At 38.4% G+C, this 72,089-nt stretch overlaps 4 protein-coding genes across 5 annotated transcripts in view; 2 read left to right on the top strand and 2 right to left on the bottom strand.

Annotated features, from left to right (window-relative positions):
* The window catches only part of gngt1 (guanine nucleotide binding protein (G protein), gamma transducing activity polypeptide 1), a 23,291-nt gene extending 7,070 nt beyond the window's left edge, over nucleotides 1–16,221 (top strand). Inside the window, exons 1-5 of one of the 2 annotated variants that reach the window (XM_035430695.1) lie at nucleotides 11,554–11,810; nucleotides 12,734–12,917; nucleotides 14,122–14,205; nucleotides 15,005–15,103; nucleotides 15,885–16,221. In XM_035430695.1, coding sequence (XP_035286586.1) covers nucleotides 15,008–15,103; nucleotides 15,885–16,010 — 222 coding nt within the window. In that variant the 5' untranslated portion in view covers nucleotides 11,554–11,810; nucleotides 12,734–12,917; nucleotides 14,122–14,205; nucleotides 15,005–15,007 and the 3' untranslated portion in view covers nucleotides 16,011–16,221. Of the gene's footprint in view, nucleotides 1–11,553; nucleotides 11,811–12,733; nucleotides 12,918–14,121; nucleotides 14,206–15,004; nucleotides 15,104–15,884 lie in introns of those variants that run through there. The other variant, XM_035430696.1, reaches the window with a different exon arrangement.
* Nucleotides 8,907–11,518, bottom strand: tfpi2 (tissue factor pathway inhibitor 2). The gene is made up of 5 exons (XM_035430694.1): nucleotides 11,335–11,518; nucleotides 10,897–11,067; nucleotides 10,176–10,355; nucleotides 9,791–9,964; nucleotides 8,907–9,521 (listed from the first exon to the last, which is right to left on the bottom strand). The coding sequence occupies exons 1-5, from the start codon at nucleotides 11,399–11,401 to the stop codon at nucleotides 9,430–9,432; spliced, it is 684 nt and encodes a 227-aa protein (XP_035286585.1). The 5' UTR covers nucleotides 11,402–11,518; the 3' UTR covers nucleotides 8,907–9,429.
* Nucleotides 16,222–18,274: 2,053 nt separating the features above from the next.
* Nucleotides 18,275–45,348, top strand: zgc:85777 (uncharacterized protein LOC405871 homolog). Its single transcript, XM_035429702.1, has 9 exons — nucleotides 18,275–18,510; nucleotides 27,523–27,643; nucleotides 35,538–35,667; nucleotides 35,895–36,001; nucleotides 37,716–37,883; nucleotides 39,127–39,300; nucleotides 40,483–40,644; nucleotides 42,701–42,851; nucleotides 43,951–45,348. The coding sequence occupies exons 1-9, from the start codon at nucleotides 18,316–18,318 to the stop codon at nucleotides 44,039–44,041; spliced, it is 1,299 nt and encodes a 432-aa protein (XP_035285593.1). The 5' UTR covers nucleotides 18,275–18,315; the 3' UTR covers nucleotides 44,042–45,348.
* bet1 (Bet1 golgi vesicular membrane trafficking protein) lies at nucleotides 44,911–48,349 on the bottom strand. The gene is made up of 4 exons (XM_035429703.1): nucleotides 48,149–48,349; nucleotides 47,435–47,544; nucleotides 47,276–47,332; nucleotides 44,911–46,138 (listed from the first exon to the last, which is right to left on the bottom strand). The coding sequence occupies exons 1-4, from the start codon at nucleotides 48,165–48,167 to the stop codon at nucleotides 45,983–45,985; spliced, it is 342 nt and encodes a 113-aa protein (XP_035285594.1). The 5' UTR covers nucleotides 48,168–48,349; the 3' UTR covers nucleotides 44,911–45,982.
* Nucleotides 48,350–72,089: the final 23,740 nt, after the last annotated feature.

The following is a 72,089-nucleotide window of genomic DNA, read 5'->3' as shown; positions in this document are numbered from 1 at the left end:
GACTATTTTTTAAATCTCTTCATTTCTAAGCAGATAGATATCAGTGGAAAAGAAAACAATTTGCTGTTTAGTATTTCCATTTAGTTTCTGACAAATCAGTAGATCTGAAAACGAAACCCTTAGCCTCATTGTATAATTATCTGTGAAATTGCTTGAAAGGAAAGCTAGCAAAACAGAACACATAACAGATTGTCTAAATTGTGTTTTGGATTGCTGTTATGAAAGCCTTATGACAATAGGTCAGTATGCCCTTGTGGGAAATGGAGCACATCCTTTCACTAGCTATCAACACAATCAAGGAGAGAGGAATGTATCCTCACCATAGTGTTACTATGCACATCATAATCTGACATAATGTACATGTGTGTTTTTTCATTACCGTAAGATTGACAAAAGGGTCATTCATTTGGATTGCAAACTCGCCAAAACATCACAATGCTTTCCTTCAGAAATACAGAGTTGAGTATCCCAATTTTCATAATTCAATGTTCTATGTTCCAGAATGTTATGTTCTGTGTAAATGCCATCACTTTCCATCACAAAAACACAGGCTATTTATACGTGCCATATCTGTAGAGCCCAGGTCAATATGGGTTTGTGTGGTTTAATTTGTTAGAACATCGCTAGCGCTACTTCTCATACACCAGGACAGAAAACAAGGACATAATCATGTTCTACAAACCACTGAACCTCAAAAACCGATGACCATTCTGTTCTCTCTAAATGTTAATTTATTGCCCATGGCATTGCACTTATAAAGTGTGGCACAGATCACAAAGTCACGACCATCAAGCACACATTCAGCTGCAAATGAACAATATGCCGGCACCTGAACTGTGGAGTGGGGATCAGGTGAGAAAGCTAAGCCAGTGGGTGGCGATGACATCTATGACACCCAATGTGGGTGGAAGGAAAACAAGCCTCCGTAAAGCCGAAGGCCTCTGGCTTTACAGAATACACGGACAACGGAGTGTTGCTGTCCTAATTCTCCTTGATGGCCCTCAAAGTTCAATAAATTTTATGCGTGATTGCCTCAGATGGAGAAAGGCGCATATTTATGAAAAATAGAAAAGGCGAGAATAAATTATTCTGGCCAGCACAAAATGAGACAATATACATCAATTTAATATTTAATATATTAACATAACATAAAATAACATAACATAATGACGAGAACAAACCATTCAGCCCAACAACTCAAATATTTGAGTTTTGAGTTTTGTCATCCTAAAATAGGTACTTTTTAAAAAGTAGAACTGTTTAATCCAGTAAAAACTGCGGCACATAATTTGACGTAGTGTCAACCAGGGAGGAAGGGTTTCATTACATTCATTTAACAGAAGTCCTCCTTACTCTCATCACACGTAGGTGACCCCTCTGGTCAGTTAGGCACTCAGTGTTGCCAATTTAACGAGATTTAGAGACTAGCGAGATTTGTCGCTAGATTTAGAGACTTTTTGACTTCCCTAGTGACTAAAAGTCTTATCTGTCAACTAACGTTAACATGGTAGCACCCCCCCCCGCCGCTAACATGGTAGCACCCTAGCGCAATCTAGCGACTTTCAGGGACATTTCAGAGAGCCGATAGCGACTGCTGGTGAGATTTTTTTTGCAACACTGTAGGCACTTGCAGTCTGCCTGATCTGACCGCACTGAACTGTAGCTGCTGCTGCCACTCCACTGTAAGTGTGCAGCTTAGCTGGTGGACGGCAGAGGAGCCAAAGGAACGGAGGCCGGGCGCTTGTATTTCAGAAAGAGCGCGTGGTCATCTCACAGATTGATGGGTGACATCATAGCGATGAGACAGACTTGTGAAGGCAATTGTGCATTACAAATTGGGAGAAAAGAAAAATAAAATGAATGAAAATCTTTAACAATTGTTTTGAATGTCATTGTACCTGTCGGGGAACATGCTTGTTTGCTTGTGCCATGTATTTATTTTATTTACATTGCCAACGATACTTTCGCTACCTGAATTTCCAGAGAACCTGAAAAATGTCATTATTATTTATAACTTATTTTATTCACATATCAAATGGTAATTGCAAGGCTAATACATAGACCATGAGCAGGGATCTCTTTATGGGAAAGAAAATGGAAGAATAATGTTCTATTTGAAAACATTTCATTCGTACATAATACACACCATGCTCATTTAGAGAGTAGTTCACTTTGGTCTTGAGGGTGTGTGCGTGTGCGTGTGCGTGTGTGCATGTGTGTATGTGTCTGCACACATGTGGCTGTTTGTGCAGCCTCTATATGAAAATCTAATATGGAAAATCACTTTATTAAGGAGCAAATTCAATTGTGCCAATGCGCATATCTGTGAAAGCTGCTGAGTATAGCTGAATTATTTTTCATATGAAGCTATTAACCTTTACGGCAGCAAACTGGAAGCAACGTGCAACAAAAATAAATAAATAAAAGAAAGTTATGGCTTTAATCATATTTATTTCCCTGTGGATGAACAGAAAAACATATTATGTAAAGGGGATTGGATATTTGAGTGTAAATGTAAAGAATTAAAACATGGACTGAATTGTATGATTACTTAAAAACAATGCCATTGAAGTTAAGTTTTGCCATTGTGAGGATTTGATGAGAGGATACGCAATAATGTGAAAAAAAGCATTTTTTAGTGACAGTGCAAGACAAAAAAAAAGTGGCATCCATCCATGTCTTTGAGTTAAGGGTTTTTTCTGGAGCTCAGTATTTTGGGCTTCTGATCCTGGAGTCATGCATTGGAATACTAGGCGAGACAATACAGTTATTCCCATGAGCCATTAAATCTTTTGGTGGAAAACAAAAGCACCTCCAGAGGCATCTGCAAAGTAAATAAGCGACAGAAATGACAAATGCATAGCACACAGCCGTTACAGGTGGTGAAGCTTATATAGGAAAAATTGCCTTTCAGCTTAGCATCCCTCATCCAATGCAATAAATCAATAACACATCGACCCCCTAAATTTCTGCAGTCAGGGAAGAATTCTAATCGCCATTTGGCCACACTTGTAGAATGTTCTGGACGCTCCTCCTGCTGAACCAATGGAGCATGTGAAAGTCTAAATTACTATGGTGGCGATTTAAAGCGCTACAATATTTAGCAATCGATTTCACGCGCACAAACGTGTATCTTCGGACTGCGCTACAGAGAAAAGCGGTGAAGAGTGATGAGGAAGAAGACACGGCGAAATGCGTACGCATCTCTTTCAGCAGCAGAATTACAGCAGCTTACATCAGCTGCCGTGCTGAGGAGGGAGGGGGTGGCGGACGCACAGGTGCGTAGCGTAGCCGTCCTGCGCAGGACATCGCTGCAGGAAAGCATCATGGAGCTGTAGTCAGGAACAGTAGCGTCACTAGGGTTGGTGACACTCGGTGCGGTCGACCGTTGGTGTCACCCGATGTTGTCGACGGGGGGGCGGGGGTGCCGTTGGATGTTGTCGACCGGGGTTATGCATTCAAACAACGAAGCACTTCTCGTCATATTAATACCGTTAATTAAATCATCCGGCAGTAAACTGCATCGGAGAAATTAGCTGTTTCAACCCATCGCTACACAAAACACTGCACAAAATTTTTAGTTGCCTGTCATTTCGGTATCACCCCCCTCTGATGGTGTCACCCGGTGTGGTCCGCACCCCCCTAGTGATGCCTCTGGTCAGGAAACCAACAGTGAGCAGTAAGAGGACGTTTGTGAGGCAGAAAAGAAAGTGGTACGGATGGGCCTTAAATGATCAGTGAGTGCAAGGCATTGAGGAGAAACATCTTAGGGAAAGCTGGGGAGGGAAGCGTTGAACTGTGGATGAATGAAGGGGGGGATGGGGTGGTGGTGCTGCCAGGGCGGTTAGTCACATACTTCAGTCTGGGCTCCCGAGTGGCTTGCTCAATAAGGTTTGATGCCATGAAATCAAGCTGGGTCGTATTTACAGATTCAAGCCTGGGCTATTTACTTATTTTTCTGCTTTATCCAATTTGGAGGGCACCGGCAGTCATGTGCCGTCATTTGAAGCAGCAAGTGGTATCAGCTGCCACTGCTTATCACAACGTGGCTCACGAGCTGGGGACGCACAGGCAGAGGAAATCACTACATGCACAGTAACAAAGGCAGATTTGATTTGTTGCTGGTGTGTGATGAAATGCTGGTAACCTGGCTGAAGGAAATCCTCGCTTCTCTGGGCGATCCCCGATTCGCCAGTTTTGTGTTGGCTGGCTACAGTCAGCACTGCCTCTGTCCAGATTCAATACCAGACCAGGTAGCCTAAACATGCACAGCAGCCTCCATTGTCTGGGCTAGTTCATTATCCAGCAATGACTAGGAATGCACATCTGCAGGGTACAGTTGGCCTTGTGCCGCCAGACTGTCCTCCTGGGCTTAGACTGGCCAGAATTCCTTGGATAATTTCTTCCTTGGATACTTATTCCCATAGTCAGGGACTCACAGGTTACCAGTCATCAATGAGAGATGCTTCTTCTCCAGCAGTGCAAGGTCTCTCCAATAGAACAATGGCCTGCAGTGTGAAAAATAGAGAGTGTCTCCCTGCTGAGAACATGGGAAGTGTGCGCATGCTTTGAAGGTGCAAAAATAGAAGGAACAAAATTATGGTGAAGTCTCTATGGGCAGGAGAGGGCAGTGTTGGCATCTTTTGAAAGGCCAAGCCTGGTAGACAAAGGGGAGATGCTGGGCCCATGCACCAGCTTTTTCATGAGGACACATGAGGCTGATCCAGAGACCCCGTGGCTGAGCATTTAATTTAATTCATTGCTTGTTTGGTGCCACCACATGACAGCAAAAAATGTCATTACTTTTTACATTTAGCTGAGAAACAGACTGAAAAATGTAATCACTAGTGAAGAGGAAGTCAGCCCCCAGGCTGCCCACTGCTTCGACATTTTGCCCATATGTAAGGGTAAGTTCAATAATGAAATAAGAAAAAAAATACTTCAAATAATATTAGATTCTAATTTCTGATACTATTCCAATCAATGTTTCATTATACACATGTCAGTTTCATTCGGTCCTATGAATACTTTTCAGCCTGACGATGGTCTTTGACACAAATGGAATTTTTCAGAACAGCTATCTCTGTGCACTGTTTCAGTGCCCTCTGCAGAATGAATGCTGCCACACAGCCAACCTTGCACGCATCACAATTAGCTTTTGAACTGAAGGTGACAATACGGAGAAATGGTCTTTGTAAGTCTTTCAACAAGATGGTGTCCTTTTTTGATGAAGCATTTCTTTAGTGTTTTTGATTAGATTAAAATTTCAAGATGAAAGGGCTAAAGAACCCTTACCTAAGTCTCAAAGCAGAACGTGGACACGTTGGCATGTGTTACCTCTCTGATGCCCAGTGGGCTTAATAATCAAGACATCTACAGGGGTGGAGCAATATTCTGAGCTATATTTTGATGTAAATAGGCTAGCTTAGCTCAGATTAGCCACAATTTATCTTAGGCTTCACCCGGACATAGCCTGGCGATGTTCTAGTTGGCAAGAAAACTTTCATTTTTTCAACCTCTCTGCACAATTCCGCAACACTGGTACTATATATGTATTGGTGTTTTCCTTTGTCATTCTCATTCATGTAGTGAAGGCTTGATGAATTAAAACTGTTGACTGAAATGATAATAAAAAAAAACAACTTTCAGTTCAATGAGTGTAAATAACAGATTGACTAACGGTGCCCTTGGAAAAAAAATGTTTGTATGAATTAGGTACCGCATCTGTTTAATTAAAGAGATTATGCCTTTCATGCAGTCATCTCAGATAGCATCTAATATTCTGAGCATACAGAGCGTGAGAAAAAAGAAAATGAATCAGATTATTTACTGTTTGTTGACATCTCATTGATGAAGTGCAAATCTTGCATGATGAGAATGATTATCTGTTGTTTAAATCAATAGCAAAATAAGAATACATCAAGCATGCCCTTGAAACAAATGTTTATTTATTTATTGGGAGCTAGCATGCTGTGACAACGGAATTCTTCATTATACAGAAAACAAAATATGAAAAAGAGTGAGCTATGGAATAATTTAGCTTTTGAACATTATGTTAAAAACACCAAGCATTTAACTCAGTGTGTGCATGTATGTTTGAATGCTACCATTTGTAAGGAAAATGAAGCAAATATGTGGCTTTCCCTGATAAGTCTTACTCTGGAACACATTTGCTTGAAACGTATAACTACAGTTTTGTGCACAGGCTTCATGAACCAAACTATGGTCGCATTAATTAGTGAAATATTGAGCCCTAATCTCCAAATTCCCAAAATTATTTATGAAACTGATGTATTAATGTGACCAATAAATGTTACACTCGTCATGGTATTCCTGGACAAATATTATTTCTAGCCTTAAATAAATCAACACTAGTTTCTGCCTGGGTTCTGGAACTTAATATTGCTCATATGCACACTTTAGTAGAAAATATTTCAGACTTGATTTATGCAGTTGAACTAATGCACTGCATATTACTGAACATACCATAGAATGACTAACATCAAAGGACGATAATCTAATTGAACTAAAATTTTCTCCTAAAAAGGGATATCTTTTAAATTCTGTCTCCAAGTACTGTCAACAGCGATAAATTAAAATTCAGAAGGCTTTGCTGTATCCTTCAGTTGACCAGTTGTCAGTTGGCCAGTTAATATAGTTTATATAAAAACTTAAACTTCCTGTGCCAGTACTGCTAAACTTGTGAGCTAGGTACTTTTTCGACATTAATTTCCTTGTTCCTGGAGGTTATTTCATGTTTCCTCTTGTAAAAGGTCATATGACCATATTTCCATTATAGCAGGCCTGGTTACAGCTCAGAGGGAAAGAACAGACGTTACTTTTCATTGGCCACATAAATATTTCTGAAAAACAATTACAGCTTTATTATGAGTCTGTAAAAAACAGGCTGCATCTGATACTCTCAGGCTGCAAAGTTATTGACAACATCTGTGCCCATCTTTTCTGGGACCTAATTTGCCATGCTCATATACAGTGGACTAACATTCTTGACGTTGATGGGATTTTAATGTATTTTACCCACTGGGTGATAAATACTCAACACAAATTTCAAGTAAAATTGGCTAACAGGACATTTTATGAACTTGAAGGACGCTACGAGATGCCTCCCCAAGATCAATAATTATGGGACCTATTCAGTCTACCAGCAAGATATTTTCCATTTATATGTGAATAATAAATTCAATCAAGTGAGTCTTTTATTTATTAATATGGTGAGTCCCGGTGAAGTGAACAGAAAACAAGGACAAAGACAGGGAAAAGCACATTGTAACTGGATTACAGTGATCAATAATTCATATTTAATCAGGACAGCTTAAATTTATATTTGTCATGTTACATTTACCCTATATCTGTCATGCTAAAATGTAACTTTTAAAAGCATTTTTCAACACCCCACATTTCTCAGTTTGTAGTTTAAATGTGTTAAGCCTTTCTTTACATATCTGGAAAAAATACTCATTCCAAAACTGCATTACTGAACTACAAACCATGGATTCCAGACAACTGCAGTAGCTGCAAGAGATCTGGGACAGAGTGCTGATTTCTGACAATAGTGCATGGGGAAGACTCCCACAGAAGCTCTCTTGGACTTTGATGTGATAAATCAGTCGAGACATTGCAGGGTCTCTGGATGTATCTGGAATAGTATCGGGCACACAGATCGTAAACATATCAAATATTGGAATGACATGGATATAAGTGATGGGAAGTTGATAAAAAATGTTAAATGAATCCTGTTCAAAAATCCTAAAAGTATTTTGTTAGGGAAAGAGGGCATGCAAGCTTCGGGCAAAAATACACCTGCATATCGGATACTGCAGGCTTCTATGTTAACAGTTTTTCCAAGGAACACATGTGCTTTTAAGTTGAAAAATTTAAGAGTACACTAATCCATCCCAATTGGTAGATGTGCTCCTATATTATTTTTCTAGTCGTACAGAAAACACATCAGTTTTTATGAGCAAATGCTCCTAAAATGCGAGCACTGTGGACTCCTGTATTGAGAATAGCTCAGGCATAGACTCTTGAGGGTGAAATTTGATTTAAATTGATGAGATTTAGTCAAAGAGATTTGAGACATGTAACATTCTTGATTTCACATCTTTAAACTACATTACAAAATGAACGTAAAGCAGATCAAAGTAAAACAGGAAGTGCACTAACTGTTATTCAGCAAAATATGCAACACAGACAGAACGACTCGAAACCGTTACTGATTCTTAAACAGCCCACACTGTAAATTACTTTCGTCTGCTGTGCACAAAACAGACTTGTTGCCCATAAAACATACAGAAATGAAAACTGAAAAGACATTTTTAAAATAAATAACAGAGACAGGGAATGTCTGTCTCAATACATCATTCCTGTTTAGCACTATATGTGAAAATCTGGAGTGGGATCCTTGGCTCTCACAAAGGGGAGTTTTATGGTGAGGCGGCCCTGGAGAATGGGATGACAGAATTATATCGTGCCTGGAACCTTCTCTGACCCCAACAGCTCTGAATCAAGTAACGGAAAAAGGTCACCCCCGCAACTGGGGCACAGGAGGGCGTGATCTCTCTGTGTGCCAGCTATGGCTCCTGAGTACACAATGCCTCAGGCTGCGGAATGGGTGCAGGACCACGCACCAGAGAGGAGAAAACTAATCTCATATTAATTTTACTTCCTGCTTTATGAGGGATGGATCCAAACGAGACAGAGCAAGATCCCTACGTTTTATATCAGCGTAACTGATATACTGACAATACGCAGTTGTTTTTACTTTTCAGGATCACAAAGTATTGTACAACCAAAAAGGATTTCTCTTTAAATTTTTTAAAACTATCTTTAAACACAAGTGTAAAAAAATTACTGATTTGAAATAATCAACAATCTTCAAACAGGAGAATAAAAATAACTGGCTTTAATAAGGAATCCAAAGTATGCACTTGCAGAATTATTTTTGAATACATTACCATATAGCACTGTATGCAATGTGGAAAAATAAATTTTATCTACATGGATTTTGAAAATAAACAAGTTATGTACATTAAATATTAATGTTGTGCTTGTGCTTTATAAATGTGTGTGGAATAACACACTGTCAGAAGATGCACAACACACAAATAAAATACAAATATGCTGTAAGCAAATATTATAAATGATCACATTTGATAAAGTATCAAACAAGTCATAATGTTTTACCATTATAAAGCTCAAACAAAAGTCCAACACATACGTCCAACATTTTGTGTTGCAGTCAAATATAGTGCAAGTAGTGCTTAGGTATTTTGTTTTAAAAATAACTACAGGAAATTGCATTACAATGCCAAAATAACTAACACTTGTGGTGTATATAAACGTGTTAAAATCCATGCTGTAAGCATTTGGTCAGTATAAATTCAGGGACATAAAATAAAATAAAAACAATTAACCCCTTAACCCACTGGCCCCAAAGAATTTTCTTCTGACTGGTATTCGCATCTTTACTGAGCTTGAATTGTATTTCAGTGCCTTCCTTCCTGCAATGGAACAACAATATAATCAAATTAGCAAGGGGGAAAGAACCTACTGGAACTTAATCAAATTGCCTTTCAGTCATTCATTCTTAAGACACTTCTGTCATTAATTTTAATGCCATCATAATGTTGTCACAACTTGATGCATTTATAGACAAAGTTTAAATGTGATATTTCCCAGTTAATTAAATTGATGTTTCAAACGGTCTGCAGACAACAAAATGTTACAACAGGACAAAAAGACCACCGAGCCACAAGATCTGTTCCCGTACCTTTCACACACACATCTGTGCAAGTTCCCCTCGTGATAAAGTTGTTGCCGCTCCCTCCACATCCTGTATACAGAAACTCCTCACAGGACTTGGAGGCCGCATTATAGTAATACCGTGGTATGGATGCAGCGCAAGGCCCCTTATCCAGTGGCCCTAGGCAGAGGGCAGGGATTGCTATGGGGAAAAATAAAAAAAAATTTAATTTGAATTACTCACATTTTTTCCCCTAAAACATTACTTAGTGGGAACAATGATGATAATAAATACACTGGGAGAAAGGACCAATGCTGTGCCACATGACTCTTGCAGAATTTTAAATTTGATTCAATAAATGCATTACATGTCACACAGGGATGGCACCAACATTTATTAAGATGAACCATACTTTTATGAGGTTCACAGTACTCCATGCAGGCAACTGGGTCAGTGAATCGGTTGTTGTTGCCTTTGCAGCCGCCATAATGGAATTCCTCACACCGCATGGAGGTCATGTTGAAGAAGTATCTCTTAAAAAGTGCCCGACAAGGGCCCGGGTCCTTCCCGAACCTGCAGATCTTGGGAATCTCTGAAAAATTAAAACAAAAAGATGTCAATGGACCAGATCTCTCTTTCTCACTCTCTCTTTTTAATGTGATCCTCTTCATTTTGCCCAAGCTTAGTTTGGACCACAATAGCCTATTTATCTGAAAAGTGTTTACTGCTGGATTGCAAAGCATCAAATCACAGAGCCTGTTAGACATGCACTCAGAAAACACACTACAGGAAAAATAATATAACAATGATTATTCTGAGAGGAAACTTGAACATCCTTCTCTCATGGTAGAATAGTAAGTATGGCATGTGTGACATACTAAAATAAACGGTCTATATACACTAGCATAAGTAAAACACTAAATGAGACATGCGGACTAAATTTAGTTGTTGCTACGTATGGCAACAATAATTTCAGCTATCGTTTTTACAAAATAGTTGTTGTGTAGGCATATACGCTTAAACGGCACAATTCTGGTGTTGAATGTTGAATGAGATTTACGTTTGTAGCATGTTTTATGTGCGTATTGCACAAACATGTCTTCAGAAATGTTCTCAGCTATATTAGTACTTACTTGGTATCTTCCAGCATGTTTTCTTGCAGTCTTGATAAGTCATGAAATTGTTGCCGTTTCCTAAGCACCCACCATAACTAAATTCTTCGCATTGTTGTGTGATTGTGTTGTAGTAGTAACGCTGTAAGTCAGCACGACAAGGTCCTTCATCCACTTGTAGGAGACACGCTTCTAAAGTGAGAGAGAAGTAATCATTAATATAGATTTCGTCTACTTGTGTCAAACAAAGAACATATATTCCAAACAAAGGTTAAGGTTTGGGAACAAAGCTTATCGTTTAGTATGCGGATGAGTTAAATTAACAAAACTTGTACGTGGAAAGCTTGATAGCAGAAGCTTTGTCTGGCTTGTTTTCCTCCATGAAGAATCTGGCATGATCTAACACGGTCGTTGAACACAAACGACAAAGCTTTACAGGAAAAATTGCATTTACTGTACCTCTTGGTGGCAATGCGGAAACGTGCGCAAGAAATAGGAAACAATACGGCAAAAAATAGTATTCCATCGTCTTGTTGGTCTGGAGATAAGTTAAAGATTCAAACCATTAAAAAAGACTTTCCACAACTTTAAAAGATATTCTCAAGTTACTCTACATGCCTCCTTTTATACCCTTGGAGACCTTTCCGGTGGGGGAACCGATGGGCGGTTACGTTGAGTCATTTCCATACTTCATTGCGGTGTTAACTTAGTGATACAATTACTACAGCAGAGATTTACAGACTTGGCAAAACCGTCCAAATGTTTTACGCAAGTGAAAAATACGTCAATGAATATTGTCAACCAGCTATGGATAATTCCCAGTGCTCCAAGAGTTTCCCGTTTTTAACTTTGGTGGAAGGACATTCTCTGGAATTAAATTAATACCGGAAAAGGCCTAATGCGCAAATATACCAATTTCCAGCGAACCGTTTATGGTGAGAACAATTGTAAATTTCATTTCGGTATCACTGAAGGAACTAAGAGGGTGTTATTTCACCTAAAAGAACTTCGGAGGAATAAAGAATAAAAAGGGAGTTTTTAGAGAAATTGAGATAAAATAGAGATTTAATACTACCTGTAAAGGAGATCTCACCGCTGCATAATTTTAATTGCTTTCACGTCTCACGAATGTTGCCATTATTATTTAATTATTATGGAAAATACAACAATCAGTATTGACATTTAAAGGCAAATAGGCTTATTTAACATTTAAGTTTAGCAAAGATTGTTTCGTTTTACTTAGGTGGCAAACAGTGACAGGCAAAGTTGTTTCTAAATAATCATCACAACATGTATGTGATAGCCTAAGTAAAACATGTTTGAGACAGAGGATATTTGTTTTCTGAGTGGTGGTCAGACTGAGATGCATTTCAGACCTTCAGGGAGGTAACTTATCTAATCTTTGAGTGAATAGAGATACTTTAGTAGACTTGATCAGAGACTTATTAATATTATTTGCAAAAGTTTGATCAGACTGAGCCACATGAGAGATTTGTGAGGGTTATTTCTCAAAGTAGTGGCCAAGTATTAAACATTCATGCATAGCATATGATGACATCAACAATAGTCATGGTTGTGAGGTCAATACTCATTCCTCTATACATCATGGCCCACAAGGAAATGAATATCGGCATCTGTGCAGCATCAGGGCTCATTGTGTAATTTCTATATCTGCTCTGACACACCCTTGATTAGATATTAATTTAAAAGCTTCACAGCCATTTTTTAGAGCTACTTTTTAATCTCAAACTCAATCACACTTATTAAGGCTGCACCACCATCAATCCAGGATGGCCCAGGCTGGCACGCTGTCCTCAGAAACGCTCACAGCCAGTCGCTGCTTCTTTTCCTTCTTCAGATCACCGGCAGAGCTGCACGGCCATTGTTGTCAGAGAGCTGCCCATCTTACACAACTGCTGCTGCTGGCACCCAATCAACCAGAGGAGTCGCCTTTGTGCCATGATGCTGAGAATTGCCAACTGAGGCCCTCACCTTCTAGGCGATGGAACAGACAGGTTTAGATTTCAGAAAATCAGGATGAGGTACTTCACTGCATCTAGAACGAGCACTGTATAAACCCACAACATACGGCCAGCGGTTGTGTGTGTGTGTGTGTGTGCCTGAGTGTGTGCATGCTTGTGTGTGTGTGTGTGTGTGTATGTGTACATACAGATGATTATAATTTTAACTGCTCTCGCTCTCTCTCATACACATATCCAAGTTTTAAAATTTATATCATTATTTATTTAAAAATAACAAATTCAATTTTTAACCAAAAATTTGTGAATGAGGATTAGAGTGAACACTCAAATATGTGTCACTAAGCAGATTCCATCTGCCTGTCACATTTTCTTTCTAATAAGCTCTCACCCATCCAGGTCTCTGCGTGAATCATGCTGCATTTCGATTTCAGTCAACATCAAGTCAGTACTTGAAGTACATGTGTGGTTGTGTGAATTAGATCTCATTTAAAAAATGTTTAACTAAAAAAATGAATAAATAAAAAAAACTGAAATGAATTCAAATACAGTCAAACTGCTTCTATATTGACAATACTATACATATTTAATACTGTGAAGCAGTGCAAGCCTATGAGATATTGTTGAGAAGAAATACACGCTTTGTATGTCAAGTGTTACAGTTGAATACGTTCTGAATTATGTTGTAGTCCCCATAGCAACCTTTGTCGTATTTTTTTTTTTTTTTGGATACTGTCATTGAATGTTTCCCAAAGCAATGTGGTTGACACATAGTTCAAGACATGGCACGTTATTCAACATGACAGGTTTGGGCTAATACAGATTACACATGGAAACCTGTATTATAATAACTGTCCTCTTGACCTACATAATCACCAAAACGTAAATTAAGTATTTAAGATACCTGTAAAAGGAAATATTTGTCTTAATTTTAAAGAGAATTGTTTAATTCTCTTAGCTCAGGTGGTAAGACCGATTGTCTGGTAGTCAGATGGTTGCCGGTTCATACCCCGCCCTGGGCATGTCGAAGTGTCCTTGAGCAAGACACCTAACCCCTAACTGCTCTGGCGAATGAGAGGCATCAATTGTAAAGCGCTTTGGATAAAAGCGCTATATAAATGCAGTCCATTTACCATTTACCATTAAAAGCATCAGTTATCTTTATTATTGTTGTTGTATATCTGTCTTATTTTTTTAATGTCATGCTGTGGGGGACTTCATAAAAAGACAATGATCTAATCAGATTAAGAGATTACAATGTTTACAGATTACTTTATAAACCGGATTGAAGGAGGAGAGTGGGATTCTCTGGAAGTTTTCACGAGTTGAAGACTGTTCACCATAAGTAGCGGTAGGTTATTTAATTTTTCAATATTGAAATATGATAGGGAATTAGTACTTTTTAAAGACTTCTAATGAATGCAATTACTTGTATCTGTATTAATAGATTACAGTACATGGCTTCCAAAAACATCAAATAAATGTGAAAACCTTTTATTTTATTGAACAAGGCAATTGTATACTGGAATAATATGGGTTCATCACAATTATCAATAATTATTCAAATGGAGACCTCCTGAAATAATGTCTGTAAAATATGTTAAACTCTAACAAAATGTTTTGATATATATTTCCAAAATATATTTTAAAAATATATATGAAATGTTTTTTAAAAATCTAATTAGGAAATTATACATTGTTGCTATAGAATCATTTGATATATATCATAGAATGCACAAACATTTAAAAATATATTCATCAACATTACTAGTTGCAAATCTAACTGGCAATATCTTTGGGATATACAGGTATATCTGTAATATTGGACTAATCTTTTGATTTATATCTTAATAAACTCCTTTTAATTCAGTGTAATGTTTCTAAATCAGTAGTTGTCATGGACTGTCATGTATTGCTCTGGCCAATAGTCTGACTAGGACGTAGCTAGTATTCCAGTTTATTACATTAACCATTTGTACAGAACACCTTGAGTTTTTAGACGTGGTATCTGATGACTTCTATGTTTCTCTGGCTCTGGGATAAAGTTCCATGCTTACGGTGTCACTAATATCTTGTCATTATTTTCATTTATTTTACTTTGCATTACAGGGAATTCTAAAGCTAGTGTTTATCTGTTTACATTTCTGCAGACAATGCCGGTTATTAATGTAGATGACTTGACGGACAAAGACAAAGCAAAAATGGAAGTAGATCAGCTGAAAATTGAAGTGAAGCTTGAGAGAGCGTTGGTAAGTCCTCAGTTTAACCATTCATACATGCAGTACACTTACACACATGCAGGCACACTCACACAAATGCTTCAAATCATGTTTTGTATTTTAGTCTGCCTTGGGTTTGCCTTACCAATTTAAAAAAGAATTCAAAACAAGCTGTAACATTTTTGGAACAGTTACAATCCTATGTGGAAGTCGAAAATAGGTTTGGCGCAGTGCACTTTCCATACTGGTGAGAAATTAGCTTGATAATTGGCTGAAGGGAGTTTTATCACCTTTAAACAGTCTCATATTTCTATTATGGATGCGTTTCTGTTGTGTATTGTTTTAATGGCAAACCATTCATCTTATAATCAAAGTAAATTAATGCAGCATCCATTAACAATGATTCACATGTACATTTGGTGAGTGGGGGTAGAAACAAGGTCACCATCAGCAACAGTGAATTTGACAGCTCTGCAATAAGTGGATTAAAATACTTATCACAAGAAGTATTTTACTTAATACTGCAATTTAATTGTAACAGTGACTATCTCAACAAATCAATGTTGCATCTGCATGTGTTAAAATGAAAAGGTGTTCTCACTCAACCTCAACCTGATTATTTGCGTGCAATACAAAGAGGATTGTTGAAAGAACTGATTAACCTGGGGGCTAGAGTTGAATTGATTATAGCTGGCTTACTCCTACGTATAAATAGGTCAGCAGGTTTAGCTTAATAATCTAAATGAGACAAACTCAACAAAGCTGGACAGGTACGTACACTTGATATCAAATATTGCATTTTTAATTACAGGTATCTAAATGCTGTGAAGAGATGAGAGATTACATTCAGAGTGGAGCGGATGAGGATCCTCTCGTCAAAGGCATTCCAGAGGAGAAAAATCCATTCAAAGAGAAAGGTGGATGTGTCATTTGCTAACGTGGACCGAGGATTCGTCTTCTTTTCCTCAGTACGGGCAATTGTAGAACCCTTGGACAACAGCTAGTATTGAATCCCAGCCGAAATGCAGTCTGTTGATTGAAAGGATGGATGGAAAATTGCTTTTCCCACCTTGTAACAGATCCCCCTTTTTCAAATGGCATTGTACTTCCTCTGTGATGTCACACAATAAATCAGAAATTTAGTGCGATGATTGTCAAGAGATTTGATTGATGGAGCAAGTGCGTCACTCCTGTGAGGCTGTTGTCTCTGCACCATCTGTTCCATTACTGGACAAAATACTTTGATTAAATGTTGTTGTTTACAACAAAACAACAGTGTTGATTATATATATATATATATATATATATGTACATATATATATATATATATATATATATATATATATATATCAAAATTGTCAACACAATCAACATTGTCGTCAGTTTGCCTGCAAAGAGAACTAATTCAAATTACGTCAATATTTCTATAGATTAATAAGCATTATTATATATTATTATATGTAATTGTGCCTGAAAAAAGAAACTTGCAATAACACAGATAAAAGTTACCTTACCCTAACCCTAACCTTACAAACAGCATACATGCTGAGGGAATATGGGATCTTTGAAATACTGTTTTCCAGCAAGTCCATTTACAGGAAGACCAATTGTTGTGGAGGTCCAAAAGCAGAGACTACTTTGTACCCTATCAAATATCCCTGATCAGTACATGAGCTACCCATAAAATGCCTGGAACATCTGCTACACTGGGCAAGTAGTTGACATCTTATTTTACAGGAAAGTAACATTTAATTACTGGACTCCAATTGTGTTTGCTTCTGCCCTTTGGTATTGGGACCATTGGAACAGCAATTTTAATTAAGCAATAAGGCACAAGTAGCTGTGGTCTATTGTGAATATAATTCATGTTTAAAGGTGACAAGCAGCAGTGCTTACAGCCCCTGTTATTCTGACTACATTCACAGTATATAATCCATCCATAATCTAAAACTGCTGTTCCCTGTTAGGTTCACAGGGGGGCTGGAGTCTATCCCAGCATGCATTGGGAAAAGGGGCAGGATTACACCCTGGACAGGTCACCAGTCCATCGCAGGGAGCAAAATATAGCCACTTTTCATGAAATAGTTACTACCTATAAGTACATGTAAATGACAAACTTTAATTCAATTGTGATTTTAATGAACAATTCGTTATTACTATCAATCTCTGGACATAAATAATATAGATAAATAAACAAGACTCTTAGCAGCTTGTATAGCAACATTATGCTCATAGAAGCAATGCCCTCTATAATTAAGAGTATTTTTAATAATCAGGTATTAGACAACCTCTGGAGGAATAACAAGTCATTTTGGAGTTACTTCAAATGTATTTCCTTGCTTTAAACCACAAAGTTGCAAATAGCTCTGTACGAGCCATGATAAACCCTGCACGTAATCTGAAAATTCTATAAGTATCTAACATATCCTTCTTTACACACAAAAACTGTCTGGGATAACTGAAAATATACAGTAAAACTGAAACAATATTACCAAAAAAAAAAAAGCACCAGAAAGTGAACTGTTCCTTTTCCTAAGTTTGGCCTACTGTTGTTCCCTAGTGAATCTTTCATGTCCATTCACAGACATGATTTTCTTACGGCTCCTGTATCTGACCACTTACACCAGGGAGCTACGCAGGCAGTGACTCACCTTACTGCATCCCCTGACAGTGCCTGCTCCTTTACAAATCATCTTTAATATAGATACAAGGTTATTCACTCACATCAGCTGTCTGGTGTTCATAGAACAGATCAAAAGTCACTTTAAACAATGTGATTTTGATTGATGTGATAGCTAGATTGCTAGCTAAGACAGGCAATAGGCTATATAGCTGGCTAAGGTCGTCAGTTCAATAATTTGTTAAAGTGCAATGATGTTTTATAAAGCAAGGTGAACACGTGTGCAGTGACTTGACCAGGGGTCAGCAATGTGCATAAACAAATGTGCATACAAAAATACCAATGGCAGTGGTACACCTATTAATGTCCATGATTATTTATTAAGAACATTAATAAGTAGTAAATAATTATTAAGAAAATGTAAAAACTTCATGCCCTTCAAGGAGAACTACAAGGAGGACCAGTTTCCACAGCTGGGCCAGCCGGGGTGAGTCTGTGTTGTGCTGTAGGCTGGCTACTTTAACAAAGGTCGTTTGACCAATTAGAAAACTGAACGGGAACTATTCGTTTTATATACAACTTTGACGCATGCGCAAAAACACATCAGAATCAGACGGTCACAATGGCTTTTTGCAAAAGAGTTCGGCTTCTTAACTTAACTTGCCGTCATTTTTACCCGTCATCATTCGTGTGTATCAGCAGGAAGATATCAGAAAATGTTTCTTCTAAATCTAAAGCAAGTGCTAGTGCCGACTCGACGATAGATCACCCGATTTATACGCCTGAACATTTCGCATTGAAGGAATCCCTCAATAAGGTACGAAGTTTTGAAGATAACATGGTTAGCTAGAATTATTATAACGAGTTTATTTCAGATGTGTGACTTTTCAGCGCACATAAAGATGATGGCGAAACCAAAGCGCGTGTTAAATAGCAATAGTACTATGGATGTGTCATTTAATATTAACAAACACAGGGTTAATGTAGGTGATAGGTCAGGATCGCGGTGCAGCAGTAATGCTTGGCAGATTTGCAATGACACCGGGAGCAGTTATTTCTGTACAACGTGACACGTTTTCCAGCACCATTGCCAGTATGTCTAACATTTGTTATTCACTGTTGCATGCAAGGGAAAATGTTATAAGCATATTAGTCTAACATTAGACCTATAGCTAGTTATCTGTTTCACAGTCTTGCCGCTCCTCGCGGAAGAGCTGGCGTTGTACAGATCCACGCCTGTTTATTTCAGTATTATGACTGACTGATTGTGGAGGCAGATTATATATTTCATAATGTATAACGTTATACAAAATATACAGGTGAACCCAGGTCCAAGTTGATACTCGTAGACAAGTAGTGTTTTGAAGCCGACATGGACGCCTCCATTGTCACGTGACTGATGTACTTCCTACATTATTGCTTCAAAGTGACCGCACGCAGGGAGGATAATTATTGTCTCTGCTGTTCTAAATGTATACTACCGCAGAACGTATTCCTTTCTACGCGAAATTATAGCGGGATCTAAAAAATGTAACAATTAAAAGGCATGACAATTTCATAAAAGGCCACTTTATGCAGTATTTCAGCGTAAAAAATCAGTTTGCACATTTATGAAAATTTAGCCACTAAATACAAAACAAGAAAACGAATGCAGTTCCATTTTTACAGGGAAATGGCGGATTGTGTTAAACAAAACTTAAGATCCTCAATATTTTTTCAATTTTTGTTTCGAAACGGCATAGCAATTACGGCGCTGCATTTATGCAAATTAGACACCTAATCAGCCAAGGACACTATGGTAGGTGGTCTAGTTGCGTTGCAGTGGTGCATAAATGTAATCCTCTTTAAAGTCGCAGAGTCTTGAGTATCAGTGTCTTTATTTTATAGTAAAGAACAAAGTCCTAAGTGGAATGGCTAATTTGCATTCTTTAGTCATTATCATAGTATTCCATTTCCTTATCAAATGTGTCTGTCTGCTATAAACCTAATGGCTATTAGCATTTTTGTTATATTATGAATGAATGAATGAATCATTGCATTTATATAGCACTTTTCTGAACACTCAAAGTGCTTTACAGTGATGATCGGGAACTCACCTCACCCACCACCAATGTGTAGCACCCACCTGGGTGATTAGTTGTGATACATGCTTGCGCTTGGCAAGTTGCCTATTTTTGTATAGTGCCAGTATAGAATAAATCTGTGCAATTTTGAGCCTGTTTTTATTCTTACAGCCAGGATTTTTGTTCAAACATTAAACAAATCAATTAGTCAATCTTTGATTTTTGAGTTAAATTTTCAAAAGTTTTTATTATGGATTTCGGTCTTCGGTGTGACTGCATAGGCTGTTACAGCAAATCACTTGCATAAATTATTATCACTTTGGTTTTTAAAAATATATGTGAATGCAATGTTGACTAAATCATTAGACCAATTTCAAGGCAGATGTATCATTCTGACGAGTAAAAACTACCAGTCTGTTGGAAGTGCTGTTATGGGATATAGCCTATGTGTGTTATTGGTTACAGTTGCACTGTAGGTCTGCATATATCTCTCGGTCCAGCTCTATCATTCATGTCTGTGTTTACTTTGCTCTTTTTCCAAACTGACAAGTAACTTGTGTGTCTGTAGGTGCAATTGATTATGGTCATTTTATTTATTGGATATTCTAGTATATAGTTATTGTATATTCTGTGCGAACTGTGTTGAGTAGGTGCCTTTTTAAAACTACAACTAAGAACACTACCACACCGAGTTTGTAGAAAAGCACTGTTTACCCATCAAATTAAGACAATTCAAATAATTGAACTAACTTAATTATTTAAACACCAACCTAACACTGAACTTGGAACAAAAAATTATTGAAATATGCTGTTTGACTCATTCATTAATTTAGTGGGGGCCCAACTGGCCCCCTACTATTTTTAAGAGATCACTGTCAAATATCAAGGGGTCAACAATTTTTTTTTTTAAATGATGGGGGGTCGCCAGGGGTCAGGCTGCTGATCCATCCATCCATCCATTTTCTAACCTCTTAATCTAAGTAAGGGTCGCAGTGACATCCCTCTCCCCAGGGACTTCCACCAACTCAAGGCGATCCCAGGCGATTCCAGGCTATAAGGATATAATCTCTCCAGCAAGTCCTAGGTCTGCCCCTGGGTCTCCTTCCGGTGGCCGTGCCCAGACACCTCTAGAGGGAGGTGCCCAGGTGCCCAAACCACCTCAACTGACTCCTCTCAGTGTGAAGGAGCAGCGGTTGTACTTTGAGGTCTTCTTAGACAACTGAGCTCCACACCCTGTCAAGGAGAGTAAGCCCTGCCACCCTACGGAGGAACCCCATTTCAGCCGCTTATATTTGCGATCTCACTCTTTCGGTCACTACCCATAGCTCCTGACCATAGGTGAGTGTAGGGACGAAGATAAACTGGTAAATCGAGAGCTTCTAGATCTGTCAAGAGATAAGTGTTACTAAGTACTTACTGTCAGGGTACCCAAACTGCAAGTTTACGTTATTCTCTTGACTCTGTAAAATGCAAATAGCAACTTCTGTCAACTTGGAGATCCATTGTTTCACACCCTTTGACCAGGCGTGGCCAAACATTCGCATAGAACATGCACAAAGGGATATATGTGAAAATATTTATTATTGTGAAAACATTTATGAATTAATTGAAAATAAGTTACAATGCATACCAGGCAATCAGGGCAGTTCTTGAATCGTTGTTCTAGAAAATAATCTCTGACACACAGCCTGGCATTAGACCAATGTTTTCCAGAGTTAGGCCCTCTGTCTTGAAGCATCCTTCAGGGGCTGAAACTTGAACAGGGTAAAATATGTTTGTTCCGGTCATAAAAAGCATGTTAAAGCAGGATTTAGTAGGTTATAATAGCCATTGCACAAAAAACTATAAATGGGAAGTGAAAAACAAGTAGTAGTACTGAAGGGGCTGTGGGATTTGATTTCATATAGCCTAAGAAAATAAATTACAAGGAAATCTGAAAAACCGAAACTAATGCTGACCGTAGAAAATCATGTCCGTGTCACCCGTTTCCTCAACAAACATGACCATGGTCAGGTTTTAGATGGTCGCAAGCTGAACTGTTGGCTGTAAACTGTTCTGCAGTTTAATACTCTTTTTAATTGAATTTCCAAATGAATACTTATCTACATGGATTCTTATTTTGAACAATAGCCCCCCATTTCCCTCTCATTTGGAATGAGTTATATGCCTCAGCCTGTGTTTGTAGCTTTTACTGTCTGAGCCACTTGGGGGCCTGACCTTTTGTGGCTTAGAAAAGTGTCCACAAAAAGGGCTATAAATAAGTCATTGAAAGTGTTATGATCTGCCAGTAGTATACTGTAAACTGATGAATGAATAGAAATTATTCTACTGAGAGACTCCTGCTGTGGCAGCTCAGTGTTCCTCAGTTTGATTGTGCCCTGCTGGTATGCCACATCAGAATATTGGCTTGAAAAGCCAAATTGTTCACACGTGAAGCATTGAATTCTTCACAATGAGGTTTCAAGGATTTATAGTCCCACCTGATTTCCCCATTTCCCCTCCCAAATTTAAATGGAGCCTTCCTTCCTTTGTTCCCCAAATGAACCTTGGAATCGAGGCATGTATAGTCAGGCGTAATACGTCTGCATGGTTAATACGAACTCTGACTCATGTCCCTTGTGTTTAGAAGTCCGCTGTGTCTACCGGTCAGTCATACTGGTCAGTCATTACATTTTGTATTCTTTTTACCCTTTGGGTCAAAACAATAGTTTTCTTAGTACTTATCCATCACTTTTTTTTTGAAAGAAAGGCATTCTAATCTGCTGCAAAATGTGTTTGACTTCAGGCTTTGAGCTTTGAGTTTCTATGTGCTTTTTCGAGCTGCTTTCACACATGGATATTGTTGCATTAACTTTGTTTTGCAATGTTAATGGCTTCTCTTGCTCACACGTCCAATGAGTGTTTTTGAAAAAGTTTTCAACAGCATAGACACATACCAATGCCAGTAATTGTTGTCTGGACACACTGCTGTAGGTTACGTTTCAAATATAGAAGAGTGAATGGTTGCAACTGACTAAAGTTACAGGATGTGCTTAGTAGCTTACATTATGCTAATGATTGCTTTTAATTTTCTCATCTGCTCTTCAAAACCTCACAGTGCACGAGATGAATGCCTCTACAGCCATTAAGAGTGAATTTGTACCCTTTTTAAAAAGGGCTATTGCTTCTGACAGTCATGAAAAGTATCAGTGCATGAAACATTTTGTCTGTAACTTCTTAAATGAAATCTAGTGGAAGTGAAATAAATTACGTAAGCTCCGCCCAGTTTAAGCATTGTGTTAGCTGTGATTGTCACGTTAAAATAATTTAAGTTGTTTATTTGGCGCAGTAGATATCCCAAAACTTTGTTTGAAATGCAGATAATTATTTACTTGTTACATTAAATTATTAATTTACAATTAAATTACTTGTGTGGTGTTCTGGAGTTATTGCACGGCATAATGTTGTTTATTAATAAAATTAATACCATAGTAAATGTTACCAGACCAGTCTTCTAACCTTAGGACAACCTTAGGTCTCAATGTAACTTTGTGCAACAATTTAACTTATGTTGCATTCATTGGCATTGCGGTTTCCTACTGTTTTTTTCAATGGGTAGCTAGCATTAGATGAAGGCCTCTCTCAGGAATGTTTATCAATCTACAGCCTGCCTCCCACCATAGATGTACTCTTGGCCTTTTAGTCATTGATTGGAAAAGTAATCTTTTTTTTAAAGTAATATAAAAATATCTTAAGTTTTTGGATATTTCCAAAAAATGTGACTGTGGTCCAGGTCTGCATCTGCAAAGTATTTGTCTACAGTCAAGTCCAGAATCATTGGAATTCTTGATAAAGGAATGTAGAAAACAAATAGCACCATTGTAAAAGCGTTGGGGTAGTGACACAATTTTTGTTATTTTGTCTCTACTCCAGCACATTCCATTTTAAATGAAACCATGAATATGAGGTTAGAGTGCAGACTGTCAGCTTTAATGTGATGGTATTTATATCATACGTGATCAGTAGGAATTACACCTCTTTTTATATGAAGTGCCCCCATTTTAGAGGACTGAAAGTAATTGGACTATTGGATGCCAAACTGTTTCTTGGCCAGCTGTGTGTCTTTTCACTATTAGTTGCATGCACAAGAAAGCTAACAAAAGGGCTAGAGTTGATTCCAGGTGTGGAATTTGCATTGTGAGTCAATTGCTGTTGTCTGTGAACTTGAGGACCAAATAAGTGTGTGAGGCTGAAAAATCTGAATTAATTGACGAGAGACATGGCCAAAACATTGTAATGTCAAAACATTGGGTATGTTAAAAGCAGCTGTTTGATACATTGTTTAGAGGCAAGTACGCACTGAGCTCAATAGCAAACAACCTAGCAGTCCATGGAAGACCACAGTATTGGATGACTGAGGAATACTTTCAACTGTGAACCAAAACGCATTTTCAACTGCTGAATAGATCAAGAACACTCACCAGGATGTAGGTGTAGATGTGGCAAAAACTACCATAAAGAGAAGACTGCACCAGAATATCTTCTGATAATTCACCACAAGATGCTAACCACTGGTAAGACTCAAGAACAGAAAGGCCACGGTAGAGTTTGCTAAAAAGAGCATTCAAGAAAACTATAGTTTTGGAACAAAGTCGTATAGACAGATGAGTATTAAACTGTACCGAAGGGATGGAAAGGGAAAAGTGTGGCTCATGATCCAAAGCATACCCCCTCATTTGTGAAACACGGTGTAAGTAGTATTATGGCTTGGGCATGCATGGCTGCCACCGGACCTGGCTCAATTTTTCACTGAAATGTGACTGCTGACCAAAGCAGAAGGATGATTTCAGATATGTATAGAGTAGAGATGTTAATGATGATCGATTAGGCTTCATTGCACATTCACGTCAATCAAGCTTAACGATTAAAAATATTTATTTTATTTTGGGTCACCTAATTAATTATTTATTACTATTAATAATCATGAAATAATTATTAATTATTTATGTTGTCTCCAAATTTTACCAGATGAAGCTGCATGTTTTAACCTACTGAGATAGGTTTGGATATCTACACCTGGGTACTGGCAGCAATGGATGCAGTCTGTACCGTGTAATAGGCTTGTAGTTGTAGCCAGTGAGGGGGAGAACAATCCCACGTATGTCACTGTTATGAATAGCGACTTATAGTAGATCGAACTAGCCATCATTGCTGTTCTATTGTAATGTCAGCAAATTGCATTGGATCATTGTTTCCTGAAGACCAGCAAACACAATTTTGCTAAATAAACCGGGACAGGACTCAAGTGCGGTCCTTAAATGATCCAACTCGGCGGCCTGAGGCATCATTCCCTGACTTACTGAATCTTTGGAACATGGAAATGTAGACTAGCATACCATAATCAAATGGCTTCACTTTGAACATTTGATTGCAAAAGCAGTGTTAACAATGTAGTGCTGTGGTCTGTTAGCTGAGGCTAGTCACGGCTAGTGTTAACTTTTGTTAATCACTCTGGATAAGAGCATATGCCAAGTTATTGTAATGCAATGTAATGTGTAACATATTTGGAATCTGATCAGATTATCTATTGATGATTGAATTGACTGTGAAATCTAAAGATTATCAGTATAATAATTAAAATTTCTTTGTGGAGAAAATTGCTGCAAGACAAATTAAATCAGTCTTTATATTCCAGAATAGACAAACGTGAACTGCTCTGTCTAAAACATATACAATAAAAAAATTAACCTTTCCCTCTGATCTGAACATTTTGCATATCAAGTTGCCTTTTGCAGTTCAAGCCAGCGTGTATCATTTTGTAATCTGCATTGGTCTTTGGCCTTCAGTGATAAATGTGTTAGAAACATAACAAATGCACAAGGAATACCATAAGGACATTGTCAAAAGGCACACTCACCACTGTAATAGTTAGAAAAATGGCTTGTCTTATGCCAGTCTCCTCTACATGAACAAGACAACGCGCCATGCTAGTAGCATCTGTCCGGTGCTGTTACAGAGCCCAGAATCACTCATCTTATAAATTGTATGTGATGTGGCTTATGACACACGGGGCGTATAATTAGCAATAGCCTGGCCTTGGGAGGGAGGGCTTCAGCAGTAGTGTGATTGCTGGCTCTTTTCACTCTTTGAGTTGGTGTGAATCATATGGCGTAAAGTTATTTAAACTGATGTGTAGTTATGTCGGGGCTTGTACCTCTGGGGCTGCAGGTTGGTCAGTTATTACTTGATACATTTGCCCTGTGAGGTGTTGCCGGTGATTGATACGTTAATGATTTAAATTGCCATTACAAATCTGGTGATGCCATCAATTCTGGCTGAGTAAAACAGCAAGCCATAGGAATCTGAAAGGGGGATATGTAAAAGAAAGCAATGAATGAGGTATGATTAACAATCAAAGTATCTAGTGTTGATCATTTTTTGTAAGCACATGGGATATTACAATGTCAAGTTTGTCGCTCTCAAATGAGTAGTCTAATGCTGAGCTGGGGCAAGCAGTCAGGCTTTAAAGGAAAAAATCTATATTGTTGTCCTCGAAGGACACATTTGACTGGAGTGTGAAGGAGATGTTTCTTTATCTTTGTTCATTTTTTTAAACTGAAGGGTCTGCCATGTTGTAACAGTGTCCCTCTCAGTATCCTTGCGTATCCACATGGATCTCTGTTCACTTTTTTTATTTATTCCAATGAAAATCTTCTCTGGAGAAGGGAAGTTCCCCAGACTGTGGTCATGACTAAGTGACTCGGAAGTCCACACATTCCCACATTTTCTTTTGCAGAATATGTTGCCAGCTTTCAGTAGGCAGTATGCTTCAAATGAGAAGAACCACCAGCAAACTTCTTGTCGAACACCACTGTCAGTATATGCAATGCAAACTCTGTGTTCGTATTATGTGCTTTGTACTTCGTTTTATGTCACTCCACGCCATTGAGGAGTGCACAAACTTCAAGATCATTGACAACCAATTTCATGGAAATTTTGGGTCTGGAATTTGAGCACATTTCATTGTCTTTAAAATCTGTGTGATCAGTGTTAAAGTTTATGATATCCTTGCACGAGTTTAGCAACTCTTTGTTCAAAAGGATTCATCTCAAAAGTATTCCAGTTACAACGAAGATGCTACCGCAGTCGTGTCTAGATGGGATACAGGAGGTCTTAGGAAGTGGTGTCCTATCCAGTAGGTTTGCCACAATAGAAGAACTTAATCGAGCAGAGTTTGACCTCATTTGTTAGCCAAACTAAGGATAAATTATTTGGGCATAAAAATAGCCAAATGAAAGATGAGGAAACTGCATATAAAATATGGGTAAACTAGTAACAAGGTAGTGACCTGCTTACCTAGCCTTAGCCTACTAGTTTCCCCATCTTTTATTAGGCTACCTTTCTGTCCAAACAATTTATCCTTATTTGGCTAACAAATGGGACGGGAGTTCTGCTAACTGCTTGCGCACACCGCACCGTACAAACTGAATTGCATCATTTTGTTCGTCTCTTGTTCAAAATTGGTCGTTTCCAACAAAAACTGTTTGTTTTTGAGTGTACTGGTGCCTTTAGAATGGCTGGCAACTCCCAGGACTGTATAGTACTCAAGATGTGCCTGCAAATGTCCAAGTAGACTGGCTGGATGAGATGAGATGGTAGGATGATAAGAATGAGAGTACCATTACTGTGTCTGAGACTGTATACTGCCGACAGAATGGTCCAACAGCCAATATCGTGAACATGCTATCTCATGGAAGTCTCTGGTTTTGGTGTCTTCTTTGTTGCAGATAATCGAGCAAGAGATAAATCCATATGTTGACCAATGGGAAAAAGCAGGACAGTTTCCAGCCCACAAGATTTTTAAGATCCTTGGAAACGCGGGGTTCCTGGGGGTCACCAAGCCAATAGGTATCTATCATTCTCCGCCATTCTCTCATCCTATTATTAGAAATTACAACCACACAATTTTTTAACTTTTAATCTGAATATAGTGAGTCTAATTGTTATGAATATTATCTTCCTTTTTAAAAAAAATTGTCATATTACTTGAAAAGCCCTTCAGGTGACAAAGAATAACATCAAAGCTTGTGTTACCTTGTAAAAGTATAGCCTTTAGTACAAGCACAGCAATTGCTTGCTGTTGAAGAAATGTAGGACATTTATACAAAAATGTAATTGATGATTATGTATTGCCTTAGTACAGACACATCTATCACTTACTATTGAAAAAAAGTAGGACTTTTATTTTTATTTACAAAAATGGACTTGAAAATGGGTTTTTATCCAGAACCATATAGTCTCCCATTGCAGGCCTCTTGCTCTCTGAAATCAGCCTGCTACAGAAATATCCCCTCAATTGAACTGAACCGCCTGTATTCAAGAAGGGTTATTCCTTCTATAAGACCTGGCTGACCATTAGATTTATGAACCATGGAGTTACCTTACGGCAGGTCTTGGAGGATAGGGAGTTTTTCAAACGGGGAAAACAATCTGTATAGTTATTTACAGAACATAAGAAATGTGAAAATTGTCGACTAGTGTAGAGGTAGACTAAAGGGTAGCCAAAACCCATTTTAATGTAATATGGGCTGTGTTCTAGTATATTGTGTTGTATTTCAGGATATTTAATTGAATTAAAATACTCTATATTAACAGTAATTAATATAGAGGAACAATAGGGTATTTCAATTTTGTCATGCAATTGTAAGGTGATAAATATGCAATTCGGTGAGGAACTTAAAATGTGAACAGCTTCAACCATATCCCTGCGTACTAAAATGTGCACGAGCACATTCTCTTAAGGCCGGGATTTTCCTTTGTGCTGCCCGTAGCATCTCTCGAATCATCTGCAGAGCCCTGTTCTCAATGCTGCCGCACCGACGCTCGCGTCGTGCTGGAGAAAAGACGAGGCTGATACCGAGGCTCTTGGATTACATTTTCAAATTTGCATAGGTTTTTTTTTTTTTTTCTTTTGGAATTTAAAAGCAGGACAACATGAACACATTCATGCTATAGGTGAAAGAACTGGCTCTTCACTCCGCAGGTCAGATGGGAGCAAGCTGTGCATTAGGAAAAAGTGCTGACTGTGAGAGGGATAGATTTGCACGGAGGATTAAAGGGAGGAACACAGGCTGTCCTGGATACAGATTGTTTAATGTCACCTGTTCTGTGTTGGATAACGGCTGATTTGTGCAGCGAGTGTTGGTAAGACACGGTTGGGAAGTGTGCTGTTTTAAAACACTGTCAGAATTATTTTTGGAAGAAACCCTGCCGTTGGACATCGGCCCGTGTTAATCTTGCCAGAGAATTGTTGCTTTGGTGCGATGTTGTTGTAGGCTTCATGCACACTGGGCCCAGGAGAAGAGAAATGATAAACACTATTTCATTCCTACCACCAAAAGTAATGCTTTTTGTTTAACTGAAGGGATTAAAGGGCTAACGTAGGGCTGGATTCAAAAAAAGTATAAATAATGGGGAATTTGGAAGCTGTTCTGCGTGAAGCTTTTATAATAACAACAGCTTGCACTTTCCAAAGGAACTCAAATGTGGTTTCCATTTTTCACTTACAAGAAGCAAGAACGTGGAGAAAAAATGAAGAGATATGTCTGTCTTATGTCAGCTGTCATTACCTATCTCTTTCAAGACTCCACTGAGTGTTTTCAGTCTTTTAGGGAAAATTTCTTGTTTTATTCAAGTTACATTATTGCTATTTCAAGTAGTTTGAATATCAGTAGGAGCCCAAAGATATGACCTTCTTTGATTTTCATATACAGAGGGGGAAATTAATTTTTATATTGCTGTGACACACATCAGTGCTGCCTTTTCTTCTGGGATTCAGGAGATTCATGAAATAAATCAATTTTCTGCTCAATGGATCTAATTAGCATTCACATATTTATGGGATAATGAGGAGGTGCAGTAGACACTTGTATTGAGGAATATTTTTACCAGTGGACAACTGATTGAGACTTCATTATAAATATATGAAAAACATGGAGTGAAATGGCTTCATCCTAAAAAGAAATGGTTTATTATATAAAAAATATTATGAAGACAATAGATCATTGAAGTGTTTCGCTTGCAGCTGTTTATAGAAGTCGAGTTCAGTGCCAGCTCAGACTGAAGCATAAAATGATATTTTTATGGCCGATCAATCTCAGAGAACACATAGGAAAGCAAAACTTCTGATTTATTCTTGCTGCACTGAGCAGTCTGCATCCTGTAAAACAGCAGAGAATTCAACCCCTCTACTAATGCTGACAAAGGAATTGGGCCTGGCCACTTTTGCCAGGAACAAACTTAATCCAAGATCGCTGTTCTCACATTTTTGTAGAAATGGAGAATTGAACCATTTGGCCGAATGAATCCGTTATTGTCAGATTGGTATCGATGCAAAATAAATCATCTGCCTACCTTGTGGTGTTTAACTTTGGATGCATAACGTGAACAGGGTTTGATAGTTGATGATGAAATGTTCTTTCACAGTTTTGAGAAGGATTGGTATTTAAAGAGAGCTGATGTGTTGGACAGTGGTTATCTAGGACCACTCTCATACCTCCGGCTGCATCCAGAGCTTTGCAGATAGGGCCTGAGCTATCCAGTCAGGCCAAATGCCAGCGTGGGATGGATGAAACTGGTAGTCCTGCTACGAGACATATCAGGAGAATGATGAATTATGTACTTGTGCCGTACCTTCTGGAGAACCACCTCAGATCATTTTGTACTTTTGCGCTTGAATTTCAACACGTAGGACGTCATCGGTTTCTGGCAAGAACAATGGACGTCACCACCAAATAAGTCAAAGGAAATGGCACAGTGATTACTGAGGTACATTTGAAATACTCTGTTGGTTTGTAGGTATTGGCAAACACAAAGGGGAAGCTTCCATTCATGGCTTGTCAAAGTCAGACGTAATTACATTGACCTCGCCGCTCAAATATCTTATTACATCATTTGGAGAACTGGCAGTAAATGGTCTTATGTCAGTAAGGATCATGACTTGTCTTCCCCTCATGGCTGACACTGGCATCTGGCAGCTTGGCATGTTTTTCGTTGAAGTGCTTGTTAAAATTTTTGCCAACGCAAGGAAATCGCGTTCATTGGTGTAATATATTGATCTAGTTCTTACTGCGCTGGTTCATGCTCAGCATATCAAGTGTTGATGTTCTTGATTCTGCAGATCTTGAGAATGCTGAACAGATGCAGTCATATGGAGGATAATTTGTACAATATCTTTTCTGATCTATGGTACAGAAATGGGTTTAATTTTTTTCCTTATGATGGCCTTCTTCCTCAAACATGCTACAGCTATTAAGAGGTAGTTTAGTTATGGTTCAGCACCTGTTCTTGGGTGTGTCACAGTGTGTTTCAACCCGTTTTTAAAACCCTGGTCCATCTCCTGTGCATGGGAATGTTTTATCCGTTAGTGACTCAGTACCCATGAATCCATTACAGGTTTCGAACATCTGAACCTGATTAGAAAACTCTCTGTGACCCCACCCTTTTGCTGCAGCAGTTTGTTATATTTAGTTTTTTTGCCACTGTCTGGTCTATTTTAAAGCCATTTAGACATTTAGTAAAGGTACTGGTTAGCATTTTTACTTTTTGTCATCTTTTTTTGTCATTATTTGTCACCTATACTGTATATAGCTATATTAAGGGTTTTTAGAGGCCTATTTCCATGTGAAAAAAGTATGTAGAATATGGAACATATTTTATTTATATACTACTGTTGAAAATATATATTTTACGTATGTATATTTTTGAAAGTTATTTATTATTAATTCTAATTTCTGACTAGACATTTGACACAGAAATAAATAAGAGTATGCAAGTGGTGTACAACTTTCAAAGTATATAGTATTGTTTGGTGTGTGTGTGTCTGCGTATGTGTATAAATCCTGTTTTGGAATTTTGTACCGAATTGGTGTATCTACGATCGTGAGACGCCGCTCGGTGTATCGGCGAACGTCTCCGTTTTCCTCTCCGCCCCCAAAGTTCTTCTCCCAGCTGTTTTCACAAGGCGTGAAGAATGCACATGTGCTTCCCCTCTGTCCCGTGTCTGCCGCGGCCGTCCGCTCCCGCCGCTGCTCGGTATCTGCAGCTGCAGCCGCGGCTCTGCTTCCTCAGCTCTGGCCATCGGCTTTCCGTGTTTGCTTCAGCTGCTCGCCTGACCCCGTCTCACGGCCATCCTGAGCGTTCCACAGATGAACTCCACTGGGTGAAAGGTGAAGATAGGTGGGCAGGAAGCCACATGCCACGCTCTGTTCTCTAGCAGCCTTTAATCCCCCGTATCAGTCATGTGCACTTCATTTTATGCTCAACCTTGAGGAACTTTTTTGGAATCATTTTCACCAGCTGGTTGGGATCCACAGATTGGTGCCTAGTAAACAGCCATTTTTCAATACAACTATTTGATCTGTTTCTCCATAATTTATTTATTTTTTGTGACTTCTGTATGCCACGCAAGAAGATATCTGAATAGCTCTTTTTACTTTCTTTATGATGGGGTGCTCACTTTGACAAATGAATACAAAAAAAGCTGAAGGCAGATCAGGAGGTCCCTTTTGTAGTCATTGCGTCCAAGTTTATAATGTAGTTTCAAAAGCCATTAACGCTAAGATTCTCCTCTGTTAATACTCTTTCAAAAAAAGATTGGTTCATGAATGTCGTGATGTGGAGGGGAGTTTGGGGTATCGAGTCTTACCGTAATGGTGTCCTTCATGTCAAGAATTTCCGTACATCTTTTCAGTTTTTATGACATTTTTCCATTAGTGCCTTGCTTAATGCTATGCTTTCCACAGTCAGTTCCTTTTGTCCACTTAATTATCTCCAAAGGTTGAAATCGAAGTAAAAATGCAGTGAAATTGAAGTGCAATTGTTGCTTGCATGTATAAGTGTAAAAATAGTTGTATAAATTTAAAAATAAATCTCATTTAACATTCTGTTATCTACTATTTCATTAGCTGTGTGATTAAGATCCAAAAAACATTTAGAACTGGGACAAAATATTCAACTTGTTTCAGTAAATGTGTATTTGTTCTTTACCAAGGTAAAAAGGAACATGTTTAAATGAACAACTTGAAAGGGTATGTCCCATTGTTGGAATAGTTGAAACATTTCTCCCTTTGTGATTTGCTTTATTATTGCATATTTGTCAAACTGAAGTTTCAGATTTCAGATATAATATTAGACAAAAGGAAACTGAGAAAAAACAAGACACATTTTAAAAATTATTTCATTTATGTAATGAAAAAAGTTATCAAGTACCCATATCACCCATGTGAAAAAGTAAACTCGAAACACATTTTCAAATTATTATTCACATGGGTGATGTGGGTGTTTGATAACTTCTTTAATTCATTAAATGAAATAATTTAAAAATGTGTTTTGTGTTTACTCCATTTCCCTTTGTCTGATATTACAATTTGTATAAATATCTGAAACCATTCCGTGCGACAAATATGCAGTAATAGAGAAAAATCAGGAGGTTGGCATATACTTTTTTTTACAGCACTGTACTATTTGAGTCATTTTGCAACAGCGTTACATGCAGTGATAAAAATGATCAAGCATACAGACAAGATATGTCACTGTTTTCACTGTCCGTGGCCATTTAAGTAAGTACATAAGTGTTTATAACATTTCATGTGACACAAAGTTTGAATGACCACAGTTGCTTCAGATGGTAAGATGAAAAAACACAAGGCCAAGTTACATTAAATAATTTAGGAAACATTGGGTAGCATTGCTTCGGAATAGAGCTTGTTTAAGAGTTAAGAGCCACTCTTGTTTATTGTAACTTGGCCTTATTTTGATATCAGTACTTTTAACAGCAGGCCTAGATTTTTCACATTTCAATTAATGACTTAGACAGTGCTTTGTGTCCGTGAGTAACTTGGCATTTTTGTACGTTGAAAACGTCTTTTTGATGGGATCATTTCTTTTTGCAACTAATAATAATGCATGTAAATGTATGAACCATAAGATTCAAATAAATTGTCATATTTTGAAATGGATTACGTGTATTTTTAATGGGTTATTGTACATATGATACACCTACTAATTGTTTGTATGTTGGTAGATGATCTATAGGACTAGCTAACATTAATTTAAAAAGGAGATATTTGCAAGGTAGCTACAGTAGCCTAGATAAAAAAGTAGTTCATCGTTGTTACTAAGAAAATTAATGACTTATAAGACAGTGATTTGTATGCACGAGTAACATTTTGTACGTTGAAAATATTATTTTTGTTGAAATGTAGTTCACAGAGGTGTTTTAATTTTGGAACCATCTATATAACCCTTTGATGAGAGTATTGATCTTCAATAGAACAACAAATAACATATTGTAATAGATACTACAGAGTCTTAAACGTGTTAATACATAACTGTTCTGTTAGTAGCATTTTGCCAAATGCATTGGCATGATCAACTGTCGGAAAAAACATAGCTTGGCTCAGTGGTAGTTTTTTGTTGTGGTGCCATTGCTAATAATAATAATTATAATAATAATAATAATGTAAGAAATACTATTCTATAAGTAAAATAATCTAGAATATATTTTCTCTGGTTTTCTTGCAGACATTTACAATTATGTACGATGAAACAATATGAAACCATTGCCAAAGCTTTATGGATGTTTTAGACTGTGTGATATTAAACATTAATCATATTTCATGCAAGTTGCTTTCAAGACAAGTTCTCGATTGCACTTACTTGACAGTTCTTTTAAGGACAGCATGCGCCACTCGCTGTAACAGCCAAAGTCTTCAGTCTCTCAGAATTGAATTTCACCACTTGCCAAAATGGCACGCTCTCGAGCACATCTCCTGTGTTGACAACAATGTCCTTGTTTCGAAGAGGTCAATGACAGTCTTATTTAGTATGCTGCCACATTTCTGACAGTTACCTAAAATGGGGAGACTTCTCGGGTGGGGTTCAAACACGCAGGCTGCTTTATAGTACTCTGCAGTATATGCTTCCATTTTCTCTCTTTCACTCGCCTGCTATGATTGGGAAATCGCATCAGTAGGAGCAATCGCTGATGATTCAGAGGAATTGTGGGCTTTTGAGGAATTAATGGCTGTACTAGCAATGGCTGAGTATGCACCAGCTATCACAAAATGTTCAGACAATGTTACTGGAATGTTTTTTGAATGTTATAACATTGCCACTACATGGCAGTAATATTGTGCAAACATTCTGTTAGCTGAGACAATATCTTTAGTCTGACTTGAACAGCATTTCTTATTCACCCCTAAAGGCCAGGCCAGAACCACCTCCATTGAACGGCAGTGAGACTCTTATTTAATTTTTTTTTTTTTTTATTGTTTATTTCGACCGAAGGGAGACGGATAATTGGTCTTGCCAATGTGCATGAAGCCGCCATCTGATATGCAGCCTTGCTGGCCTTTTTGTGTCCTGTCTCTGCTGAAGGTTGCTCCCACATGCCAGGGTATTCTAGAACAGATGAAATGGAGAAAAACACATGACAGCAAGGGGTCATATAACGTGAAAATATAACCCGCTAAAATGGTTGCTTCTTCCCCACGCCCAACCCTCCCGTTGAGATGAAAGCAGAGAATGTTTCTTGTCAGAGGTTTAGAAGACAAGTCAAGGCAGGGAATATTCTCTGATAGCTGATGATTGTTTTTCAGTTTCCATAAAAATAAACAAGTATTATTTGTACTGAATGGTGACTAAAATGTTAGCAAAATGTATTCTTTTCTATTACAATTTCAACTGATTGAAAACGTGTGCGAACATGCCCGTCTAAGTGCCTTCTCTGTGTCTTTGTCAGAGTATGGTGGCTTGGGCCTGGACTTCAGTTACAGTGTTGCTGTGTCAGAAGAGCTTGGCAACATTCGCTGCGGTGGGGTCCCAATGGCCATAGGGGTGCAGACTGACATGGCTACACCTGCGCTGGCCAGGTACTGTACACTGGGTGTGTGGGGATTTGGATAGGGCGAGTGGAACTGTTTAAAGTGCATTACCATGGAATCATTCTTCAATCAAGCTGTTGATGGTTAATTGTGTAATAGAACTGAAGTCTGTACACTAATTATTGTAACTCGATACATTTTAGAATTCTTGGATAAGTTTTCACTTGTTCTCAATGGGTTGGTGAGTATAATATGGTGTTCATGTGAAATTATAGGTTTGGCTCCCCTGAGCTGAAGAAGGAGTTTCTGGTTCCCACAATATTGGGAGACAAAGTGTGCTGTCTTGGTGTAAGTGAAGTTGGAGCAGGATCTGACGTTGCAAGTAAGTTTTGTAAATTGCCTGGTTTTAAAAATGATGAGGGGAAAAAAGCATAAGAGAAACAGTGGATGATTTTGAATGTGAAGAATTTATATATTCTGCCTTATATATGAATGCTTTCTTTGAAAAATGTAACTTGTCACTAAAAGGATCTATAGACTTGTGGGCCATATGCCAAAAAAATAAGTAGTAAAATATGATTGTCTATGTTATAATTTTATTTATTGTATTGTGCAGAGCATTTTCTACAGACAATTTAAAATTTATTCGCAACTCCAGGAGCCTCCCTTTAGTAAAGACAAGATTATTTTTCACCAGGGGGAACTTTTCCGGAACTCTGGAACTTTTTGGTTTTTCCAGTGGCGTCACTAGGGTCGGTGACACCCAGTGCAGTCGACCATGTGTCACCCGATGTTGTTAACTGGGGGGGGGGGGGGTGGGTGCTGTTGGATGTTGTTGACCTGGGAGGGGGGAGGCTGGGGGGGTACTGTTGGATGTTGTCGACTGGGGTTATGCATTCAAACGTCAAAGCACTTCTCATCACATTAATACCGCTAGTTAAATCAACCGCCAGTAAACTGCATCGGAGAAATTAGCTGTTTCAACCCGTCGCTACACAAAACACTGCACAAATTATTTCTTGCCAGTCATTTCAGTGTCACTCCCCTCTGATGGTGTCACCCGGTGCACCCCCCTACTGACGCCGCTGGGTTTTCCCACTTCCTGGGACATGGTTCCTATCCCTTTTTTGGTCCCTACTCATGACGTAGTACTTTTTGGTGGTCCGCAAGCTATTGAGGTGGTGGGTGCAGTCCTGAACGTTGCTGTATGGTCAAATGCAATGTTCGCAAGACTTGCCGAGCAGACAAAGCGCCATTTTTAAATATCCGCAACAGAAGGACATTTAGCAGCAGGTAGAGAATAAGCAAGCAATTATTTGTTTTTAATAAAAATGTATAATTAAAGAAGTTCAGATGACTATGATTAGGCTTTTAAAAAAAATATATATATAATTTCCATCATCAGCCACTTATAAAATGTGTCACCTCTCTGGCGTGTAGGCTGTTTCATCATATCACATAATCTGAGCATTGTGCTTGTACAGGTAAGTTTCATTTTAAACTGTTAAAAATTAAGAAAGAGCCTGTATAAACATAGATAAATAAAAATACGCCACATTTCACAGTAGGTAACATGTCTAGATGCCTTGTTTGGAGGCATCACATGCACACAGATACCCTTAACCAAACATAACCCGATTTACCATGACTGTCGCTTTTTTTTTGTCACCACCACCTACTTTGCCTCGTCTTCACGATTTTCGAGGTGCGGTGGGACAGCAAACGCAGACACACTCCAGGAAACAAGTAGTCCCCACTGTTAATAGTTCCTGCCCTCTTTTAGTTCCTACAACCCCGTGAGGAAAAGGCCAACAGTGATTACCTGTAATAATGGGTTTTGGATGTAATATTATTAAAAGGCTGTTATGGATTAGTCACATACTGTAGTTCCAAATTATAGGATTTGTTTACTCCACACCTAGCAACTATGTTGCTGAAAAGGAAATCCATTGTTTAGAAATGTGCAGGGTGTGGCTAACATTCACGTTTTCCCGCTGTGGCTTAATTACAGTAAGGTGCCCCTTAAATAGACTATGCATTCCATATTTATCACTTCCTAATCCAGTAATGGGTAACATAAATTGGCTTTCTTGCAGGCATCATGACTAAAGCAGTGCGGAAAGGTGATGAGTTTGTCATCAATGGTGGGAAGATGTGGACCACAAGCGGGGGACAGGCAGACTGGATGTGTCTTCTGGCCAACACCAGCGACGGGCCGCCTCACAAGAACAAAAGCCTCATATGCCTGCCAATGAACCTACCTGGTGAGGTTGTAAATTGGACAGGAAATAATCATGCATAGCAATGTCTGTTCTGTAAATAGGCTATGGCTGTCCTGTGCTACAGTGTTGTAATAACGTAACTAAACACAGTATGCTTATTACACAGGGTAATTTTCATTTTTCATTGTCTTGTTTTTGTATTCAATGAAAATCCTCATTACAGGGTAAGCACCACATAATGGCTTCCCCAAAGATATTAGACCAATTCATTTTAGTTTAGAGGTTTTTCATTAAATTAACTGAAATTGTTAGTATGGCTTCAAATTTGATCACTCCTGATGGAAACACCTGTAGTTACCCTGGAAAATTACTTGTGACGCGTGACGTAATACATGGAAGACAAACAGCTCTGCTATATTACTTTTAGTCTGAAAAGATGAAAGAAATTGACAGAATTTGGTTGCAAAGGTGATAGAAATGGACAGCATTGAAATATTTTATTCTGAATCAAAGCACATTATCAGTCACTCAGATGACCTTGAAGACATGCTGATTCTGATACTGCAATACAGCTGTTCAGGTTTGAACCAGAGGTGTACGGAGTCTGAAGATTCTTCCCAAAGCCAGCAACCAGAGCACTTTCTGAGAAATTTGCTTTTTAGCTGTCTTGCCCAGATTCATATGAGAAGACCAATGGCAATTGTGAGCGTCCCTGTGCATCTAGTATAACGATATTAGACAATATGGGCTGCTAACAGTTTTGGCTCTATTAATGGATGCATGTGGATGGCACTAGCAAGCTGCTTAGCTCCTACCTTAGGATCTACTCTAATCCAGCTTTAGTGAACGAATCAGTTTAACTTGTTTTCCATTAGTGTTGTTGCCATATCTTTCTTATGCACATAACGTATAGGCTAATTCTTAGATGGAAAAAGGGCTAGTTATAGCTAATTTAACAGGATCTCACTTCCTCATTCTGTCACATCACAAAATATGATGTAGGTTATCACTCCAAAGATTGTTTAAAAAGGGAGGTGGGGCAAAATGAGCAAGTGATTTGATATTTTAGGGCTTTGTTTCAATAAGATTTGATATTTTAGGGCTTTGTTTCAATAAAATTTAGTTTTTTAACATTGTGAATCATAAAACAACTTCCATTTGGCTGGTGTATTTCATTTTTTTAATAATATATGGTGCTTACCCTTTTGAGCTTTATTTTTTCTAATTATGATTTCACAAATGATGTGATTCTGAAAGCAGGCCAATGCATTATTCTCCTCCATAGGGATTCACATTGCACGGAAAATCAATAAAATTGGAATGTGGTCATCAGACACCGTCGAGGTTTTCTTCGATGACGTGCGGGTGCCCTGCAAAAACATCATCGGGCAGGAAGGCATGGGCTTCACGTACCAGATGCTCCAGTTCCAAGAAGAGAGGCTTTGGGGAGTGGCCAACAGTGAGTTCCGACAAAGCGCCCCCTCAAAACCCTTTGGAAGAACCATTGTTTGCTTTGCGTCTATGGGGAAACATTAATATTGTCATACTTAAATGGAAGCTGAACAGGGTTACTGTGAGTAGCAGTATGATTTCAGAAATTTTGTGAGTAACAGACATTTTGCTACCGGTTCAGACACACTGGATGACGAGTATTTTTTACTTGAAAAATTTAGATTGGCTTTGATAACAGTCTACTATGAGAACAAGGTTCCCTCATCTCAGGTATAAGTATTGATTTATACACTGCCTGGCCAAAAAAAAGGCGCACACTCTAATATTTCATTGGACCGCCTTTAGCTTTGATTACGGCGCGCATTCGTTGTGGCATTGTTTCGACAACCTTATGCAACGTCACAACATTTATTTCCGTCCAGAATTGCATTATCTTGTATTGACAACAGGAGATTCAAACCACTCCGTAAAGTCTTCTCTAGCACATCCCAAAGGCTTTCAATGGGGTTAAGGTCAGGACTCTGTGGTGGCCAATTCATGTGTGAAAATGATTCCTCATGCTCCCAGAACCACTCTTTCACAATTTGAGCCCGATGAATCTTGCCATTGTCGTCCTGGAATATGCCCGTGCCGTCAGGGAAGAAAAAATCCATTGATGGGATAAGCTGGCCATTCAGTACATTCAGGTACGCAGCTGACTTCATTTTATTGCCGCACAACTTTGCTGAGCCTAGACCTGACCAATTGAAGCAACCCATAACACTGCCTCCAGAGGCTTGTACAGTGGGCACTGTCCAAAAAAATCCAAACGCCGACTTTTTTTGGCCCGGCAGTGTACCTGAGATATGTCAGTGTTATTTTATGTATGGGGGCTCTCTTTCATTTTAGTGTTATTTTCCAATTGTTTCTATTCCGCCGAGTTTACTCACCAATTACAGACTCATATACCATAGTAATTATGGGGATGGATATATATATATATATATATATATATATATATATATATATATATATATTTATTTATATATTTTTCATGTACTGAACTTACTTACTTTTTCATACTTTTTTTGCACCTCTCCCTGTTCCCTAATGCCAACATACAAATCGTTTGAGTTTAGTTGAATATTATTTTAATTATTGTTCATTTAGAATGTCTGTATGCCATTGTTTTTTTTGTTTTTTATTTAAGTATTGACTATGATGGATAATGTTATCCGGGACACCATCCAATACACCAGACAACGCAAGATCTTCAAGCAGCCAGTTCTCTACCACCAGTCCGTCCACTTCCGCCTGGCAGAGTTGGAGACGGAGCTGGAGCTACTGCGCTCCCTCCTCTACCGCGCCACAGGTGACCTGGCCAAGTCCGTCTCCGAACGTTTCACCATTCCCAGAATTTTCCTATGAGTTATCCTTGTGCGTTCTGGCCGTGTGAAAGAGAGCATAGCATTGGTTTAAAAGTCTTCTATCTGCAAATACTGTATTTGCTGTTGGATGGGGGATTTCCACGTGATACAAAAACCAAAAACTGTTTTCCTGACATCTACGATATATTCTGTGGTCTCGTTACTGTGCTGCGTAAAAGTATTTGCCCTCTTCCTGATTTCCTCTATTATTGCATGTTTGTCACACTGAATGGTTTGTGATCTTTAGACAAAATGTAATATTAGTCAGAGGGAACCTGAGTAAACACAAAATTATTATCATTAGTAGGAGTATGGAATGAAAAAAGTTATGAAACACCCATGTGAAAAAGGAATTCCCCCCATAAATTTAACAGCTGTGACCAAATACTTCCTATAATTTGATATCACATTAAAGCAGTTCTCGGCAGAACTGCTTTAATTCAGACAAATTTGTAGGTTTTTGAGAATGAACAGGTCAGTTCAGGTCCTGCCATGTCTGTTGGGTTCAAGTCAGGACTTTGACTAGGCAACTTTAATTTTGTTTATTTTCAGCCATTCAGATGTGGACTTACGTTTATGTTTTGGATCATTTTGCATGCCCAATTACGCTTCAGCTACAGTGCACGGACAGATGACCGGAAATTTTCCTTAAGCGTTTTCTGGTACATGGTTCCTTCAGTAATAAGAAATTGCCCAGGTCCCGAAGCTGCACAGCATCTCCACACCCTCACACTACCACCACCACTTTTGGCTGTTGGGATGATGTTCTTATTGTGAAATGCTGTGTTTGCTTTACGCCAGATATAATGAGACCTGTGTCGTCCAAAAAGTTCCACTTTTCACTCAACTGGTCAGAGAACATCCCAAAAGGCTACGGTAATGGTAAAATGGTTAATGGACTGCATTTATATAGCACTTTTATCCAAAGCGCTTTACAATTGATGCCTCTCATTCACCAGAGCAGTTAGGGGTTAGGTGTCTTGCTCAGGGACACTTAGACACGCCCAGGGCGAGGATCGAACCAGCAACCCTCCGACTGCCAGACAACCGCTCTTACCTCCTGAACTATGTCGCTTCGGGATCTTCCAGGAGCTTTTTTGCAAATGTGATGCCTACAATGTGGCAGCCGCATTGTACATTAAGTTACCGACTGTGTTACATTTATCAAGTGTTACATTTATGGTGACTCTCCCCTAAGTTTGCGAAAGAGAATCTTTTTAAATCCTTTTAAACGTGCCTCCTTATACTTTAGTAACAGTTGCCTGTTGAGGGATGGTGACTCTGGGGATGGTTGGCTCTTGGGTATGAAATTAAATAACTTGAAATACTGAAACTGTGTTCTGAAGTTTTTACTATTGAGACATGTTTACATTTAAAGTGTCACCATCTCCCAACAGGAAACTGTTCCTAAAGATGAAGCAATCGTGTTTTAAAAGGATTTTTAAAAACGCTGCCTATCTGTCCAAAACCTGACTTCACCAGAGATGGAGTGGTACAACAGTGTTGCTTTCCTGCCACATCAAGCATGGCTGTGTTCGATCAGTTGAATCTAATTATCAATTAAATTTTGTTAATTGAGTTAACTAAGGGGGCAATTACTTTTTCACATATGGGAGTCTGATCATTTTTTTAAATAAAATAAAATGTTTTTTGTGTTTACTCGGTCTCCATTTGTCTAAAGATCTGAAACTACTCAGTGTGACAAAAATGTAACAATAGAGAAATCAGGAAGGCAGAAAATACTTTCTCAGAGCACTTTATACAGTTTGTTTCCCCAGACACCTTTATCAATAGCTTATGTAGTATTATCCATTTGAAACAACTGAATATGTCCTAGATTCAGGTCGAGGGCTTTGTTCAGTGGTATAGTGGAATTGTACACATTGGATTCAAACCTGGAAGCATTTAAATTTCAGATCATTTGATGACTCACCCGTTCAGCTGGTTTACAGAGTAAATGTAAGTGATGTTGTCTTTCTCTTATCCCCCCCCCCCTCTCAGCTCTGTATATTAAAGGTAACGATGTGACCAAGCTGGCTTCCATGGCCAAGCTGAAAGGGGGACGCCTGGCTCGGGAGGTTGGGGACAGCTGCCTGCAGTACTGGGGTGGGATGGGTTACACCAGTGAAGTTCTGGTCAGTCGGTTTTACAGGTGAGTCCAGCGCCCCAAGGAAGGGATGCACAAGGCTAAAAGTTATCGATAGCAGTCGATGCATTCCACGTGGTCCCGAACCAAATCCTTCCAGCTCCACCTGTGGCTGGGTGTGACTGCCATAGCGCTGCTCAGGGGTAAGACAATATTACCTGCCTTGGTGCCCAGTGGTGGGTCCTTGACAGTGTAGGTGGCTGAGGTCTGCCCGCCCCAACCCCTTAAGAAACGCAGGCCTCTGGGGCGATAGCTGTGCAGCTCAGCAGGTGTGCTTAGCAGTGAATAAAAATCACCAGCTGGCTGATTACACATTTAGAAAATGTAGGCAAAAATGGACAAAAACAAAGCAATTGTGCTCCAGTGCGGGAGCCAAGAGCCCATCATATTACATATGTAACATGAGATTTGTCCAGTAACAAATTCACAATCATATAGCATATCCAACCCTAATCGTTACCCCAGTCACTATATGAATACATCTAAAGCTGATCCAGGATCAGTGCTTACAGGCCAGAGTCTGTTTTGCAGCTTCCTTCCCTGTAATCAAATCATGCATCTGGCAGTATGCAGGTTGCACAGTGGTGACACCTAGTGATGTGGCACATTAAGAAACAGCACCAGATGGACCATGGACCATGTTTATTCAACCAGGATACATGGAGTTTTTTTTATTTATTTGGTCATTACCGATCCTGAGATTCACTCGTCTACTATTATATTGTAAATTTTGATTTCTAAGATATGGGTGGGGATATAAGTGTTTCGATATTGAAGGGTTCTGTTGGTTCCATACTGTTCATGTTTTCTTTCCCACAGAATGCTTGTTGTAACTTAAGTACTCAGGGGTTCTCATTCATTGAACATTTTCATTTAAATTCTACTCTACTCTCTATCCTGCTGTATCATACTGAGGAAAATTAAAACATTAAACAAGAAAGTGTTCATAAAATGACCCAGTGTGCCACTTTAGATGAGAAATTGGTTCCAATTATGTTAAATACAGCTCAACTCTGGAAGGTGTAAAGACGTTCAACTGAGAATTTGTGGAATTGTGAAATGTCACTATCATTGGACCAAAATAATTTCATTGTCCACAATTCAGGGATGCCAGACTGATGTCAATTGGCGCTGGAGCTGATGAAGTCATGCTGTCCATTATATGCAAGTACATGGACACCTTGCCCAGGAAGTGATGTCATATCACACAACTACTCAGAACTGTAACAATAAGTGCACTTCTTTTTCATTGATACTGGTTTTCTGATTTTCTGCAAAGCTAACATGTAAAATGATATTTGAAATATTTAAATGTATATTTTGTAATCAGGTTGATGTAGGGCAGTGGTAACAAACCCTGTTCCTGGAGATCAACTGTCCTGTAGGTTTTCACTCCAACCTTAACAAAGCACACCTCGCTCAACAGCTAGAGATCTTGTTTAGCTGCGAATTAGTAGTCTGCGGTGCATAATTAGGGTTGAAAGGAAATCCTACAGGATGGCAGATCACCAGGAACAGGGTTGGTTACCACTGATATAGAGGAAATTCAAAGTCTTGAAGAAAAATGCAAAAAATAAAAATCAAGCCTGAATCTACTACAGTTGAGGCCAAAAGTTTACATACACCTAGGCTAAGGACATTCAAACTCAAATATTCACAACTCCACACATTTCCCGTGTTAAGCCAATTAGGGTATCTACTTTATTTCCATAAGAGGTCATTTCACAATAATTGCTAAGAGACAGATTTATTTCAGCTTTTATGCACTATATCAGATTTTAAGTGGGTCAAAAGTTTACATACACTTATTTTTAGTATTTGGTGGCATTGCCTTATAATTGCTTAGCTTGAATCAAACGCATGGGGTAGCCTTCCACAAGCTTCTCACAATACTTCTAAACATAGCCTAGGTGTATGTAAACTTTTGGCTTCAACTGTATATTAAACAGTCAGTGGGTTTCAGTAGTAGATGACGGTTGCAATTCATTTGTGTATAGAAAATAAAGCACAGCGTGTGAAAGTGAGTTCTTATTAAATCCCTCAATTCAAGACGACACAAATGTGATACACCAAAATGCATTTTATTTGTGTTATTCTATACAGGTAATTTAGAGATCTTTAACAGCAAAGAAATAAATTATACTGGACATCTAGCTTGATGTGCAAGAACTGCTATGTCAATGTGAAAATGTTTCTGGGTCAAAATTCACGAGCCAGAAACGTGTCATGATCAGTGCTCCAGTTCCTTTCAGATGAATGACTGGTTGCAATCCAGGCAATTTTGAAAAGCTCAATTTATCTTACTGTACATGTTAATATTCAGTTAAACACCCCTGGTGAACAACAAAATAACATAAATGTCCTTATTCTTGGATGAAAAAGTATCATTTTGGGGGTGAAAGAGATGAGAACTGTACAGTCTAATAGACTTATTTTGCTTCAACAATGATACATTGACCCAAATGTCAGCTGTTAATAAAAGTAATGTTGGTATTAATTACAAGATGCAGTGTTGTACAAGTTTCTTCCCAATATGCAACAGTCTTTGATGTTTTCCATTGCACCTTCACAAAAATAGATTGGCCTATATATAGATAGAAAAAACAATGCAGCTTTCCAGTGGAATAATTTAATCCTAGTCAAACAGTATCAATACAGTTACTCTGAACAGGTAGACCTAAGAATATCAACTATTCTTCAGGCACTCCTGCTGCTCTTTTATTCACTATTCCTTGAATTATCAAAAATTAGTTGATAACGGTTTCGTCTTCACGCAACTTGAAGTACTGAAATAATTTACATGCAGAGACAACATCTTGCAGAACTACTACATGAAAACCTTTCTATGAATGAGAAGCAATGTCGTTTTACCCACTCCAACAGGATCGAGAAAATACCACATCAGACCCTTTTACACTGACAAATCTGTGATTGGGAATGGTGATGATCCATGGCAGTGTTTTTTCCTCCCCAGTTTGCTATAGTGCATCAACAACTGTACTGCACAGTCTTCAATTAATGTGGGGCGACATGTAAAGATTCACATTAATACAAAAAGCGGCGCTCTTTTCATCCTGAGTATGCGGTCCAGAAAAAGCATGGCACACGTTGGAGGGATGTGTCTTTTGGTATCGCCATCACCTAAGTTTAATTACCCAATAGAGGACAAAGAATACAAAAAGCGCAAACAGAAACAGGTAGCAGAAGATCCGGGTTTGGCTGCCCCTGGCCAACAGCTTCAGTCTACCCATAGTGGCCCCCAAAAGACCACCAGTAGACTCAAAATCTGTGTCCTGTGTTGAAACAAACCAGGAGAACTCTCATGGAGGGGGAGTCCAGTTCAGCCACCAATTAATATAATTTATTTATAAACCCATTTTATCAGTTATGTTAAACTAAAAATAAAATGCCAAGAAAAGCACCACATCTTTAGGCACTCTCACTTTTTTTTTGTCCCGTCATCTGCAGATAGGGTGACCAGATTACCTGAAAGATCTTGTACGTAATGCGATGAGATTCAACAATAACAGCAGTCAGTCAGGAAACTCATTGAAATTTGTTACGACTGCAATACGGGACAAATTAAGATTTTCTATGAAGGGGGGCATGTAAAAAGGGGATGAAATTATGGGGCTGTCCCAGGAAAAACAGGACGTCTGCTCACCCTATCTACAGACCAGTAAACAAAATACACTAGTATGTTCGTTCTATGTAATGCATGCACAGGATTTGTTATCAAGGGAGGTAGGGATACCATGCCCACCAGAAACCCCACCCTCCCAGTGTATTGTTATAGCCCTGTTGTACAACTTCCCAGCTATGCATTGGACTGTGGCAGCATGCATCCAAACAATTTTTGGAAATGACCCCTTAAAATTGTGTCTAAAGTTAAAAGAGAGTAGGACTTAAAAGTTTAGATCAACATAAAACAGCAGACATCATTAACTTACATAAATGACACTTTTTCTACGCATGTTTTTTCACAATAGCTTTACAGGGAAGTAGTTTGGGAATTGTAAATGTATACATTACTTCTAAAAAATAAAAAAAAACATCAGAACATGCCCAGGTCCAGGTAATGCCATGGACCAAGGTATCAATGAGGAATAATAAATAGGAACCTGCATACAGTTCCCACAAACTGAGTACCTTTTTAGTGAATAGCTGGATGTACATTTCAAAACTATACATGGAAAAAGTGAAAAGGCAAAAAAAAATATTCAGTTGTAATTTGCATTTTGGGGTTTGAGTTGGATTAATTTGTGATTTTCAATTTAATCAGTTATGTGATATGATTTTTTAAAACTGGGTTACAATTATATATATATATATATATATATATATATATATATATATATATATATATAAATTAAATACATGAAAAGCCTTCTAAGACAAAGATATTTTTAACTGTCAAAGAAAAATCTTACCATATCTTGCAACATTTTATTATGGTGTTTAACTTCAGTTCCAATATCAATTGATAGCTGAAAAAAAGGGTATGGAATTAGTTTTGAATTGCTTCAATTTACATATTTTCATTTAGAATTAATTAGCTGAATTCTACACTTCCAGTATCACATACTTACATGTTTCAAAGCACTGACTTTGGCTCTTAAACCCTCTTGTAAATGTTCGTTTTCTTCCTCATAAACACTGTATCCACTTGCCACATAATTTCCTGTTTGTCCCCCTTCACCTATTGATGAGCAGGAAGTAAACAAACACTTTAAATGGTCACTGCGTTATATAATGGTCTAACCCGGCGTTTAAACAGGTTTTTATGAATTTTCCTATTTGAAATTCCATTCTTACCTATTTACATTCATTCAGTTTTTGCATAGTAAAATGACATCTTGACATCTTTGTCCTTCACAACATATCTCAAATGGTAATAACAATAATTTACAAACGTTGGACTGATTTGAAACCATTTTTGGCATTTGTATATTTGTGATAACTTCGTGCAGACTACTTGAAGCAGAAATCCTAGTTAGCTCCCTCAACTTCGAACTTCGAACACACATTATCTAAGTAACTAACGTTACACACAACACACACACAGTGAAACACAACTAGTGGGGATTCTACATTAAAACTGGCAATAACCCAAAATGAATAATAGAAAAACAACACAGGTAGGACAATTCTGAAGCTGATCAACAGTTAGCTAGCAAAATTAAAAAGCTCCTGCATTCATTTTTGCAAAACCGCTAAGGTTAGCCGTCCATTCTGGTGTCTAATTTGCTAGCTAGCTAGCTCTTACAGGATGGCAGCTACATGGGCTGAGCCATTTCTCTTACCTAACCCAGCGCGCCTCATTTTGATCTCTTGAAAATGCAGGTAATATATGTGATGGTAAGGTTTGCGTTTGTAATATGTGATGGAATTTAAGCAAAATGTTCTACATGTGGCGTCTGCCTTCCCTTGTTATGTTAACGTAGCTAAAGCCTTTGCGCAACGCCACGACATCATACGGAAATCGGGACGCCTACTTTGCTACTGCTTTGGCATCTGGGTAGAGTAGTTCGACTAACATTTCCAGTTTTGGGGGGAGGAACGAACTCGGGTGACTAGTTGAATGCAGAACCGTTACCAAAAGCGTGTTTAGCGTATACAGCGTAACAGCGTGTAAACATAAGAGTAAATGCGTTTTTTATTATAGAACTCCATGTGTAATACAAGCTATGTACGAAACGGAAACTACAATCCCCAGAAATCTTCGCAAGCCTTCACTGTGCCGATTTGCGTTAACCCGAGCGGTTTGCCGAATGTTTCACAATTCAATTACGAATCTATGGGAGCTGGTCGGTGCATAAGCAGAAGTGAAAGTGAATTCGCTACGTGTACATTTTTGTGAAGTATCTGTTTGAAGTTTTTCGTTTCATTTTTTTTTTCTTTTGGAGTTTTGTGCGTTCATTCTGAATTGTTTTTATGACACCAATTTGCCTTGGGGAATGTTATTACTGTTCAGCGTCACAGTGACTCACACAGTTTACAAATTGGTAGAATCCTACAGTGAAATCTTCAAACATAAATTTCACTTGTATGCAGTATAGGCCAAAAGTATTAGGCCACCAGAGATCTTAAGAAACTTTAGATGAAGAATTCAGTTAATAGCCTACATGGACATTTATTGAGTAACCGAAGTACCACTTTTTTTTTTTTTCAATTTCTACCTACAATACAACAAAAAGATGACTTAAAAATTACATTTACTTAAAAATAATCTTAGACACAACTTTCCTTGAAATAGCCTCCTTTGGCTTTCATTACAATTGACTTAATTATTGGAAGTCTATTCAATCATTTTGCAAAGTAGGAGGTTACGGGATGAGAGGGACGTGTAGAGAGAGAGAGCGCCTGTTTTACTTACTCTACAGACCAATGGTATTAGGCTACCTGTGGTTTTAAAAAACTGTGCATATATTCATTCTACTCTGCTTATTTTTTTCAAAGTAACCACAGGTGGGCTAATGCTTTTGGCATGTACTGTACAAATGGTGTGTGGGTGCATGTGTGTGTGTTTGTGACATTATAATATATGCAACTACTATGATGTTAAGCCTGCCTCTTCATTATCTTTCTGTTTAACCCTCCTATTGTAACTAACAACTTTTATGTTTGGGGTAAATTTGACCCCAGCAATATAAACCTGCAGAAAATAATTATAACTGAAAGTGTTACCCAAGTTTCTCTCTCAGCTACTTTAGGCCTTTCTACTGACCATCTTAATAGCCCAGTAAATAAAACATGACTCCCCCCATCCTCCCCTTATACATCAAGTATTGATTTTATATGACTATTGCGAAATATGCAAATGACTGTACAATCTCATTCATTGACCTAAAATGGAAAACAAGTATGTTTTGGTGTTTGCAGGGCTTTATGTTGGAATTAAGTGCTCATTAAAAAAGAAAAATAACATTTGGAAAGAAACACACCTTTTATTATCAAGCATAGTAACATTTTATGTTTGGGGTCAATTTGACCCCAGGAAAAAATATAAAAAATGTCAAACATTTCAAATGTTTAGGTTCAGAAAACACTTCAGAACATAAATAAGTAACACATGACAGTTATTCAATAATGAAGGAAGTACCAATAAAAATAAATTAGTTAGCAGAATTGAGTTTTGATAAAAAATGAACATAACAGCTCAACTAGGTACCCGTGGGTATCAAATCTTCATTCAGACGAGATAGGTGCAAGTTTGTTACACTCCTGTCGACCCTGCCTTGTTTCCCTATCATCAAAGCGTATAATGTGGGAGGAAACATGAAATGTCTCCAGAGACATTGTGGCTGGAAAAATTGCCCTATCAATGTCAGCATTCCAAAGGCTTGCTGTTGCTTCACCTTTTGACTTGTACACTCCTGCCAAAATAAGCAACCCAATATAGGATTGCTAGTGGGTCACATCCAGCTCTTTCCAATTGTCACATACACATGCCTCCCCTCTAAGTTTGTCATCTCAAGAATATACTTTTTGCATTGATGGTGTTATGAAGAGTTCAAATGCAGACTTTATGTCTTGTACATGACTGCTAGCATATCTGGTGGGGCCTGGAACCATTTAGATGACATTAGCAGCGCTAAGTCTACCCTGTCTTTCAACTGTGGATCTGGACCATAGTCGTTTTCCATTTTTGGAAGTGAACATGTCAGTTCTTGGTGGTTGAGAGATGACAGGGGGGTTTCTTGTGGGTTGAGAGATGACAGGAGGGTTTATTGGTGATTGAGAGATGACAAAACGGTTTATTGGTGGTTGAGAGATGACAGGGGGGTTTCTTGGTGGTCGAGAGATGACAGGACGGTTTATTGGTGGTTGAGAAACAACAGGAGGGTCTGAATGTGCTATCTCAAAGGCTTCATTCTCATCACCAGAGGAGGATGCCGCATAATCAGGGTCCTCCTCAACATTATCCTCAGTCTCAGACATATCCTCATCTAAATCACTTTCACCCTCCAAGATCTGTGACAGAACCTCAGTGGCAGAAAATATACGCCTCTGTCTGGTGGTCATTTTTAAAATCTTTAGTTGAGGCATAAATGCAAAGAGAAATGGTTTAGAGGGCTGTGTGTGCAGCCCTTATTATAAGTTTTCCCCCGCCCCCATGCGAGAATGATGAGAGATCTCGTGGGAACTATGTTTTCTCCTCACACACACACACACAGCCACACACACATGCTCTCTCTCTCTCTCTCTCACACACACACACACACACACACACACAAATTAATGTGAGAGTGCCCTCAGCCAACACAACAAAAACAAGATCAAAATGATGGTTTTATATAACAATAGAGCTTGGGGTCAAAATGACCCCAACAACACCGATGCGTACAACATGTGTACAGGACATTGAAAATATTTTTTTTCAGTTAATTTAATGTTTGCCATGTTTTCCCCATAAAGTTAGGAAGAGTCATGAAATATCTAGCTGAAAAAAGTATGGTAACCATATTTTTAGAGACAGTTAACATTGAATGGGGTCAAATTGACCCCAAACATAATAGGAGGGTTTAATTATGAAGATTCTTTTTATTCGGTAGTTCTGTAGTGGGGAGTATGATTCAGTTTTGGTCTTTTGGAGATAATGCTGCTTACAACAAGTAGCAGAATGATTTATATTTTCATCAGCAGGGTGTCTTGATCAGTTGGCTGCCAATCAGAGGTGAACTTGCAGTGTCAAAACACATGCCAAGTTAGATCTCCTCGTCTCCATTAAATGGCATACAAAAATTACATACATTTTGATAAAAATGCTTTGAATCCAAAAAAAGTGATTGCACAGGGTTTAAAAAATGGGCACAAAAATAGATTGGAGAAGATCAGTAAAACACAAGCTGTAGATGTTTAAAAAGTTTGGGAGGCCAGCCAGCAGTTTGATTTATACAAATGTGGGAGGACTAGGTTCAGGGCCAGCATCTATGTGGAACTGGACATTGGGATTTGACAGAGTCTGGATTTTGAACAGAGATATTTTTAGCAGTGAGTCTGTGGCTGTTTTCTGCACAAGGCTGAATGTATTGTCAATCTGTGGTTCATGGTGGTCTGGGACAGGGAATCATCTTGATTTCTTGAGGAATAGTAATGTCCCGAATTAGGATATGGAGAATTAGGGGCGCTGGGTGCTTACTTCTTTTGAGTTACTGGTTTTTTGTGCAGTGATGCTTCCCGTGGTCTAGTTCTGACTCCTAGTGACTGTGCCAGTCCTAACTGTGGCTGACAGCAACAGAATGTAGTATCATCCAGTTAGAAAGGCTGTCTCATGTCTCAGATCCAGGTTTCAGGGTGCAGTCAACAGAGAAATTGCCTACTAGACTGGTGGATTGATGGAATGGGCCTATGAATATGATTGAGCAATCCAATTTGGAGTTGATAAAGCTAAAAAAACAAGATAAAAACTTGGGAAGTAATGGAATGTGTTTTGTTGGTCTATTTTATTGAGTTCCACGTTTGTTAGTAATTTTTTTAAATCAGATGTGTTTATTCATGTCCAAGAGGTTTTTAGGGGATAAAAGGTGCAATGCAAGCCAACTGTGAATCAGTATTATACTGTATTGTTACAGGAATGCTTTGAACTCTAAAAATCTTTGAAAGAGGTGAAGAACTTTACCTGGCAGATATTTTCAGCATTGAATATGATGATTTTTTTGTGATGCTAATAATAATAATAATAATAATAATTATTATTATTATTATTATTATTATTATTATTATTATTATTATTATAAAGCTAGATCAGAACTTTACCTGGCAGATATTTTCAGCATTGAATATGATGCTAATAATAATAATAATAATAAAGCTAGATCAAAAAGCTTGTATATCAAAAAGCTCTTCACACAAAAAAACTGTCATATAGTCCCTCATTACCAAGTGCATTTGAGAGTTCAGTGGTGCAAAAACAAAAAGCACTGAACTACATAGGTGTGGAAAAAAGTAATATGGTCAGATGAGTCATCCTTCACCATATTCTTGACAAGTGGGCTAGTGCATGTGTGGCGTACACAAAGAGAACGGTAAAGCCCTGAATGCATGACCCCTACACCGAGGGGGTCCAGTGGTTCTGTTATGCTGTGGGGGACGTTTTCCTGGCATGGTTTGGGTCCACTTTGTTCCCTTAGAGGGAAGGGTCACTGCAAATCATTACAAAGTTATTCTGAGTGATTGCCTTTATCCTATGATGAAATATTTCTATCCTGATGGGAGTGGTCTCTTCCAGGATGACAATGCCCCCATCCACAGGGCACGAGGGGTCACTGAATGGTTTGATGAGTATGAAAATGAATGTGAATCATATGCTATGGCCTTTACAGTCACCAGATCTCAACCCAATTGAACACGTATGGGAGATTTTGGACGGACGTGTTAGACAGCAGTCTCCACCACCATCATCAAAATACCAAACGAGGGAATATCTTTTGGAAGAATGGTGTTCCATCCCTTCAGTAGCATTCCACAGACTTGTAGAATGTATGCCAAGGTGCATTGAAGCTCTTCTGGCAGTTCATGGAGACCCAACACCTTACTAAGACACTTCATGATGGGTTTTCCTTTAATTTGTCTCCCATCTTTATATTTACATTTAGATGTAACAGCAAAAAATCTTTTTTTAAAAACTGAATAAATAGACCCTTTAGAAATTCTAAATATTTTATTTTCTACACCACTTTCATATTAGGCTGATCGAGGAAATTGGGGGTTCCAGCATAACACACAATCGAATTAAATCGAATCGAATTATTGAATTATCAAAGTGGAAATTATAGAAAGGATGTACTGGTGAACTTGACATCAAATTCACCAGGAATTTCGAAGTATCCCATAACAGTAATCGATTCATTTCCTTGCTTTCTATAAAGGTTTCATTAGTATGGTAATTGCCAGTAGCCATCCAGTTTGCACATACAGAATGCAATAACCTCTTAGACAATCTTTTCAAGAAGAAATCATTTTTATATGGATGGTGCACAGTTCTGTTTTTGTACTCTCAACTGGGCGTTCATTAATCATGTTCCTTGCTTTCCTTTGATTCTACAGATGTATTGTACCGAGTCAGTATGATGGGCCATGCAGATAAGATAAAGAATAATAAACCTCCCTGCATTAGATTGGCGGCCTATCCAGGGTGCATTCCTGCCTCTTGCCCAATGCACTCTGGGATAGGCTCCAGCACTCCCCACGATCCTGCCCAGGATAAGCGGGTATAGATAATGGATGGATGGATGGATAATAAACCTGTGTAGCGTTGCTTTTTAAAGAATACCTCTCTGATTCCTCTATTAGCACTTACAAACTGAACAACACGTGTTCCAAATAACATTCCAAATAAAACATACAACTATTTATTGTATGTTTAGATAATATATTTTAAATAATATAAAACAGATAAAAAGATATTTTTATATCATCTTAATGGTGGTGACCTGAAATAACCCCCAGCTTGAAGTTCACAAGTAACCTGCCTGACAAATGTACTGCACTGTGGGGTCTGTAACTTCTTATAAAAAAGTCTGAAGATCAAGCTAAACTAAGCTATCATTGGTAAGATAACTCCTTTTATTTGGATTTAAACTTTTCCATACAGTGTACAGTATCCAAAATTCAAACATGAAATGTGTAACAAGTTTTCTCCCTTCTTGTATATTTTTCATAATTACTTATAGTATTAGCATTATATGTTTAACACAAAATAATAACTAGTATAATTATTATTTTAGTATTCTTTAGTAAAAAAAAAAAAAGAACTGATTCTCAGTGTTCTAGAGAAGAGACTTTTGATTGCATTTTAGCAATCAGAAGTCTCCATAAAACTTGTATTACATCAGTTGTAACTCTCACAACATTTTTATGCTATCACAATCATACAAATAACAAAAAATATGTTTGGCTGTTGTATTACTTTTTTAGACTGTTGTATGACACTGCAAATGTTTGGATCCCATACAAGGGTACCATCCCGATGTATTTCCTGCCAGCATACTGTGTCTTTTTCAAAAATAAAATATGCAAGAATCATTTGGGAAGGCACAACAACTATTTTTATTTGCACAAAGGTGTGGGAAATCACACATTTCTTTGTACAGTACTAAAGCCATCTGAATTCCAGACACTGGTTCGCACTGTCTTGCTATTTCTTAGCATACACTAAAATAACTACTGCAGAATTTGAGCTGATGTACCCAAGTTTCTGGTGCAACATAAGTTGATAAAGAGTGAAATAAAAAAATGTAAAAATTAAATTTTATTTTTAAATCTGGGCACACCTCTCCAGAGAGACTGTAATGGCAGTGTGCTCTTAATCATATCTGTGAGGGGTGGGAGGCAATAGAAATGAGTGATTCATCACTTCGTTGCCAACTTACTTTTAATCCTTTTTTTAATTTACTCATTTGCGTGCCATTTCTTTTCTGGGTTTTTTTTCTTCTCCGACAGCTGAACATGCATGTAACTTGAAGACAGAGGGAAAATGAACAGACTGAGGGCTGATGAAAGAAGAATTTGAAAGCTGCAGCTTATCACACTCTTCACAAAAAAGCCTGTAAACCCACCCATGAGGTTATTTTCAGGAAGAACCACATCAGTGCAAAAAAAAAAAAAAAAAAACCAGAGCCAGAGCACTTTATTAGCAACCACTTTTACAGGGGAGATGGAATCAAGCCTCCTAGGCTACTAAGACTAAGCTGTCAATTTAAATGATATGTAATAATAAATATAATTGCCAGTTCACTCATTTAATAGTTCACCATTTTTAATAATTGACTCTTTTCCTTTTACTGAAATGACCCTGTATTTTCAACTATCGATCCACGTTTCTTAAAATGCGTTGTGGTCTACTGACACATTTTCATCTACTTCAGTGTGCAATACTCTGTGGTACTGACAGATGTACGCAATTTGTTCCACCACTGGTAAGCAAGAAGGGGAGGAACAGAAAACCCATGGCTGGGCTGTGAATCCCCAAGGAAGGAACTGCTAGATAATCAAAGACAGGGCTATCAGGGTTGTGAAAATATATTTTAAAAAAGGAACATGTCCCTGTAGAAGCCTGGTTAGCCACTGATAAAGTTTTGAATTTCATGTGAACTATAACTGAGAGCCAACTCAGGGAGATAAGTGTGGGAATATTTTTATGGCTGTAGATAAGCCGCAGGATTCTGCTCAACTTCTCTGCACAGCCATCGAGTGATAATCAAGTACAATAGTTCAAGTAGGACGGCACAAGAGCCTTGAAATAGAGCTGGCTCCCGCAGGAAGTAAGGAATGGACAGATCCTTAAGAAGTTGAAGAGAACAAATTCACAGCTCACATCACTGAAGCTAACCGATATTAATGAAGGACAGCACCTTGTCTTGTGTCACCTCAAAGCTCTTGGCAGCCTGAGGTACAGACACTAGCAGTATCAAGAATACAGCTGTTATAGAATGAGCTAATAAACCTATATGTGTTTGATGGGTTTTAAAGATTTAAAATATGGACAGCCATCTCAAGGGCTAGGAGGGTTTGATTTGAGATTGCAGCAGGCAGTGTTACATGTTCAGATTATTTTGTTTGCAGGTGGGTATCACCAGCATAGCAATATAAATAGCAATAAAAATGTATAGCAAAATCTAAGGAGTTTATACAAAGCTAGGCTTGGATAAATGGAGGCGAACCCCTTTCTCTCTCTCTAGTTCATGTCATGCAATACATGGAAAACTGTTGTATGTATCAAAGGGATAACACAAAACCAGAAACCACAACTCATATTATGACATAGACCATAATATACATACAGAACTGATCCCTTTTATGTCTCTCAGTGTATTTCCCTGTATAGATTGCATGGCTCAGAAATCTTATTGAAATGTGCTGCCTGATGTGCCATTGATGCACATAAGGAAAGAAAACACAACTGTAATTGATCCCAGGTAGAAACTCTGTACTCAGATGCCTCCTCCAGCAAATGGCAATCACCATGGAAGATGGAGCAGCAGACAAAGTGAGTATATTGACGAGAAACAGACAGTACATGACCCACAATCACCTTGACTTCACGATGATTATCCGGAGCTCAAACTGTGGCAGACCAGATAATAAAGGTTGGCAAATTACAAAGCCCAACTCAAACAAACACTATTAATTACAAGCGCATTGCTTATTTTCTGTATCACGGTGTTTGTTGGCAGCTTTGAGATATTTGGAGGTTATTATAACAAAACAAGAGGTCACGAAAAATACATAGACATAACAATATGGTCGTAGACAAGGTTGTAATCTAATATCATTTGGCTTTTAGCTTTAGCACCATGTTGCTTTTATTTGTTTCAGTCATGTATGCATGTACACACTGAAATTTTGTCACTGGGTTTTACAGGGCTGACGGCAACCTGAACAATTTTCAAGATCACCGTGACATCTTAGGTTAATTGTTGCCTTGTAATTTATAGTAACCCTCACATCTATACTGTAAATAATCAGCACATTATTTTAACCAGAGTTGGTTTGTAGTTAAGTAGTTAATTTTTTGGTTTGAAGCCGAATAGTCTGCTTCAGGTATTATAGTGCATACACCAGCATGCACTCACCTATCAAACAGGGCGCATGATACTCTCCCCTACTAAATGGGAATACCAGAACCCCCCTCCAGTATCTAGAAGCAGATCTAAACAACAGGTGTCACCTGGAGTGGTGGAGGGTCAGTGCAATTCTGTGCAGTAGTAAGCAAAGCATGCAAAAGCAGCGCAGCCAATAAGCAGCACTGGAGGTATCTGACTGTTTTTTAAATTGGCGTCCCATTGTTTGTGTGCTCACGTGATTGGATGGGTATGAGAAAATGTTTGTATGTGATTGGTTGATTATGGAAATGCGTGAGTTTGTTAATGCTGAGGCCAAACATTGGTTGGTGCAGCAAGAGTTTCCTGACAGAAATCTGCTCTATGCATTCCATGTACATCGTTCACTTAGGGTACTTGTGATAAATATATACTTTGCTTAGATTTATACTTCATCAGCTTAGAGGGAATGGGTTGTCTTGGTGTTCAAAGTCCAAGGCTATTATACGAATTGAATCCAGAATTGAAACCAATATGCAGATACCATTGAAAAACACTTTATTTCTCACAAAAGTCTTGAAAAGTAGCCTTTCATTTTCAAACTCTAGCTAATACAGAATAGACACTTTCATCATGTAGAAATAATGTACATTACTGAATATACTGTTTAACAATGTAGGACATTGTCCCAACAAATGGTTTTCAATATTCTATATATATATTTCACAGGCAGTCATCAAAAGAAAAAGCTTGCCAACATCAAAAGCAGGTGCATCAAGTCAGCCTAGATTAAAATGTAATTCTATATAACTATGTTTAAGTAGCTTTATCGGTGGACAAAATACATAAATAATAGCAGCACAATAGATGCTGGCATTGCTGTGCAGTTAACAGATATTCGTCCTTGTGTATATGTGTATGCTGGCATTGACAGCAACCATTAATTAATTATTATATTTAGATCATAGATATTTTTGTCATTACTTTCTCTGTTCTTCAGCACCGGACCCTTTTTTCTGATTTCTAATTTCCTTATCTATGACTTCAAAATTACAATCCATACTGTCCCTGTCTGCAAACCAGTCGTGTATTTTTCCTCTTCCCTGCTCAAAACGGATTATGGCTTTTTTCTGAATCCATATTCCAAACTGACAATTGTAGGACAATTGGATCTATTTGGCCATTGCACAGTGTGTCTATAGTCACAAAGTGTGAACACCAAACTGACTTCTAAATTCATATGAGTTTGGTTGGATGAATCATCCAGCTTGAGGCATGCTCCTAATTTGAATGCTGCTTCCTGATGCACTTCTGACACTGAGCTCTGTTCTTCATTATCATAGTTTTTCATCAATATTTAAATAACCAGCACTGTGCCGCATACACCCATGTATGGAGCCCTGCATCTTACGTGGGCGCATTCATCTTATGCACTCGTCCGTGGGCCATTTCACGCAGTACAACAGAAAGATAGCACCATTTAGGGGAGTGCTAATTTCCACTGATGACACCTGCTAGCCTGTGGCCTATGGGATGCAGCCTGACAGATTGTTGGAGGACCAATAATGCTGAAATGGGGGTAAACTAAGGAGCCCAGACTGAATTGAACCCATGCAACACTCGGTGGGATGAAGATAACAGTTGCTGAAAACACAATTGCCTCATGGCTGCTTAATAAGTGCTAGTTCTAGAAACTTGGAAGTATCCGCTATAGGACCCATTCTGCACTCACGAAGGGCACTTTGATAGACTGAAACACCTTGTCGGCCAATTCACTCACTTATCCTCATTTCTCACAAAGGAATTTGCATGCAAGAGTGTGCCTGCATCAGAGGAACAGCCTGTTTAATGCATTGATTTACCTCTGTGAGCTACAGCCGTCTTCATGAATCTGATCAGATCAAATCTCACAAAGCTGTTTCAGCTCCATGGCTGCTAAAGACTACCAGGAAATAGGAGAGCAGGATACTCTCTGGCAGGGGTGCCTGCAGGATTTCTTCCCAAGGCACACAGAGAAAATCAGTTAACAGCAATTGTAGCACAGATACCGCATGGAGTTAGTGTTGTCTGACATTGTTAGACATTGCAATGCGTACTTTTTTATGTTAGCAGGTAGATGAATTTCAGAATTAAAGGTATATATAGCGTGCTAACTCCGTGTAAAGCCGGGGGGCTTACTCTGTGTACAGCAAACTGCTTCCCGAGTGAGTATCACTGATATTACCTATCACATATCTAATAGCTGGAGAACGGGACTGTGGTTGGTGTCCAACAGTGAAACATAAGGTATTGTTTGGTTCTCTGGATCTACAATGGTAATCCAAGAAGCCCAGTGACCAGGAAAGAACCCACATAAAAACGTTATATATGTTCCAGTCCTGGGGAATCGGATATCTTTAAATGAATTCTAGATGAAAAGAGCACATTTCCTCCCACACTGAATCTTCTAAACGGCAGAAACAAAAAGAGTTCAGGCCCATATGACCCTATTTTTATGATGATCAAGGGAAGGCCCTTTTCATCTCAAAGCAGATTTCTTTCATTTTATATGAAAAGATGCACCTGGATGTGGCATAATATAAAATTTAGATTTTTTAAAAATGCAAACAAAGCCTATAAGCGTCCGTTGATTTTGCGAACCCATTCAAACACAAATTTTCAAAGAACATTAGCAAATAATAATAATAACAACAATAAGCACATACATAAAAGTAATTGCATTTATATAGTGCTTTTTCATCTAATTTCTTTTCATCTACCACAAAATAGGTTGCTCACCTCAATCCCCCAATACACAGCACCCAACTGGGCAGTGGTTGTAGCCTGGTTCCAGTCATCTGAAGCTGAGCAGTATACAGTAAACAGGGGCCCAGCAAAACTCAAGGAAACCTTCAATTTTCAATACCTCAGTGACTGTGCACATACCTCGATATTGTGTGTGTATGTGTGTGTGTGTGTGTGCGCGCATGCGTCCGTTCGTGTGTGTGCATCTGTGTGCATCTGTGTGTGTGTGCGTGTGTATTTTTGTGTGCGCACATGCGCATGTGTGCACATGGGTTTTTCCTTTTTTCTTCTGTTTGCTTAGCATTTTTGCATTGTATTGATTTGTGCATGTTTACATTTGATGTACAGTACTGGACCTTTACTGTGCAAAAGTCAAATCCAACCCTTTCTTTTAAAATAACTTTTTCACATGGGTGATATATGGGGGTTTGATAACTTTTTTCAAGAAATAAATTATAATGAAAAAAACATTTTTTGTCTTTACTTTCCCTTTGTCTAATGTTACATTTTGTCTAAAGATCTGAAACCATTCAGTTTGACAAATATGCAATAATAGCGGAAATCAGGAAATACTTTTTCATAGCACTGTAAGAGAGAAAACAGGCACTCAAAAAACAGATTTCAAAAGATTATTGCAAGATACAGAGAAAATTGTACTCCTAACAACCATGCAAGGGCTGGTAGACCATCAAAACTATCACCATCACAAAGATGGTACTAATGGATTGCATCTTTGTGAGATAGAAAAAAAAAACAAGTCTCACTCTTGCTTCGGATCTAATGGAATCCACAGGTGTTTCTTTCAGTCTTTCCACTGTGCGAAGACAACTCAATGCTATGAATCTTATCTCTCCATTTCTACAATCATCAGTCAAGGATGATTGAGGATCAGTGCAAGTCTGGGGTTGTACAACAACATCTGGAGTTGGTCATTTGGTATTGATTGAAGGCTGCAGGAGCACTGATAATACAAACAAACCCATCTTCCCAGCTAGAAAGAAAGAACATGGGCTATCAGGTGTTTAAGGGACCGGACCGATTTTGGGATACGTGTGAACTATCCCAGAATAAGCGAAGTTCCATTGCCCAAGATTCCATCCCACTTCATCTTGTGATTTGTTTGATGTTTATCTGTGCATGTCTACTCATTGATTATTTGCCCCTTCCCAGATGTTGCAGTAGGGGAATTAGCTGCAAAATGGCATGTGGGAATATACTCAAGCAGAGCATTACAGTGGTGGACAGGTGGACAGGACAGCGTGTAACTCTAACATATGCAGTGCATTTATGTACTGTAGTATGCTGTGCAGTATACCTGCCTGTAGGGAGACTTGTTGTTACAAGGCAGGCGATCCATTGGAGATAGAGAAAGAAGGCAGAAGTTGTGTTACCCGCTTCAATCTTCATTCACCAGAATGTTCTTATAAAAGTCTCTCGAAATTCTTTCTAAAATTCCTTTACACTGTTTGGTTGGCTGGATGGAATCCTGTGGACCAAAGAGAACCATAGGCATGAGTCAATGAGGAATAGGGAAACTAATGGCCTCTAACATGACCATTGTTTATTTGTAATTTTCCCTCCTGCAGAAAAAACACATTTCGACCTGTTTTATAGAGTAAGGATGCACATTTGTTGACTGAGTTAACATGTCTGTTAGAGTCTTTGCCATTGTTTCAGCAGCTTCAGGTCCCAGAGAAACGCTTCCAGAAATCCTGAGCATTTTAAGAATCGAGAGAGCTGTTAGAATGGAGAAATTCATTAGCTGCATTTCATTGATCTCTCTCAGCTCAGGTTTTGTGGTCAGAGCTGCTGGGTCTTCCACATTTAATTACTTTCTCTGGGAAATGCACTAATCTCCCATGAATGAGTCACTCACAGATGAGGGAGGGAGAGAAGAAAAAAAGGAAAGACCCAGGGGAGAAAGGTATTCAGTGTTACTATTTTTAATGGGAGGATGGCGCCGCTCTCCCACTCATGACTGCTTTGAACTAAGAAAGATAAATGTGGCCCATGGCTACATTTTAAGTCTATTTATCTAAAAATCAGTCGAAAGGAAGGTGAAATGCATGACTTAACTTTTGAAGCATTCATTAAGCCTTTACAGTTTGCTTCACTGTCAGGAATGCTTATAGCAAGTGGACTAGCCGAAACTTAGCACTGCAGAGACAGATCATCCTACAGTTTCATTTTCTAAACTGAGACAAGAGCTGCATTAAATCAGCATTTACCCTTATCTGACTTATAAGAAAACAGTTTTCTTCTCAAATAAATTTCAGCACGTCAGTACTGGTGACTGATGGACTTATAATCTGTGTTTGTAAAAAAATAAATCAGTAAAAAATAACACTTGCATTTAATTGCAAAATGAAAAATGAGGACAGATTAATTGCAACCAGGCCAAGGAAAAGCATACTCTTCTTCATGGGACTGTGCTAGCAGTTGGGATGGGATGCTCTCTAAGGCTACAAAAATGCTGCAGTAAAAAATAAAAGTACCTTTTGAAAGGGGACAAGTTCCCCTTCAAAGGGGGAGGAAATGCTTTTGACTTTTAATATGGTCAGGCTGGATTGACTCAGGCACTGTACTTGTCTTGAGCAGTTTTTATGATCACATTTTATAGTAATGTGTTGTAGTTTTCTAGTGGGGAAAGGAAGGGTGAACTTTCTTTATTACACATGGACACTAAACAGGTGTGAAAGCACAGTATTCACTGACCAACCAGTTAATATATTTTATCTGAGAACATGATTTTCCCGATACAAAGCAATAACAATTCCAATATTTGACCACACCGGGTCAATTTTTTTTCTGATAGCACTCTGTTAATAGCTGTCTGTATTTATGGCTGTGTAGAGCTGCCTGAATAAAAGTGACTGCTATTGTGAAACAATAATTCATCATCCATACAGTAGGTACTGGGTAGCTAAATTCTATGCATATAAGTTAGAGGGAGAAGTGTGTGCAAGGTGCATTATGGGGATTTAGTGGACTAATAATGATGTCTCAATTTTCCTTTTCAGTGCCTCACATTGCTGCAAATTATCTTTCTATTATGGGTCTAAAAGAAATAAGTCTGCTTTTGTCATTATTCAAATCATTTGTATAGCTTACGTGCCATTTAAGTACAATGTTGTCCTTCATTTTGAACACTTTGTAAAAATTGTAATATTTTCTGAATAGTACTTTTTACCTGCTGCTCAGTCCTTATTTTTCTCTCTAAATATGAAAAGCCCAGTAGTAATTCTAGCCCTGTTCCATGTTGGAAATATTCTCCATTATAAGCAGACCTACTGCTTGTGCTAGTTTCTGAAAGGTGTTAAAACTAGCCGCTGTTTTTCTCTGATCTGCGCCATGCCATTATTGCATTATTGTGCACAAGGACAGCACTCTTCACATAGCACAGGAAAATAACAGCAGAAAAAAACAGGAGGAGTAGCTCATTGAGCATTGGCTGGGGTTCCTCACTCATATTGAGGATCTGATTTGACCTGGTCACTCACCACATGACATCCCTGAGAGGGACAGAACAGCTGGACACAGGGAAATTTGATAATTCCGGATTTCCGGCGATCTGGGTAAAAGCAATGAGCTAAAATAACAAAGCGAAACAAATCAAACAACATAAATATTTTCAGGCGTTAGCCTTTCAGCTCTGTATGCCTTTTCTCCCTACTCCCTCTCGTTGTCTCAGACTCCTGTAGATCCAGCTCTCGGCCGCCTGCTGTGGGAAGAAGCACACTTTTAAGCCTTGGGCGGATTTATTCACACAAACCAGGTGTGTGTGTCTACTTAACCATTAGGTGTGGCCCGGCCCCCCCACTAAGGGCAAGTATCAGCTGGGTATATCACCCAGGAACGTTGTTCTATAGCAGGGGTGTCAAACTCAGTCCTGGTGGGCCGCACTGTCGGCTGGTTGTTGGTGTGTTTCAGCATGAGTAATTAATTAAAATCATTGATTGGCTAAAGAGTCCACAGGCCTTGTACTCCAAGCCTTAATTGGCTGCTGATCAAAAGGAAACCAAAAACACCTGCAGACACTGCAGCCCTCCAAGACTGGAGGTTGACACCCCTGTTCCATAGCTTTTAAAAATCAATTTTGGCAACATAACATTGCATAAGAAACCACTGTTTATTACAACTTGGACATTACTCAAAGCTAAAGCAGTGTTCAGCATACAAATGATTCTGCAAAGGAAAAAAACTGAGTCAGTAATATAATTCTTAGGAATTAAAAAATGTAGATTATTTTATAATATATTTTTCTCAAAAAGTAACTATTCTCCTTTGTCTGGCTCTTTTCATTTCTTGTTCTTTACATTTCTTTTTTTGCATTTTAAATGTTTTTTTTTCCATCCTGACATCACACACTCACTTTAAATGTTTCACTTGTGTGCAGCTCTAATGATTTTAAGCCAGTTTAAGTCTGGAATTCAGTCCATCCTAATAAGCCAGGTAATTCTTCAAGCTAGAATAACTTCTCTGAGTCTGGGCAGGCTTCAGCTAACAAATCCAAATGCATTATTCATTATTCCAGAGTACAGCTTCAATTCCCATGAAGGAATTTTGATTGAAATGAATTAAATCTCTAGTCTAGCGCTCGTGCCACTGAATTTTAAATGCACCCATTTTTAATGGTTGCTTTTTCTGGACAAAAATAAAATTATGTATAGAGAAATAATGTAAAATATAGAGATTTGTTTGGATTTAAGAAAATGATATGCACTGTACAAGTAACCTTTGAAATCTGAAGTGAAAATATGGTTTCTTTAGCTGTATCCCAGACTGAAATATTCCATCGTAGTGGGTGTGCAGCAAGCCAGTTATAAAAAAGTTCTTATTCAGCTCCTTGGAGGCATTTAACTAAGTTATAGTGTCAATGCTGAGCTCAGGAGAGCCAAACTACTAGTTACAACAACAAAAAAAGATGGTAATCATGTCATACTTAAAAGTGTATGTTGGTTTTAGTTGCAACATAAATTGCTATTCCTGAAGTGCAGCTGTTACTAGTTTTTAATGAGATACTTTAAATGTCTAAATGAATAAATTGAGAAATAAATTAATTACTTCTCTGATAACTAATGCTTTCTTTTTTCTCTACTGTGCCAGGGAAATAATCTCTTGAAAGGGCATTTTGCATTCATTAATTGATCAACAGACTTACAACTGAAATCAGTGCAAATCCTAAGTTTGTACACTTGGCCATTGAAAATGCCATTTGTGGAGAATTAAGAGTAGCAAATGGTAATGAGCCAACCCTGCATTGTGTTAAAATCTGTTCTAGCACAAAATGATGGAACTGATGAAGTTTGAACAATCATAATTAGAGGTGATACTGTTTACTCAAGTAAATGAGTACTCACCAGCAGATTGGTCCAAGTAACACTCGCTTATTCATTTCTGTTACGCTGCTAAAAATGAACAAAAAAAAAACAGGAAATTTTTTTCCTGTTTCTCAACTGGAATTGAAAAAAAAAAAAAAAAAAAAAAAAAAAAAAATATATATATATATATATATATATATATATGTTGCTGTGGGTAATTTGGGTAACCAGTTAACCAAAGCCAAAAAATAATGAATGCATTTATTTTCAAATTTGAGTTTATAGTGTGTCTAGGGACTTTGCGGGTGGGACAAACAAAATTAGGATTTTGGTTGAATGACTTCAGACTTCAGTGATTTAGGCGGCAGCTATCACCGAGTAAGAGGCGATCAAGGTGCGGTGAATGTGAGTGTTGCCCGCCTTCTGTTTCAGTCTCAGGAGTGGGGAAACTTCACTGCGGGAAACAGTGAGCAGAATCAGAGGAATCATTTTATCCTTCCTGAAAAAATGGGACCTTATCTAACATCTAACTTAGATACGGTTGTTTCCCAGCTAAAGCCTTTTTAGCTAAATTTGTGTGAGATCAATTGTGTGAGAGAATAGTATGCAGTTTTTCCTTTTTTAAATGAACTTCCTGTCATAAATCTGCATCTTGCTTGGTGCCACAGGATGCTACATGTGCTGCAATACTTGTTTATTGGGATGGCAGGTATGCCATCCTCCAAGTTACGGCTTTTACATGCCGTATGGGGGCCCGCAAGGCCAATCGTGCTTCAAAAACGAAAGCACAATCATGCAGGTAAGTGCACTCCAGAAAAAGAAACAATAAAAATGGACAACCATGCTTGAAAAACAAAAGCACAAACAGAAAGGGAAAAGTGCTCCAACTCTAAAAATGATGCAAATGGACAATCATGCTTCAAAAACAAAAGCACAAGCATAAAGGGACGCACAATTCAAATAAAAAAACAATGCAAATGGACGATCACGCTTCACAGGCAAGAGCATAAACAAAAAGGAAACACCCTCCAAATCAATAAACAATGCAAAAAGCAGAACCGCTGCAAAACCAGTTGATGCAATGGAAGTGCTCCACACCACTTAGGGGAAGTCACACAATGGAATGTACTCCTGTACAGAGGGGACTGCTTTAGTCTTGGCAGCAGGAAGAGGCCAGAGGGGCAGATAGATGTCTGAAGAGGGCAATAAAAGATTAATAAATTAAAATGACCGTTCTTATATGATCAACACAAATCCATTATTTTTATGAAAGAGCAACAATAAGGATATTGTGAACTGCAGGTTGTTAGCTGGGTACATCAGCTAACTAGCGAGTTTGCCTCACCTGACAGCTGTTAGCTGTGTAGAACTAGTTAGTTACCAACCTGTGTCTCTGGTCTCTTCGCACTTTGTTTTTCTCCCGAGACTACATGTGCGGTGATATAAATAAATGCATGTTTAAAAAAATTATAGGGAAATATTATAATAAGCTTTAATTGTAAAAACTTTATTTCTAGCACATTTCATCAGAAAATAACTCAATAGAGATTTACAAGTGATTAAAAAGCTAAAATAAATTTAACATTTGTTCTGGCAGGGAGGAAGCATATGCACAAACAGAGCACACATCCAGAAATGCAATAAATACAGCAAGCTCCATAATGTTTGGGACAAATACTTTTTTTCTTGATTTGGTTGTATTCCATAATTTCAGATTTGCAATCAATTCACATGTGGTTAAAGTCCTCAGGTTTTATTCAAGGAAACTTTTATACAGTTCAGTTACACCATGAATAAATTACAGCACTTTTTGTAGATACCACTTCATTCATTAATTTTAGTTAAGACTAATCTGAACAGTAGCTACTGCCTGGGTTGTTTAGTCAGTTTTACTTCAGAGGTCCTTCCATGTGTGTTGTTGCCTCCGGTGGTCGCTGCTGGATCGTTCGGGAGAATTCAGTTGTTGAGATCTTCCAGCAGGGATAAACGCAGGCTGGGGTCCTTTACCTTTTGCCCTGCTGTATTGACAGGTCCTCTGAAGATGTGCCTTTTCTTCATTGAAAAGTTTGTTTTGCCACAATTTCATGCGGTCAGCTAATGCAGCCCTGGGCGCACACTAGGTTCCACATGAGTTAAAGTACTTAGTCAAAGGCGACCTAAATCGGCAGTACTTATTTGCTGTGGGGAATGGTTTTATCCATAAGCTGTAGTCTTAATTTTAGGAAAAAAGTAGCAGGTGGGATTCAGTGGTTCAGTGGAAGGCCCTGCCTGGAATACATTTTGGCAGCAGGTCACATGTGTATTCAGGTGCTCGGCCATGGATGGATTTATAAACCAACAATAGAACCTTGAAAAAAATGAATTTGTTTTAAACTGGCAACCAGTGGAGGAACCTCAAAACAGGAGTAGTGTGTTCTATTTTTCTGGTTCCCATCAGAACCTTGGCAACTGCATCAAAGTTAATGTGTCTAAAAGAACCTGAATTACGTGAAAAAAGTAAGGGAAAGTGAGAAGGGGTTGCTGTATAATCTTCACACAAAGTGGGGAAAAATTATTTTTTCAAACCATTGACCCTCAGAAGGAAATTGACAGGTACAGGAAATTGGAAATTATTTAGCACATTCCAGCTCCTGCTTTTTTATGGAGGGATATAGCTCACCTTTAGTCCTCAGTTAATCAAATGGTAATTTCACAAAGATATAACTTTTTGATTAACTGAAATTATATAGGCACACCTTGACATGTTCTGTCAAGGGTGAGACAATCATCCACTCAGAATAGAGCCAAATTTGACTCCAAACCAGTTTCGGAGTTAGGGCAGATGCAGTTACTTGTGGAAGCACCAGAAAATCTTTATGTAATGTAAATCCTCTTGTAATTTCACGTAATGTTCGTTAAAATTGAACCTTAGTGATTGTGGTTGTGGTTAGTGTACCATCTGGTGGCAACACCAAGCTCATGAGTACTGACAAGTAACTGCTTTTATTTCATACTTGACATGAACATCCTTTAAAGACTGATATTCCTAATTGCTGAAGCCACCACCACTTTCATTTGCTGGAGTAAATTGAGAATGTTCTGTTCATGATGTTCTATTGATGTTCTCCCTCAGGACCTCAACATTCCTCCATTGACTGCGAGGCCAGTGCTGCTGACTTTCAGCCATGAGAGGGAGTGTGTGTGCCAGTGCTGAATGATGACCAGCACCTAGCACATTTGAGGGAAACTATTGACCCTCTGAAATCTGAGTGTTTTGGGCTGGACATTTACTTTGCCAGTGGCCTTGTGGAGAAAATTTTGAATGTGTAATTAATAAATGGGGAAAAAAAGTGTGTATTCTCAGAAATGTTGACTATGTGTCACTTAGTGTAAGCTAAATCAGACTTACTTACTAACCTCATAATAAATTAATATTTAGTCTTTAATGTTGTGTCATACCACATGCCAGTTGAATTTTGTGTCACATAGGTCGGTGTTTCCCAACCCCAGAATTCAGGAACTGGAGCACTACTTTTTTCATTCTAGCCATCACATCACGCAGTGAACTACCTAGTGTGGATGGAAAAACTCATCTGAGCTCAGAGAACTGGAGTTAAGAGCCACAGACTAGGGCCACATTAGACATACCTACTGTACTGTTGTAAGTATAAGAATGACACTTAACACAAGATAGAAACTTTACTTCTGCAGCATGTCACATGGCATTCATCTAAATACATGGATAAGACAAATTCACCTTCACAAAAAATTACCATAAAATGTACATTTTATATGAAATAATAATAATAATAATAATAATAATAATAATAATAATAATAATAATAATAATAATATTTACATTGCTCTTGAAACATTTTTCATCCAAAAATGAAAAACATTAATTCTTTTCAACTATTTTTCAACCTTTTTTGCCAGATATCAACACATTTCACCAGTTTTAACTCAAGAACAGTTTTTTCAAACTCTTTTTACTGAAATTGGTATAATTTAAATTGAATCCTCTCTTCTGGGAAATGTATTCCATTCACCACCTGGCTACATACGCTATCACTTTACTTTCTCTGTTCGGCATGTACACAAGGCCCCAATCACCAAAGCTTTCAGGATTTTGTTTATAATTGAAAATGAAGAAATATAATGTTGCTGTAAAACAATTACTCAAAATGTGTTCAGTATTTGTCTGAAACTGCCATGCAAGTACATTATTACTTTTACTGCTTTTGTGTGGTGAAGTAATATCCAGATTTGCTTAACCACAGCATTAAACTGACATCAGCAATGTCTTGATATGAAGCATGAAGGAGATGCAGGTCATAAATTATATATATATATCAAAGTGAGACTTCAGGTGTAAGTTGGGCTACCAACAAAATGGACAGCCAGCAAAATACAGAATTAGCATCATCTGGGTCCACCTAGTGGTAGATGATGAATGCATGAAAAGTCTGAGCCAGAGAGAGGAGCTATATTTGGAGTTAAAGGAATCTGAAATGGATGGATATCATGGGTGCTGCCATTATTTATTTCATGGGCCAAGTAGCCCCATTAGTTTTCCATGCATGCATCCTTTATCTATGCCCGCTTATTCCTGGTCAGGGTCGCGGGGGGTGCTGGAGCCTATCCCAGCATGCATTCGGCAGGAGGCAAGAATGCACCCTGGACAGGCCGCCAATCTATCGCAGGGAATAGACACTATTCACTCACTGCACCATTCACTCACCCACTCATGCCTATGGCCAATTTAGAGTCTCCAATTAGCCTACCTGAACTGTGGGCGGAAACTGAAGTACACGAAGGAAACCCATGAGGGCACGGGGAGAACATCCATAGAAAACTCCATAGAAAGGCCTAGGCTGGGATTCAAACCCAGGACAATTCTTTCTGTGAGGCGACAGTGCTACCCACTGCACAATTTTGAGGGAAATTGCTAAAATTCAAATTCACAAATCTCAGATTACATTGCCATAAGAGTCTACAAAGTAAACCCATGTAAAACACTGAAATATGTGAATTTCACGATATGTCCACTTTAAATAAAAATAGTATAGATTGGTTTCACGCAACCCTGAGGCAGCATATTCAATATTCAAAAAATAAACAGATAATCAACATGTATGTATGAACACTCATTTTATATTGAATATCTTGGTTATCAACACTGAGATAGTGAAGCAGCTTGGTTTATTAAATTTAGCAAGGGTCCACGTAGTATGTTACCCTGTGTTATTAGGCCATGTTGGCTCCTATCTCATCACCAGCACTCAACTGAATGAAGATAGCTTTGCTATGATTTTGCTACGACCATACAGCTACAGTGTAGAATCAAGTGAAGTAGATGGAAAACATACTATGAAACTATTTTGACCCAATAACAAATTTAATTTTAATACTAAGTTACATGAGTGGGAGCAAACCTAACATAAAAGGCTTTAACACGGGGGACGAAAATTGCTTGCGGAGTCGCCTCCCCGCTCCACGGTGTTTCCCATATACCCTGTGTGAAGGGCCTTAAAGGGCAGTGCATGGGCGCACATCAGCACTCCACAAGCATTGCCATGGAAACAAAGAATGAGAAGAGCTCTCTATAAGACATAGCACCATAAGCTCAATTAGTCAACTGAACTACCCATCACCAACTGAGCTCAGAAAAACAGAGTAGCAATATTGTCATTTAGCCTGTTATAAGTGAATTGAAGGCTACACATGTAATATCAGCTTACCTGTCAGGAGACTAGCGTGACAGTTAAAACTACCCATATTTTCTAGAAGATGGCAATGGTGTTACTGATTATCTCTAAGTGAATATGTTGATGCCCTGCGCTGATGCGGGATGCACTTGCAATTCTTTTTAGGCATAAATATATCCGTTACCAGAAAATGTATTTATGGAATCCCAGAAACCTTGATATGCTTATGTAATGGGCAAACAGCAAAGTTTAACTTGCTAACCAGGGGTGTAGTTGAGGGTATACTCACTTTTCAAGACCAGGCTTGATAAGGTGTTTGATACTATTCAGTCTGTAGGTAATCAGAGCACTAGGTACAATTGAGTCAGGAAAATGGTGAGCATCGTTGGGCTGAATGGCCTGTTCTCATCATTATGTTATGTCATGTTACTTATTCTACCAGGGTGTTTGCATATACTGGCTTATAATGATAAGTTTAGGCATATACGTGTGTATACCCTTGACTACACACCTTATTATTTTACCAGGGTGTTTGACCTCTAATCGCATAAACCCACTTATTTATTTTTTTACTGTACCCCAAGTCGCACCACATACTCGCTGAAAATTCCAGCTAAGGCCAGCTGGGATTCTAAGTTGCTTTAAAGGTGCAGTATGTAAGTTTGGAAAAACAAGCAAGAGAGATCTAGATTTTGAATAAAACATTCCACCACCTCCCACCCCCTCCCCTCAGCTCTCTCTCAAAAGCCCCTCCCTCCGAACACATGCACACACGCTGCCTGCCTTCTGAGTCAAGGGGCCAGTTCTCCAGCTCTCAGGTTTGCCATCATATATGAAATGTTCCTATTGAACTCCATTCAAGTTTGACAGAAAATTTAAAATATTTCCACCCATATATTGAGATTCAAT

Source organism: Anguilla anguilla, chromosome 8 (genome assembly GCF_013347855.1).
Source record: "Anguilla anguilla isolate fAngAng1 chromosome 8, fAngAng1.pri, whole genome shotgun sequence".
Classification (NCBI taxonomy): Eukaryota; Metazoa; Chordata; class Actinopteri; order Anguilliformes; family Anguillidae; genus Anguilla; species Anguilla anguilla.
Note: the sequence above shows the minus strand (reverse complement) of the source record. Positions and strands in the feature narration are given on the sequence as shown.

What these genes read in the sequence shown, in the direction of transcription:
- zgc:85777 (XM_035429702.1), top strand. Translation starts at nt 18,316, where the DNA reads ATGGCTTTTTGCAAAAGAGTTCGGCTTCTTAACTTAACTTGCCGTCAT. An exon ending in AGCAGGATCTGACGTTGCAA is followed by an intron (nt 36,002 to 37,715) that starts GTAAGTTTTGTA and finishes GCTTTCTTGCAG; the next exon opens with GCATCATGACTAAAGCAGTG. An exon ending in GCTTTGGGGAGTGGCCAACA is followed by an intron (nt 39,301 to 40,482) that starts GTGAGTTCCGAC and finishes TTTTTATTTAAG; the next exon opens with TATTGACTATGATGGATAAT.
- tfpi2 (XM_035430694.1), bottom strand. Translation starts at nt 11,401, where the DNA reads ATGGAATACTATTTTTTGCCGTATTGTTTCCTATTTCTTGCGCACGTT. An exon ending in GTACTGTGAACCTCATAAAA is followed by an intron (nt 9,965 to 10,175) that starts GTATGGTTCATC and finishes TTTTCCCCATAG; the next exon opens with CAATCCCTGCCCTCTGCCTA. An exon ending in CACAGATGTGTGTGTGAAAG is followed by an intron (nt 9,522 to 9,790) that starts GTACGGGAACAG and finishes GTTCCATTGCAG; the next exon opens with GAAGGAAGGCACTGAAATAC.
- bet1 (XM_035429703.1), bottom strand. An exon ending in AAGTCAGTGCTTTGAAACAT is followed by an intron (nt 47,333 to 47,434) that starts GTAAGTATGTGA and finishes CCTTTTTTTCAG; the next exon opens with CTATCAATTGATATTGGAAC. An exon ending in ATAAAATGTTGCAAGATATG is followed by an intron (nt 46,139 to 47,275) that starts GTAAGATTTTTC and finishes GTTTCAACACAG; the next exon opens with GACACAGATTTTGAGTCTAC.